The sequence below is a fragment of the Sturnira hondurensis genome, unplaced genomic scaffold (genome assembly GCF_014824575.4).
Source record: "Sturnira hondurensis isolate 20B ecotype Veracruz unplaced genomic scaffold, ASM1482457v3 Scaffold0008380, whole genome shotgun sequence".
Lineage (NCBI taxonomy): Eukaryota > Metazoa > Chordata > Mammalia > Chiroptera > Phyllostomidae > Sturnira > Sturnira hondurensis.
Genome location: NW_028081011.1, coordinates 2158025 through 2218972, shown reverse-complemented (window position 1 = coordinate 2218972; position 60948 = coordinate 2158025). Strand labels below are relative to the sequence as shown.

At 49.9% G+C, this 60948-nt stretch overlaps 2 protein-coding genes and 1 pseudogene across 5 annotated transcripts; 1 reads left to right on the top strand and 2 right to left on the bottom strand.

Moving 5' to 3' along the window:
- Positions 1 to 1290: 1290 nt before the first annotated feature.
- On the bottom strand, positions 1291 to 7366 carry ZP3 (zona pellucida glycoprotein 3). The gene is made up of 8 exons (XM_037054722.1): positions 7082 to 7366; positions 6863 to 6981; positions 5065 to 5168; positions 4816 to 4993; positions 4599 to 4716; positions 1978 to 2069; positions 1725 to 1852; positions 1291 to 1490 (listed from the first exon to the last, which is right to left on the bottom strand). The coding sequence occupies exons 1-8, from the start codon at positions 7364 to 7366 to the stop codon at positions 1291 to 1293; spliced, it is 1224 nt and encodes a 407-aa protein (XP_036910617.1).
- Positions 7367 to 29052: 21686 nt separating this feature from the next.
- On the top strand, positions 29053 to 40907 carry SSC4D (scavenger receptor cysteine rich family member with 4 domains). Of its 4 annotated transcripts, XM_037054808.1 has the most exons (11): positions 29053 to 29333; positions 31321 to 31517; positions 33214 to 33249; positions 33496 to 33801; positions 34501 to 34578; positions 35382 to 35696; positions 36541 to 36618; positions 37199 to 37273; positions 37389 to 37700; positions 39159 to 39236; positions 39879 to 40907. In XM_037054808.1, exons 2-11 carry the CDS (start codon positions 31352 to 31354, stop codon positions 40193 to 40195), a joined length of 1761 nt encoding a protein of 586 aa, XP_036910703.1. In that variant the 5' UTR covers positions 29053 to 29333; positions 31321 to 31351; the 3' UTR covers positions 40196 to 40907. The 4 variants fall into 4 exon arrangements, with proteins under 4 accessions (XP_036910703.1, XP_036910701.1, XP_036910702.1 ...); XM_037054806.1 differs by having other exon boundaries at positions 37227 to 37700; XM_037054807.1 differs by lacking the exon at positions 33214 to 33249 and having other exon boundaries at positions 37227 to 37700.
- Positions 40908 to 53799: 12892 nt separating this feature from the next.
- Positions 53800 to 53900, bottom strand: LOC118992892 (uncharacterized; annotated as a pseudogene).
- Between the last annotated feature and the right edge of the window lie 7048 nt (positions 53901 to 60948).

Sequence of the window (60948 nt, the reverse complement as noted above, 5' to 3'; positions counted from 1 at the left end):
CCAGCAGTTGCCTTCAAAGGACCGAATGTAATTTTAGGACTATAAATGTAACTACTCCTTAACTAGGGGCAAGGAGCTCAGCACTGCCACGGGGTAGAAACAAGGTGGAGGGCTGCATTTGGCCTGTGGGCCTTGTGTTTGCCACCTGTGCTTTAGTGGCTTTTCACCAGCCCTATACCCTCTCTACTCCCCGTCCTTACTGGACATCAAGGCCCTCCATTCCTCCAGGACCCGGGTTCTCCCCGTTTTCTCCTTCCAAACCCACCTTCCCCATTCCGATAGCTCTTTGAGGATTTGCTCCAGGATCACTGGCCCCAGGAAGCCCACCCCACCCTCACCCCTACTCTCTCACTCCATCACACAGCACACCATAACCTACTTGGGGGATGTGGTTCTTTCCTAATGCAAATCCCCTGACACTGTGCAATTCAACACACACCTGAGTCACCAGGGGATTTTGTTAGAGTGCAGATTCACAGGTCTGGGATGGGACCTAAAGCTTTGCTGTCCCCACAAGTTCCTAGGTGATGCCAACGGTGTTCACAGACCACACTTGGAGGGGCAAGGACCTAGGTCGAGAGCCTTCCTGTACTTCTCAGACCTAGCATCACAAGACCCTGCTCTGGATGTACTTTAGACATCTGCCTCTATGCCCATGTTAACACCTCGGAGCCTCAACCTCAATCAGACCCAAGGCCACAGAAACAGAGCCATAAGATGCAGCATTTACTGGCTCCAATCAGTTTATGCTTAACCACCCTGCCCAGCAGATATCAGCCTGTTTTGCCTCTAAGGACCCTTGGACTCATAGCAGGTAACTAACAAAGCTAGGATTCTGTAGGGAAGGCGACCTTCACCCAGTGAGAAGGAGAATGAGTTGGGTCTGGGGTGAGGTTGGAGCCAGCTGAGGGCCAGTGCACTCTGAGGGCCATCGCAGCCTTCAGCAGGAAAAGCCCGATCCTGATCCCTCACCCTGGAAAGGGGCTGAAAGCTCCCTGAACACCATACCCTTGGCTGGGCACTGCCAGGGACTGAAGGAGGAAGGCAACCTATATGGGGAGAGTGAAATAAAGGTGTGAGGGGCAGAGAAGCCTTCACAAACCAGCCTGGCCTGCCCACTGCGTAGACAGCAGACTCACATAAGAGGCATGACAGTACTTAGATTGTGCAATTTGAACCTGTGGCACTGTTTACAGTCTGTCCCCTCCCCCAGACCACCACTTCCAATCCACCCCCTCTGTAGCCACAGCACTACACACCAGAGGCCACTTTTATTAGTAAGCACACAGGTCACACCACAGGGTGGAAAGCAGCCTGACGCCACCTGACCAGACCCAGGACAACGGTGGCCAGCGTCAGGGATACCAGCACTGCCAGGCCTAACCCCAGCATCAACGAGGTGAGAGAAGAGGACGATTCCTCCAGGCCACGGTCACCAGTCTTTCCCAGGAAGATCAGTGGCCCCACCGTGACGTCTGCCTCTTCTGTCACTGAAAGATAAGATGTCAAAGGTCCATTTAGTTCCTCACCAGGAGTCCAGTTAGGGGGTTCACTCTACCTCAGTGGGCTGAACTAAATTTTCAGTGAGAAAGCTCAAAACTGCATCCCCCCAGGGGTAAGCAGCCTTAAATGGGGGACAAAGGAGAAGAATGTCACCCTGAAGTGACAGCAGGTATCCTAGACCAAGGGGAGGGCCACAGCCCTATAACCAACCTAAGACCTACCGTGCCTGCGACTGCGGGAAGCAGGCCTGTGCCACTGTCCCACTGGTCTCCTGGAAGGGGTTGGGATGCCACAGCTACCCTCCATACAGCACCGGCAGACCTCAGCAGCGCCCTCTACCGGGACCCAGCTGAGGGGGAAAGACGAGAGGGTTAGGGGGCTCTGCTGTCTGCAGGAAGCAGTTTGCTGATTAGGTTCACGTTGGGGAAAGGACGCTTAGGGGTTTGGCTCCAGCCATGTCCAATCTCATCTCACCTGTTGGTGGCCTTGCTGAAGGAACAGGCTTTGTTGAGCTGGTCTGGGTCTTGGTCAGCCGAAATGACCTTCAGATGGCAGGTGATATATACCTGGAAGTAAAAGCAGCTATTACTGGGTGGAGTTCTAAGCGGTGTGAATGACTTCAAGTCAGTTCTTATACAGCCCTTAACACCTGGGCGTGGGGGAAGAGCCTCATGTCAGAGATGGGGCCACAGGAGGTCATATCAACTTACCTAAAATTTCAGCTCAAGTGGCAAATTGGATTCTAAATTGGAACCCATCAAACAAAGTAAATAAATTGGAACCTGTCATGTTTATTGCCCCAGTCTTTCCCAGACTTGTCCAATCACTTAGCAGGCCCAACTCACACCCATTAATTAGGTCAGAATCTCAGGGCCAGAAATCAAGCCCAAAGGGGCAAACGCCCCCAAACCACTTAGGGTGGGTGGGATTTTAACAAAGCCAGGGCCTGTTAGCTCCTGGTCCTCTTGACAGAGGCATCCTCGGCCAGAGGTCCCCTTTGACACCCTAGGCGGCCTATCAACAGTCCCCTGCCAACCCTGCAATGGCAGGGAAATTGTCACCTTCTGACTGAAGCCTTCTGCAGAGCCACAAACCTTGGCCACCACCTAGTGGCCAAGTACACACAGGCAGGCCAACTATTCCAGAAACATGAACAAGCCAGGATGCACTTCTCTCTGCCCCACCAGAGAAGGCTTCCAGGTCCTTGAGAGTCCCTGTTCCAGGAAGGTAACTGCTTTTACCCTCATTGTCCTCAGTACATTTTTCTGATGTGAACTGGGGCCTAAGATCCTAGGGTGGTTCCCCATTAGCTCTTGGATACGGGGCTCCTTCTCCCTTGTGCCATGGCCACAGTCAGCCAGGCCACCGAGCCCACCTTTGAGGGAGAACTTTCCCAGAGCTCAGCTACCTTCCGCTGGTCAGCACTGTCCTGTTCTCTTAGTTCCCTCTCAGCCCCTGGAGATGCAGATACCAGCACAGGTTCTACCCATGCCGATGGCTGCCACCTGCATAAAACCTTCTGCCCATCCTCCCCACTAGACCACCTCTAAAGTCAACATCAACTCCCTATCTCCAAAAGTGTCCATTACCCTATGACCTACAAAGTCACCAATGGGAGGGGACCAGGACCCTTTCTCAGAGTCTGTTCTCCTTTATCCCCGGCTCCCTTCAACCCAGGACCATCACCAGGAACATCAGGACATCTCCCTGGCAGCTCTGATTCCTGCTCCTCCTGCTATGTACCGTCTGTACAAAACACTTCTGTTCTCAGAACAGAACTGCTGGGTGAAATGAGGGAGCATCCATGTACCTGGTCCACAAAGGCACACTCCCAGCCTCTGCACCTCTGCTTCAGGGGTTTGCAAACCTAGCTGCTTATTAGAGTCGCCTGGGAGTTTAAACGGCTTTTGACGCATTTTCAAGTAAAACAAGACTGACTAGTAGGTGGATGATGTAGTAAAATATCAATGGCAGACCCTAGATGGTAAGAACATAGGTGTTTGCTATAAAGTTCTTTCAGCGTAATGTTTGAAGATTTTCATAAGATGTTGGAAAAGGACGCTGCTAGGCCCCACCCTAATTAAGTGAAAAATACATGGGATTATAACACAAGAATGAGTGTGTTGTATGAGCTTTCCAGGTGATTAGTGTACAGCCAGGGTCAAGACCCCTGCTTTAATCACTTCTCCCTCCTGACCAGCTGTTTCAAACTTCACACCCCTGGACCCTGTTCTTGGGCAAGTGGTTTAAAACCTATGTCATTTTTATTTGTAAGATTCTACCAGCTCTTTCTAGCTAGAATCCAGTCCTACCTGGGCTTCCCGCCCCGCCTCCATACCTCAGGCATCGGCAGCCGTCCACATCGTAGCTCCCACCCTGCATCCCCTTGGTTTCATGTGGGCTTTCTAGCGCCCTCGTTCTGAGGGGGTGGCCCCCAGAGCAGCAGTAACAGCCGAGGGAGACTCGTTAGGAACACAGAGTCTGGGCTCTAATCCAGACCTACTGAACCACACTCTGGAGGCAGGCCCGGCAATCTAGTTCAGCAAGCTCTCCAGGTGATGCTGATGCAGTCAGGTTTCAAAAAGCCACTCATCAGGTTCAGGATGCTATCCTGAATGAGACGTTTGTGCCGCTTCCCCTGCCCTTCCAGAAAGCCTCCCGAGAGGCCAACACTTGCTTTGGTCAACTCCTTTACTCAATCCACCGTCATCTGGGTTTTGGCCCTGCTGACCTTGGCAAGAACAAGATCACTGACCCAGTCACCATATGCCATGGTTGTTGGCTCTCATCTTATTAGAACTGTCAGCAAAGTCACCTGGCTTCCTATTCTCCTCGTTTGTTTTATTTCTAGGGCCACTGATTCTGATTCTCTATCCTTCATGGGTTTTCTACCTAACTAAGGGGTCGTGTCACCACACCTTCTCTCGAAAGATCCCTCTGCAGCCCACGGCTTTGTCTACTTGGCAAGTTGTGGAGTTCCTAGGGTCGGGGCCGAGCTGTCAAGTTACCACTTGAGAGCAGGGCTAGTGAGCTAACACGGCAGAGTAAACCTGCTCAGCCCGACCCCTGAGGTTCAGGGTAGTGGAAGGTGTTACCGTGTTTCTGGAGTCGTTAGCAAAGTGGAACATGTCCACCGTGAACTGGAGAGTCTCTGGCCCCGGTCTGGGTGCTTTGAAAGCAGACGAAGCCTCGAAGAGGCCATCCACGAGACAGCTTTGGAGAGAATGAATGAAGAATGAGGTTGAAGGTGGAGGAAGGTGGCACAGGCTATGCTGTTATGAGGGTTTTCCAGAAAGGGAGCCCAGCCCTCACCCGTGGAAGTCCACGATGGTGTGGTAAGGGGAGGCGCTCCAATTCGGCGTCGGTGTCGCCACACAGTGGTCCACGAACAGTTGCAGGGGCACGTGGTTGCCGGTGTGCACTTCGGCCTGGAGGTGGGCTATATCTCCCAGCTGGAATGTGGGGGACCTCTTCTTAGAGATCCAGTTCTCTGAAGGGCACACAGGTAGATGTGAGAGACTCTCCCTGGCAAAGCTCCCTCTGCCAGCCCTCTGTGCTTACCCTCCATCAGGTACAGGGAGAAAATCAGTTTCTCCTCCGCAAACACTGTGGTCCTGAAGGGCACCCAGGTGGGCAGGATGGCTTGGCTGCTCACATTGCCTTGCCTGGGAAGAGAATAGGAGCCACCCACACCTGCTGTGGGACTCACCCCATCAGGCCCCACACTGAAGGGGGAGGTTTCACTCCTACCTCATTGTGAAGCCTCTAGCTGTGACCCAGCCAGGCAGCTAGTCAAAGCGGCTGAACAGACACACAGGAAGTCTGAGCCTATCCCTTAACCTCCCGTACTGGACGCCTGTGAGTGGGCCCTCCAGCCACGAGGGCACCTGAGCTACAGCATGAAGACATATCTCAGGTTGCTTTGCTTTCAAGACCCACATCTGCTGCTTGTTAAGGGTCACCCTGGAGGCTCAGGCTCGGGGTCTGAGGTAGCAGTCCCTCTCTGTACCACTCAGGCTTCTTGGGGCCAGTCCTAGTGAAGAAGTCCTTCAGAGATACATGCAGTCAGGCCTCTGGTTCTTGAGAATCCGGCAAGAGACTCTAGGCCTGTACTCTAGGCCTTCCCCGGAGAGGAAGGTCCCTGGAAGCAGATATTTTCAGACATCTGTCCTGCTGACCCCATGGGGTCTCACAGAAGAGGCTGCTCCAAGAACCAGACCTCAACTGCTGGAGCTAGGATAAAGTATCTCAGGCCACCCACACCATCGGCAGCCACCAGGCCCGGTGAGCCAACACTCTTAGGTCAGTCGTGAGTGGAACAATTTTGATGTGAGAAACAGCTGTGATCCCAGGAAGGCTTCATTCTCTCTGGCCAATAGGGCAATCTCAGTGTCCTGCCCTTGGTGTCCCCATCCCTGTCCCCCCACCCCCGCCCCAAGCATTATCAAGCACCAAGTTCTTCTGCTCTCCTTAGATTCCTCAGGTCAGCTGCCACGGGTCAGGTCTTCTCATTCCAGTCTCCCATCTGTCTCCCCCACCAGCTACCAGAGGACCTTCCGGATTGAAAGTCAGTTCTCACCATTCTGCTTGGTGCTTAGGGAGGGACGCCTGCTACATCATGAGCCTGAACACCTCATTACATCTCTCGGCCTTTACAACCCATCTGTCCTCCTCCCTTTATTGCAGTCCTTACTGGTGACACACTGCCTTCCCCCAGGGTGGCTCTACTAGACCGACTCAGCTCCATCCATCTCAGGGCCCCCATCCAGGGTCCTGTTCTAGGCACCCCTCCCTCTGCTCCTCTCCAGACACACGGCTCATCCCTGTGCCCTCATGGTATCAGCACCATCCTCCTCTACCTTCTCCCAGTGGGGAGGGCAGGGGTTAAGGCCTACGTACTCTGCACTCAGCCCCACATCGTGTTAGAAGCTGCGGTCACGCTCTCCTCACACCTCAATGCCCACGTTCACAGGCAGTGCTTAGCACGCAGGGCTGGAGGGGCTTCCCCCAACCCACACACCTGTATGGGGTTAAACCACATGGAAAAAGCAGGTTATGTTGGTCAGAGCTTGAAACCTCTCCCTACACTACTGAAAAAGTGTTGTGAACTCCAAGGGGGCCTGGGCTAGGCAGCCCTGCCCCTTTCACCAGGAAGCAGCTGTGGCCCAGATGCATTTCAGAGGCTTGATGGACTCAGCGGGCCCTTGACTCCACCCAGGGCTGATGAAAGTGACCACAGCCCCATACACTCCCACCTTCTTGCAGCCACGCTCCCAGGTGTGGCCGGGAGGCTGATGTGACTGCTGAATGGCCTCAGCACCAGGGGCAGAGGGCAAAGACTGGCTCCTCCCACACTGACCTGGGAAAGTGGCACTCAATGGGCACATTCACGGGGTTAGTCCTCAGGATGGACAGGTTCCCAACAGGGCGAGGGTTGTGGAGCAGGAAGGTGCTGTACACCAGGGAATCCTTGGTCACCTGAAGGAAAGAAGAGGGTGCATCCATACTCCCCATCAAGGGCCGCCTCCCTCCTGTCCTCCCACCAAAGCCAGGGCCGCCAAGGGGGCCCAAGCCTCACCTGCAAGCTGTTGCCACACTCATGTAGTTCAACCTCAAACCTGACCACATCATCGGTGTCCGCAGAGTCCAGGGGCTTACAGCCCTCAGGGCCCAGTGTGAGGTCTGCAGGCTTGATGAGCCTCCCAGTGCCGAAAAGGTCTTTGCTGACAGTAACCACAAGCTGGGCCTCCAGACACTTCACCACAATGCGGGAGACCCTATCCTGCCAGAGGAGCTGGGGGTAGCACAGCTCCAGGCCTCCCCAGAGCAGAAAGCAAATGAAGAGCCCACAACTCATCGCCATGATGCCCACAAATACTCCCACCGGTAACTGCTGAGCGGCCACCTCCTGCCGTTTTATACCCTGGATGGTGGCCACTCACACCTGGGCGCCCACCTGCCCCCTTCCCCAGCCAATCCAGTTAGCTAGGCCTTTGCTGCTCAAATTGGCTTCCCCGTGCAGCAGCATGGGTACCACCTGGAGCTCATTAGAAATGCAAGCTCTCAGCCCCACCCCAGCCACCGAGTCAGAACCTGGTTTTTGATATCTCCCCAAGTGATTTGTATTTACGTTGAAGTTGGAGAAGTGTGGGCTGGCAGCCCAGCCAGTCATATTTCTCATCCCTATCTACTCCCACGCCATGTGCCCACCCTTCGCTGGCCCTGCCCTGCTAGCCCATCAAGGGAGCTCAGAGCTGCTCCAGCTCAACAGGGGAGGCCAAAAGAAAGTCTTGATTGAAGGGTGGGGAGAATTTAATCAGAAAAGGCAGGGAACTCATTCTAAACAAGAACAGGAGGAGGCTTCATTAGGAGCCAGGGCATTTTAGGAGCTGCTGCCTGACGCTGTGGAAGGTAGGAGGGAAGGTCAGTTTAGGTAGAGGCAGCTGGGTCAACAGAGGTGCAGAAAGGCCACTGGATGGGCTTGGGGGGAATCAGGAATGCAGAGTTGCTGCAGTCTGTGATGGGGGTGGGTGGGAGGGATGAGTGGCAGTGTAGTGGGCTGGGGAGGAGCGTGAAAGGGCCCACTGAGAGGCTGGATTTTGCTCTGCAATTGAGAAACACCACAGTGTTGGGGGGCTGAAGCAAGTGAGTGGTCTGGCTGTCTCTGCCTGGAAGTCAGAGTCAGGACGGCAGTCGAGGGTCAGGAGGCCACTGCACTGGTCCTGGTGGGAGAGGGCGGGGAAGGACTGGCAGGATCGGCACTTGCTGATGGCCTACTCCACCAGGCCTGCGTGAAACTCCTTCAGGAGGGAAGGGGAAATACGAGAAGTAATGGCATTTAATTCCTAGCGGTAGAAGTGTTCACTCACTTGTAAATGCTTGCTTCTAAAGTAATTGAACCACAAATTTAAGTTGCTAAAATACCCCACTGATGGTTTTGTTGTTGTTGTGTGTGTGTTTTTTTAATACTCTAAAAAGTTTACCAGTGGGAAAATAAATAAATGGAGGGAAGAGATTACCCCATCCCCTCAACTTCTGACCTGGTCAACATGGGGGGTGGAGTGGAGACAGCCAACAGAGTAGCAGATAGGAACTCAGAGCTCAGGCTCCAAGCTCACCTGGGTGGCCTGCCACTGTGCAAACCCTCTTCTCTGGGTTCCCTGACTACCAGGCCCAGAAGGAGGGAGCCATCTGTGGTCTGAGGCCCCTGAGGGATAGCTAGCTGAGAGACTGTGCCTTAGGAGTGGGGACAGTCCTGGGGGAGGGGCCTCTTCATGCTTGTTACCCACAGCTGTGATTCCAGTTGATGCTGTCAGAGTGGGGTGGGCTGGCCATGAGAGATCCGGACCTCCCTGAAGCCTCCTATCCATCCCCTCTTGCCCCCTGCTTCAGAGTTCACCTCCCTTAGAAGACTTCAGAAAAAAAGATATAAAGAAATCAGTGAGGGTGGGGTGAGCAAGTACTGGTCAGGGGGAGTCTGGGTGAGAATAGGAGTGTTACTGGAATGATAGTAAGGTGTGAGGGGGTGGGGCTTGTGTTCCCCCTTTTTGGGAAGAGGAGTAGAGACACTTCTATCAGGAAGCTTGGCTAGCCCAGCCCAACCCAGATTCGGAGCCTGTTGTGTTGTTCTGAGAAGTGCTGCTCTCTGGTGGCCAGAATGCACCGAAGGCACAGCCACCGGCCCAGAGCGTTTTCCCTGAAATTCTTTATTTATTGCCCAGATGTTGGTTTCTAAATCCTATTCCTCTGTAAAAGCAGAACCCAGGCTCCTTGGAGAATTGTCTGATCCTGGGAGAGGGCCAGAAAAATACAAGGAGATTCTGAAACATCTTGTTAAGCTAAAAAAATGCTCACAAAATGAAGAGTGATGTCAAAAGAACACAGGAACCAAATCGAATGGCGTGTGTGTGTGTGTGTGCTGGACAGATCCCACTGGACAAACTGGGGACAACTGTGCATGAAAAAGAGAGGACAATACAACTACACATTGGGTAAAACAAGAATCCATGAGCATCCATGCAGAAGACCAATGTCTACATAAAAACACATAAGCAGGAAAACTTTGTCCCTAAAAAGGAAACTTCCTTATACTAGGATGCCAGCTAATAACCATTTGCAACCATCATAGAAGTAATAGGTTCAGGCAAGAATTATCAGTGCATGTTAAAAATTAATTTTTAACAGTATGATGGAGATGTTAGCTAAATCTATGGTGGTGATCATTTTGCAGTATATAAAAGTATCAAATCAATGAGCTATACATCTTAAACTTAATAATGTTATATGTCCTCATATCTTGATACAGGTGAGGGAAAGTTCTGAGATGGATAATTGTTGGGAACCGCCCTGCCTGGTTTCAGGACCTATAACACCGCCCCCCTCCCCAGGGCTAAGGACCATAAGCCACTAAGGAGACAGAGCTTATCTCCCTGGCAGGGACGCTGCCTCTGCCCCCTTTTATTTCACCCTGCTTGGCCCCAAACGGATGACTGGTTAGCCAATGACGGGTAAGATTCCTCAAGGGAGGGACAACCTAAGATAGGCATGGTAATGAAGGGGCCTTCAGGGAAGGACTTGGGGGGCTATAGAAAAAGGGGGTGATGGACCCTCACCCCTCAGCTTTGACAAAGCCTGAGTCCTCATTCTGTCTGTAAGAAGTCTCCTAATCTCTTGGCTGCCTTACTTCCCCTGCTTGATTTAAGCCTGAAGCAATGCTGGAGGTGGGTTCGGCCCTGTGCTGGAAAGGGTAGGTTCCCTGGGGTGATCAGGCCTAAGAAAGAATGCACAAAATCCCATGAAACCTGCTTTGCTAAGAATGTCCTCAATTTTCTGATAAGGGTCCAAGCATGTAATGAGTTTGTTTCTCAAAGTGTTATTGCCCTTTAGCTAACTAACTTTGACTCAGAATAAGCCCTCATAGTTCTTTGAATGTTATCTATTGTTTGATCATTACTGCCTAACAATGATGGATGAGGACCTTCCTTGAGGTAATGCTCCCAGAAAGCAATAAAAGCCTGTCCAGGCAGGGGTCAGGCGCTCTCTCACTCAGAGAGTGGCCACGCTGTCCCTTTTCTCCACCAGTCTTCTGCAGTCCATGTGAATTTGTTTGTCACATACGCAAGAAGGCATATACCGCTGGCCAGAGTCCACATCAGATAATGGTGATGTGAATGTACTGAATGCCACTGAACTGTACATTTAAAATAGTTAAAATGGTAAATTTTATGGTATGTGTGTTTCACCATAATAAATAAAAACAGTAAAACCAGTTGATGGAAGTTTGAATGTAAATCTCAAAGTTTCTCCCTAAAGATTCTCCATAAATCATAAAGGATGAAGTGGTTACTTTATAGTGGATAAATCTGACAGACAACACTAGCCATGTTGTCAAAGTTAGCTAACCGTTAGTGGAATAAACATTATCCCAATAGTGGGATAAACCGACATCGGGTGCCTGCTCATGTGACGGGATGATGCCCAGTGTTTAGGGAAGAAAGCATGTTTGTATACGCACACAGACATATAGGCACACATACATATGTATGCATGTATATGTGTACATGTACAGACACGCATACAAGGATGCATATAAATATAGACACATGCATATACACATAAGTGTAAAGAGAGAGAGCATATATAGCAAAATGTTCACATTTGCTGAATCTGGGTAGAGGGTAAATGGAATTTCAAAATTAACAATTAAAAATAAACCCTCTTTAAGTCAGATTCAAGTGAAAGAGAAGACAATAAGATCCATTTTCGGAAGAAGGGTATTAACCAGGTTTCAAAAGCAACTACTAAAACAAAATATGAGGTTACTAGGCACAAAACAAAGATCTGTCAGATCTTTAAGGAAAATCTTATGAAACTTTTATTGAAAATCAACAAAGAATACCTAAATGCACAGAGTCCATATTCATGAAAATATCAATTCTCTCAAAATTAATAATTTCTATCAAAATTTCAACAGGGGTGTGTGTGTGTGTGTGTGTGTGTGTGGAACTTGAGAAACTGACTCTAAAAGTTGTATGGAAAGGCTGAGAGCCAAAGAAGATAAGACTTTTGAAGAAATAGAACTGCAAGCATTTGAGGTCTTGCCCCCTGGCATATGTCGTCTGTTTAGATCAAATAAACTCTTATACGAAGTTTCTACAGGGTTGGGCATTTCTTACATTGACATTTACTTGGCATAATTGGCAAAATTCTGAAGAAGCAGGACTGCATTGCAGACCCGGACCCAGTGCAAGGTACTGTTAGGGTGGGCAGAGATAGGAGGAAGCTCCGGCTGGACTTTGTCAAGACGGACATCCTCACAGTAACCTGAGTCTGAGGAAGAGACCACCAATGCTGTACTGCTTCTTTGTTCAGAGGGCACCAATCCCCAGCTCCCACGGGAAGCCAATGAAAATAAAACCCCACCACATTCCCTGCTGGGGCGTGACTTCCATGGCCTCATCCTGCAGACCAGGGAACCTCGCCCCGGTGCACAAACCCCAATAAAGCTCTTTATTGCCTACTTTATGGCCGATTGGCATTTCTTTCGGCGGAGCCTAAGAAAACCTTTCATTTGGTGCTGAAACCCAGGAGTTGTTGTCTGCTGAAGACCGCTCCTCTCCCTACTCCCTGAGAAAGCCTCATGGCCCCCCCAATCAGTCCGGACAAAGAACCAGGGTAAGTGCCACTGCCTTTAAGTTTCTGGTCCCCGAACACTGATTCCGGGCCCCCGTCTGCTGGAGAGACTGCTCTCCACCAAACCGCAGCGCTATGTCAGGGTGACCCTTCCAGGAGAGGCTGCTCTCACTCCGCTGAGAGGCTCTAGGCACCGGAGGAGCCGTCCCTAGGCCTAGATCCTCATTTTTACCTGACCGGATCAGCAGATTGGGTTGAGGGACGCCGATTCCCATCTGCTGCTCCTTGTGGGACTGGGAATGGGGGGGCAGGAGTCCAAGCCAGACCCTAAATCACCTTTGGGGTGCCTTCTGAAAAATTTGAAAGTAATTGATCTTGGCCTCAAGGGAAAACAGCTGGTTTTTCTATCCACTACGGCCTAGCCATTATATCAGCTCAATAATTGTGAAATCTGGCCTCCTAAAGGCACTTTTAATTTTGTTACCCTTACTGACCTAAATAATTTTTGCAGACAGACTGGCAAATGGTCTGAGGTACCCTACATTCAGAGCTTTTGGGCCTTGCACTCCTGCCCAGCTCCCTGGTAAGTTCTCTTTGCCCGAGGGAACCCTGACCCCATCCAGCCTCCTAAACCTGCTGCCCCAGAGCCTTCCTCCCCCTTTTCTGATGCCCCTGAAGACCCTGCTACCCCTCCTCCTCCTCCTCCTTCTCCTTATCAACTCCCACCAACGGCTACTCCAGCCCAGCCCTCTCCTCTCAACCAGATTCTCCCCCTCCTTCTGAAGACCTTTCTTCCCCGGTCAGCTCACAGACTCGCTCTGGCCTGAATCTAGGGCCCCTAGACTCCTGAATTTGCCCCCTCCGGGAAGTGGCAGGAGCAGAAGGTGTAGTTCGGGTCCATGTTCCTTTTTCACTAGCTGACCTCTCTCCAATTGAAAAACGCCTAGGCTCATTCTTCACTAACCCTACCAATTTTATCAGGGAATTCCAGTACCTAGCCCAGGCTTATGACCTCACATGGCATGACCTGCACATCATTTTAACTTCCACTATGACCCCGGACGAGCACAACCGCGTCCGGACTGCAGCTAGGGCTCATGCAGACCAAACCCACACCACCAATCCTCTCATGCCAGTACAGGCTGAAGCTGTGCCAGAGGCAGAACTAGGATGAGGCTACCAGGTAGGACAGGTGGGTTGGAGATGCCGAGACCAAAGGTCGAGTGCCTGATAGCAGGTATGCACCAATATGCCCAGAAGGCAGTCAATTACGATAAGCTCAGAGAAGTCACCCAAGGCACTGGAAAAAATCCAGCACTGTTTCTCAACAGACTAAATGAGGCAATGGTGCTCCATACCTGCCTTGACCAGCTTCTAAAGCTGGGGCCACTGTCCTAGCTACTTACTTTATCTCCCAGTCAACCCCAGATATTAGAAGGAAACTGAGAAAGGCCGAGGATGGCCCCAAACCCCCCATCTGAGATCTGGTAAATAAGGCATTTAAGGTTTTCAATAACCGAGAAGCAGAGGCTGAGGCTGCCCGCCAGGCTTGCCTACAGCAAAAAGTAGCCCTGCAAACCCAGGCCATACTAGCGGCCCTGCAGCCGGCAACAAACACCAGTGTGGGCATGAAGCCTAAGTCCAGGCCAAAGAACACCCCACGGGGCGGGGGGGGGGGGGGGGGGGGGGGGCAANGGGGGGGGGCTGTTTCAAGTGTGGCAAAAAAGAGCACTGGGCCTGCCAGTGTCCTCAACCTTGGCCACCAACGAAGCCTTGCCCCAAGTGCCAACAGCTTGGCAACTAGAGGGATGCCTGTCCCCTTAGAGGCTCGTCTCTGGTGCCTCCATGCTGGGGACCAGCTGATCAAGGTGCAGACTCTTCCCTGGTCGCACCAGCCTAGGTGGTTGAAGTGGCCTGGACTCGAAGACCCCTATCACCCTCACGGAGCCCCGGGTAACGGTGAAGGTAGCGGGTAAGTCCATCTCTTTCCTAGTAGACACGGGGGCTACCTACTCTGTTTTACCATCTTTTTCAGGACCTCTTACACCTTCCCAGATCTCGGTCGTGGGGTGGACGGGACCCGTCTTGCCCGTGGCGAACCCCCCAGCTTAGCTGCAGTCTGGATGGCTTTCCCTTTTCCCATTCATTCCTTGTCATACCCTCCTGCCCTATAAGACAGGATGTTTTCCAGTTACTAGGCTCCACTCTTCAGATTGCGCAAAACCCAACCCCTTCCCCCTCCCTTATCCTCCCACGTTGGAAAACCCAACTCCTCCTCCAGCTCCTCCCATTTCCTCCTCCCCGAGTCTTCCCAATCCTTCCTGTCCTTTTCCATCTGTTTATAGACAAGAAACAGAGAATTGCGGTTAGAGTCTTAGCTCAACCGGTAGGCCCAACATACTGCCCAGTTGCCTACTTATCAAAACAGCTTGACCCTACCCTACATGGATGGCAGTCGTGCCTCCAGGCATTAGGGAGCGCGGCTGAACTCGGGAAGGAAGCCCTCAAACTCAATCTATGCCAACCTGTTACCGTATTTTCCTCTCATTGGCTTACAGACTTGCTATCCCACTGAGCTCTCTCTCTCTCTTTTGAGCCCTTCACATCTACAGGAATTCCACCTCCTGTTCGTCGAGGGGAAGCTGCACATCCCTTATCATCCCCAGTCTTCCAGTAAAGTAGAACGGGCTAACTGTATTCTGAGAACCCACCTAACCATACTTACCAACAGGACTTAGCCCTTTCGAAGTACTGTACAGCTGCCCTTTCCTTATTAACCATACTCTGCCAGTATATACTCCTCCTCTGGCCTCCTATCTGCCCTATCTCTCTCTCCTCTGGCATCTTCTGTGTGAACTCGCAGACAGAGTTCTTCCTCCTGTGGGGGGTGTCCAGAGACAGGCCCAGTCACTCTCCTACAGCCTGGAGACCAGGTATTACTCAAAGAGCTCCGACCTGGACTGCTCCAGCCCAAGTGGATGGGGCCTCATACTGTTATTCTAACCACCCCCACAGCAGCGAAACTGGTAGATCAGCCAGTGTGCGTCCACCTCTCCCACCTTAAGCCAGCCCCTGCCTCAGGAAAGTGGTCAGTGCAGCCCATAGGAGATACCCGAGTCCGCCTTACTAAAACACCAGGTTCTCCCAATGAAGTCTCAACAAATCCTCCTTCTCTTCCTTCTTGCTTACCCATCCCTGCCCAAAACCCCTCCTAACCTACAAACCAAATACATCTAGAGATTCTTCGTACGTGAAATATATTGCAGAAATGGGCAGGTAAATTCTCACTCTGTCACTTTTGCGGACTGCCCTCCCACTGGTTGCTCTACATCCACCCGTCTCTCTGCTCCCAAAAGTAGCTTTAGAGGGCTAGACAGCTGGACTGCCCGGCATGGATTCAACATTCTCTGCTTCCTCTATGAACAGACAAAAAGTAAGTGCAAACTCTGGCCAGACACACATGGAGGCTGCCCCTACTACTATTGCAAATGCCATAAATGGAATACTCTCCAGCTGTGGTGCTTTACCATTTATAATCCATGGGACTCCAGTTGGGAACAAGGAGTGAAGGGAAAACTATACCAAAGCCTCTCATATTCGTATCCCCAGAGTTCCATTGAAATATACCGAACTCTTGTTCCAGAACCATGGAATACAACCCTATTAACTAATACCATATTAACACGTGAACAATCCTTGCAAACACAGATCCAACAAAGAAAACAGAGTGCCCCTTTTTCTTGGCTAAGCCTCATACGCCAAGGAATTCAGCTCTTCAATATCACTGACATAGGAAACGTCACCAACTGTTTCCTATGTGCTTTTCTTGACCGCTCCCCTATTGTGGCAGTTCCCATACCCACTCCCCTCAAGGTCACGCACTCCCCGACACCTTTTTTCCTAAAGGATGTACCTCTCTTTCAAAACATGATGAACAGTCCCAAAGTATGTTACACTACTGCAGGCACTTCCTCATGCGACCAGACCGTGCAGATATCGGGAACCACTACCAGCCCCCCAGGTATGTTTTTCCGGATGCAATGGAATGCTGCTGGGGACCATTAACTCCTCCTCAGCCTTCCCCTGCTTCCCGACTGTGCTGACCCTACAGCTTCCCCTTATCCTATCAAAGAGGTCCGAATGTTAGGGTGGGCGGGGATAAAAGGAAGCTCTGGCCGGACTTTGCCAAGATGGACATCCTCACAGTAACCTGAGTCCGAGGAGGAGACCACCAATGCTGTACTGCTTCTTTGTTCAGAGGGCACCAATCCCCAGCTCCCATGGGGAGCCAACGAAAATAAAACCCCACTACATTCCCTGCTCGGGCATGACTTCCCCAGCCTCACTCTGCAGACCGGGGAACCTCGCCCCGGTGCACAAACCCCAATAAAGCTCTTTATTGCCTACTTTATGGCTGATTGGCATTTCTTTCTCAGAGGAGCCTAAGAAAACCTTTCAGGTAAAAGCAAGGGCCCATGGTGCCGCACCAGGTCCCCATGTCACGTCAGGTGAACGTGGCCAGCCCCGAGGAAACAAAGACTTTAAACATCATCTGACTGCCACCTGGAGATTTTGTTTATTGGAAAAGACATGAAATGAAAGACACTCTCCAACTTCAGCAAAAGGGATCTTACCGGGTACCAAACTGCGATAGATACCTACCCTGTCTGCAGAAATCAAACCTCCTTTAGGATGAAAAACTGCTGCAGCCAGAGGTGGACAGCTAACCCAAGACATTGGCAAGGCCTGTAAACCTGTAGACCGATACTGAATTCAGAATCCATTTTGTCTTACCTGTCTGCTAATTATATTAGACGTAGTGATAGTTACACTTGTTTTTTCCCACTGTTTATGATTACTGAACATGTATAACTGTTAAAAGAAAAGAAAAGAAAAAGGCCCTCGCTGGTGTGGCTTAATGGATTGAGCACCAGCCTATGAATAAAAAAGTTGCTGGTTTGATTTCCAGTCAGGGCACCTGCCTGGCTTGTGGGCCAGGTCCCCAGTAGGGGGCACGCGAGAGGCAACCACACATTGGTGTTTCTCTCCCTCTCTTCTCCTCTCTAAAAATAAATAATAAAACCTTTAAAAAGAAAGAAGGAAAAACAACAATGTGAGAGACACATCCTAGCAGATACTAAGACACGTTATAAACATGATGGTTAAAGCAGAATGCTGCTTGGCTAAAAAAATAAAATAGTGAAAGAGGCAACAGAACCCAAAACAGCCACTTACATATCTGTAAATATGCTACATGACCGAGGGAACAGATGCACAACTCAATAAAGGCTGTAACACTTATTATCCATATGGGAAAAACTGGTTTCTATTTCATACATAAACATGAATTCCAGATAAAGAGCTGACTGTGAATGAGCAAAACCTTAAAACTTTTAGAAGAAAATATAACTTCCTAGAGCAGAGTAATGTGGAGTGTATTTGCTAAATATTTTCACCATTCCCAGCCCCCCCCAAAAAAAACCCCACATAAGTCATAAAAGAAAGGTGACTTTTTAGGGCACTTTTATAATTTATGATAGAAATAGCTATAATAATAATAATAATTACCATTTATCATTCACTCACAATATGCCAGGACTAGGCTGAGTACCTTCGTCCTTATACCCATCCAGGGAAGTGTCCTTGGCCTTGTTTTACACGAGGTGCTTGCGAATAAGCACCCAAGGTCCCAGAGCTAGTGAGGACACAAACCAAGGTTCAGCCCAGGTCCATGGCGCTCCTGCTCCTATCCCTTCGTCTCTACCCCTTACTGTCTCTATGCCACTTTATAGTAGAGTTAAAAACACCCAATGTGCGTGTTAGGGGGAGCTACACCAGATAAACAACTTCAACACAAACAAACATTAGGGTGTATATGCCCATCTCCCCAGCTAGTTTACATTAGATATTTAGTAGAAGCTTTAAACAGAGGGCTTTCCTCCCTGCCTGTCGCCCTGGGAAGACAAAACAGCTGGCATGTGATAGAGAATAAGAATGGCTACAAATTGCGGGGGGGGTGCAGCTGGAATTTGCCTGACTCACCTACGCACACACCACCGATTCTATGCCATTTGTTAGTTGTGTAGCCAGACTTTTGATGGAGGGACCCCATGGACTAAGCTTTGCCGTATATTTTTTTGTTCAGTGGGTGAGGTGGAAAGAAATTTAGGGGTATAAAAGGAAAGGGGCCCTAGAGAATATGGGAAACTTTTCACTATTTCATTGCTAAATGTCAAAGGGTATATAAAATTCACGGAGCACTTGACCAAATACGTGACCTTGACTGTAGCTAAGACAAACCCTTATTTTTCCAAGTTCTGCACAGTGTTTTGGCTTTTTTAAAAAATATGTTTTATTGATTATGCCATTACAATTGTTCCATTTCCCCCCTTCATTCCCCTCTCCCCTGCACACCCACTCCCCCCATTCCCCCCCTTTAGTTCATGTCCATGTGTCACAAGTTCTTTAGCTTCTACATTTCCCATACTATTCTTGCCCTCCCCCTGTCTATTTTCTGCCTACCATCTATGCTACTTAGTCTCTGTACCTTCTCCCCCCTTCTCCTCCTCCCACTCCCCTGTTGCTAACCCTCCATGTGATCTCCATTTCTCTGGCTTTTTATCATAGAGTGTTAAAAATTACCTTAAGAGCCCTGGCCGGTGCTGCTCAGTTGGTTGGGCGTCATTCGCAAAGCAGAAGGTGGCTTGTTGGAGGTCAGGGCACGTGCCTGGGCCTCGGGTTGGGTCTCCGGTTGGGACCCTTAGGAGAGGCAGCCAATGGATGTTTCTCTGTCACACGGATATTTCTCTCCCTCTCTATCTCCCTCCCTTCCCCTATCTCTAAACACAAATACATAAAATGTATATATTTTTAAGTTACCTTAAGAAGTCATTTCCAAAGTAAAATTAAAACCTACCCCAACCATTGTCAACAGTTTGTGATGAATCCTTCCAGACATTTTCTTCTAGGCATATATAATCATTTCAAAATACACTTACTGAGTGCAATGGGGTATCCTGGATTGGATCCTGGAATAGAAAAGAAGACAGTGGGAAAACTGGTAGTATCCAAATGAAGTCTGGAGTTTGGTTCACATTAATGTATTAATGTCAATTTATTGTGGTTATGTAAGATTCTTGTTAACATTAGGGGAACTTAGATGAAGAATACATAGGAACTCTTGTACCATTTTGGCAACTTTTCTGTAAACCTAAAACTATTCCAAAAAAACTTATTTTAAAAACACAATTTAAAAGGGGAATCATATTCTACACTATTATGAAAACTGCTTTTCACATAACAAGATGTGAGGACATCTTTTATGCTAAAAATAACTTCATTTTTTGGTTGTTCTTCCACTTATTTATTATGCATTCATTGGTTGATTTTTGCCCTGACCAGGGATCAAACCCACAAACTTGGTGTATCAGGACTGTGCTCTAACCAACTGAGCTACCTGGCCAGGGCTCCACTTCATGTTGTTTTGTTTTGTTTTTATGGCTGAATAGGGCACTATTATATGGGTGTATCACAATTTATTCAAACAATGCCCTCTTGATGAACATCTCTGCGTTTGCAGTATTTTCACTGCAGCAAACCAGAACTTCCTCATATATCTGTCTCCCCGTGGTTGAACAATATTTCTGCATGATCAATTCTTAGAAGTGAATTCGTGGGTCAGAGGTATGTACATTTAAATTTTTCATGGATCCTACCACTGAACCCATTTTCGTTCCCACCAACCTTATATGGACACGCTCGTCTCCCCCCAAGCCCAGCCTGCACACACCCAGCCTTTACACTCCTTCTCCCTGACGTCCACACTAATCCCGCAAGTGGGGGATGTTCTTCATACTGCATTCCCTGCCCAGCGGGCTCTTGTGTGGAGCACATTCTCCGCCAGCCCTGGGTGTGGCCGTGTTGTACGCACCAAGATCTAGGTGAAAGGCACTGGTGCGCCCTTCTCAGGGGTCGGGCTGCACAGACTATGTTTCTGAACTAAAAGTAAAAGGCCACTTGAACACTTTCCAAGAGGCTGTGTGTGTGCTTGACCGACAGGCGTTTAGACCGCCTGCTCACCTGCTGCAGGCAGGGGGTGGTGCCGGAGTTCAGGAGCATCACACTGTCTGAACAGAATTGTGAGGGTGGAGGAGGATGGGGACTGCTAATCTGGAGAGGGTGGTCGGGAATGGACATATTCTGAGGGAGTGACATTTGAATGAGGTGAGGGAGTGAGTAGTGCAAATATCCGGGGAAAGACAGCTTTAGCCAAGGGAATTGCAAGTGCACAGACCCTGAAGTAGGAGCAGGCTTGTATGTTCAAGGAATGGCCAGGAGGCCAGGGTGACTGAAGCAGAGTGAATGAGAGAGGGAGGGGTGGGAGGTGAGCTCAGGGAGGTGGCCAGGGACCAATTCATGAAGGGCCTTTTGGGCCTCTAGATCTCATTCTAATGAGAAGCCACTCAAGGATGAAAGCAGGAGGGTCACAGGATGTGATCTGCCTTTCTGAAGGACACCTGGTCACAGTGCAGAGCATGTATTTCAAGGGGCAAGCACGGAAGCCAGACCAATTAGGCCACCGTTAGAAGTCCGGGCACAACATGGGAGTGGCCTGTGATACAGTAGGGTTTCCTAACCTTGGGGCTATTGATGTTTTAGGCCAGATAAGTCTTCATTGTGGAAGCCTGTCCTGTGCATTGTAGGATGTTTAGTAGCATTCACTCAGCTGTGAAAACAAATTATCTGCCTTCCCCAGCTATATCAAGTAAAAGCGGTTTTAGAAGTTGCCAAATGGGCCCTAGGGGGCAAAATCACCCAAGGTGAGAAATAGGTTACTATGTTATAATGACATGGAGGAGGTAAAAAGAGCTTGGCTCTGGAGATATTTCTTTTTTTAAGATTTTATTTATTTTTTATTTTTAGAGAGAAGGGAAGGGAGGGAGAGAAACATTGACACGTGGCAAAAACATTGTCTGGTTGGCTCTCACACGCACCCCACCTGCAGACCAGGCCTGCAACCCACACATGGGCCCCAACTGAAAATCAAACCAGTAACCTCTTGTTTTGTGGGACAATGCCCTACATACTGAGCCACACCAGTCAGGGAGGCTCTGGGTGTATTTCGAAGGGCTAAAAAGATTTGCCAATGAATGTAAGAAATAGAAGAATCAACGATGACTTCAATGGATAAATAAATGTGGTATATATGTACAATGGAATATTATTCAGCTTTTAAAAGGAAAGAAATTCTGACACATGCTACAATATGGATAAACCTTGAAGACATTAGGCTAAGTGAGAAAAGCCAGTGACAGCAGACAAGTACTGTGTGATTCCACCATGAGGCACCTGGAGTGGTCAAACTCATAGAGACGGGGCAGACTGGTGATTGCAGGAGGGAAGGGTGTAGAGTTTTTGTTCTCCAAGATAAAAAAGTTCTGAAGATAGATTACACAAGAAGGTGAGTGTTTAACATCACTGAACTATACACTGAAAAATGATTAAGATGGTAAATTTTATGTTATATGTATTTTACAGCAATTAAAAATTAAATTTTAGCCCTGGCTGGTATAGCTCAGTGGATTGAGCGCGGGCCTGTGAACCAGAGGATCGTGGTTCGAGTCCCAGTCAGGGCACGTGCCTGGGTTGCAGGCCAGTTCCCAGAAGGGTATGCATGAGAGGCAACCATACATTGATATTTCTTTCCCTCTCTCCTTCTGTTCCCCTCTAAAGATAAATAAAGTCTTTTAAAAAATTATAAATTTAAAAAATATTGTGTTTAAAAAAATGAATGCGGTTTCTGGTCCATGGGGGTCTGCTTGATTCTCAGAATGCGGCAGCTGCTTCCAGAAGGTTCCTCTGGCCATTGGTTGCCCAATACAAAAGCACTTTCCCTCGGGATGTTTCTGCTCTGGCAGCTCTTAGGCCTTAGGATGCTTTTGGGAGAAGGTGGTGGACAAACATAATGGCCCCCCTGGTTCTAGTCATGCGAAACTTTCCTTCCACACCAGTGCTTCACCAAATATGCTCCCTACAGTTGCCTGTGGAAAGATCAAAGGATGCAGCTTCAATGACAAAGGGGAAATGTTTGGCACATCTCTTCTATCCTCCGGATTTCACTTTTGCAGTTCTGTGGAAACTGCATTTTGCGGTAGCACAAATGCCTTTCACAATGAGACTTTCATTTCACAACCAGGGGCTTCACTGGACTCCACTTTGGCCATCTTGCCTGGTGAGGCATGCCTAGAAAGAATGGTGATTTGGGCACTCTGGTCAGATTTAATGCAACAGATTTCCGGAGAGTAGGGAGAGCTGTTAGAAGGGAATTAGGGCCCCTCCCTGGCTTTGGCACTGTGAGCAGGATCTTCACAGCTGGTAAAGGTCTTCACTGACCAGCTGAGAAACTGCTTTTTCTGCCTGGGAAAATTGCTTTCTCCTGAGGACTGCTGCAGACGAAGGGGTCTGGGGACATCTGACTGAGCTGTCACAAAGAAAGGTGAAAGAGGCAACCCCCATAGACGGACACATCCTGCCATCCCTTTTGACCAGGAGACCAGGTGAACATGAAGGTCTTTAGAAGAAAACACACACTGTCACCTGGATGGGAAGGACTTGATGAAGTGCTGCTGACCACCTCGCTACCATCAGAATAAAAGAAAAATCCACCTAGGCTCATGCAAGCCATGCCAAAATAGACCCAAATCACAGTCACTCTCTAGACAACTGGGAGGCAGTCCCAACAGGTGACCTTAAACTAAAGTTTTCCAGGACAAAATCACAGACCCCAGAAGCAGCCTGCACCACAAATTAGACAGGTTTCTCCTTACAGGCAAGAAGGGGCTGGAAAGAAGTATTCCAAGTCATGAAAGGCAAGGACCTACATCCAAGATTTCTCTATCCAGCAAAGCTTTCATTTAGAATGGAAGGGCAGATAAAGAGCTTCTCAGATAAGGTCAAGTTCAAGGAGTTCATCATCACCAAACTCTTATTATATGAAATGTTAAAGGGACCTATCTAAGAAAAAGAAGATGATCAAAACTATGAATAGTAAAATGACAACAAATTCAAAACTATCAACAACTGAACCTAAAAACAAAACAAAAGCAAAACAAACTAAGCAAACTAAAACAGAAACAGAATCATAAAAATGGAGATCACATGAAGGGTTATCAGCAGGGAGGGGGTGGGGAGGGAATGGGAGGGAAGGTACAGAGAATAAATAGAATAAATGGTAGGTATAGAATAAACAGGGGGAGATTAAGAATAGTATGGGAAATGGAGAAGCCAAAGAACTTATATGTATGACCAATGGACATGAACTAAGGTGAGGAAATGCTGGTAGGAGTGGGGTGCAGGGTGGAGGGAAATAAAAGGGAGGGGAAAATGGGACAACTATAAAAGCATAATCAATAAAATATATTTTAAAAAATTAGACGGGTTTCCCAAGATCACAGATCAAGAAACTTTGCTTCCACTCACCCTCACTCTTGATACCTCCCTTATGTATATTCTCTAAAACTCTGCCTTTTTATCAATACTTTTCTACATGTTACTCAGAAAAAAAAGTGCATTCAGAGGGCTTTTCATAAATGACCTTAACGGAATCATCAAAGCATCTGAGTGCCTCTACCCTCCCAGGAAGCTGAAGGGTGGGAGAGGCACCCCACTCGGGAAAGGCATTCGGGCATGTGGAGGCCCAGGGAGACCCCCTCACACAGTGCACAGCAGATTTCCTTACGCTCCAACCCAGCCAGGTGCTTCTCAGGATCTCTGAGAAGGTGAGTTGATGCACTGACCTCCGGGCACCTGCAGTTTCTCATACCAGGAAAAAACCACTTGTCTGAATCCATTTTTCACACTGCAGATGATTTAGAGAAGGGCAAACATTTTTTGCCTTTCTTTTTAACTATGAATCTGTTTTGTTCTTGTAAATAAGCTCAGCTTTTAAAAAGATAGTTTTATTTTGAAATGATTACAGATTTGCAGGAACTTGCAAAGAAATGTATAGGGAAGTCCCATGCACCCTCCATCTGGAGTCCCCCAGTGGATGGTTACATCTCACGTAATTACAGTACAGTATCAAAACCGGCAGTGGAAGGTACCCACCATGTGTGTGTGTGGTTCTGTAATGTTATCATGCGTGTGGATTCCTGTAACCAGCATGGCAATCAGGATATGGAACCATTCTTTCATCGTGAGGATCTCTCTGGTGATAACCCCTAACAGTTACAGCCTGCCCTCCCCAGTCCCGAAACCCTGGACATGACTGTTTTCCATCTCTGTAATTTTGTCATTTGGAAAATATAATGTAAATAGAATCACACAGTGTGTAATCTTTTAAGCAGCTTGCTTTACACAGCGTAATGGCTTTGAGAGCCATCCAAATTGTTGCCTATACCAATAGTTTGTTCCTTTGTATTGTTGAGAATTATTCCGTGGGCTGGCCGTAACATAGTTTGTAACCATTTATCTGTTTTGGGGTATTTAGGTGGTTTTCAGGTTTTGGGTTTTTTAAAAAGATTTTATTTATTTATTTTAGACAGAGGGGAAGAAAGGAAAAAGAGAGGGAGAGAAACATCAATGTGTGGTTGCCTCTCATGCGCCCCCTACTTGGGCCCTCGCCCACAACCCAGCCATGTGCCCTGACTGGGAATCGAACCAGCAACCCTTTGGTTTGAAGGCCCACATTCAATCCACTGAGTCACACCAGCCAGGGCTGGTTTTCAGGTTTTGACTATTATACATTAAGCTGCTATGACATTCTTATATAGATTTTTGTGTGCATATCAGTTATCCTCTCTCTGAAACAAATGCCTGTTGGGAGCCCCCCTGCCTGGTTTCGGGAGCTGTAACCCCCTGTGGCTAAGGCTGAGTGAGTGACCTTTGGACCATAAGCCACTAAGGAGACAAAGCTTATCTCCCGGGCAGGAGTGCTGCCTCTGCTCCTTTTTTCATAACTGGCCCTCAGTGCTTGATCAGTGTCAATGATGGGTAAGATTCCCCAAGGGAGTAACGACCTAAGACAGGCATGATCACATGAAGGCCCCAGGGAAGGACTTGGGGGGCTATGGAGAAAGGGGGTGATGGACCCTTGCCCCTCGGCTTTGACGAAGTCGGAGTCCTCATTTCTCCTAATTCCTTGACTATATTGCCTCCTCTGCCTGACTTAAGCCTGAAACAATGATGGAGGGTGGTGCAGCCCTGTGCTGGAAAGGGTGGGCTCCCCTGGTGATCAGGCCCGAGAAAGGATATGTAGAATCCTGTGAGGCCTGTTTTTGCTAAGAATGCTCTCCATTAAATGATAAGGGTCTAAGCAGGAAATGAGTTTGTTTCCCAAAGTTTTGTAGCCTTTTAGCTGATAGACCCTGGTTCAGAAGAAGCCCTAATAGTTCTTTGTATGCTATTTACTGTTCAATCCTTACTGTCTGACAATGATTAAGGAGCTGTACAGGTATTCCTGCGCAAATTAAACCCAATAAAACCTGTCTAGGCAGGGTCAGCGCGATCTCCCCTTGAGAGAGTGGCCAGGCCATTCTGAGGTACTCCCTGCTTGAGGGCCGTCCCTTTTCCTCCACAGGACTTGGTAGTCTGTGTGAATTTGTCTCGTGTCTCATCCATAACACCGTGGGCACTGCAGGCCGCTGTCCGCCACATCAAATGCCCAGCAGTACATTTGCTGGGTTGTATAAGTGTATGTTTAGTTTTTCTAAAAACTGCCAAACTGTTTCCCAGAGTGACTGAACTATTTTTACATTCCCTCAAGCAATGTGTCCAGTGTTTTCCACATCCTTGTTAGCATTTGGTACTTCCACTATTTTTATTTTAACCATTCTGATAGCTGTATGGTGATATCTCATTGTGGTCTTAAATTACATCTCCCCAGCGGCGAGAGTGCTGTTGACTATCAGTGTGTTCATTTCCTGTGTTCATTTGCCATCTGTATATGCCTTTGGTGAAATCTCTTCTTATGGCTTGGCCATTGTCTAACAGGAATGTTTGCTTTTTTTAATGTTGGATTTTGAGGGTTCTTTATATATTCTCGATAGGAATATATTATTAACTCATATATGCAGTACACGTGCAGTGGAATGCTACCAAGCTACAAAAAGAAATGAGGTGCTGATGCTGCAACGTGGATGGATCTTGAAAACTGTGCAAAGTGAAACATCGATATTCCTCTCTCTCTCTCTCTCAAATCAATCAATAAAGTTTTTTTAAAAAAGAAGAGACACCAAAGAGTGCCCTCCCCAGCCCCATGTGAGGACACAGTTAGGAGGTGGCCAACGGTGAGCCAGGGAGAGGGTCCTCGCCAGGAACCAAACACTTCCAGAACCTTCATGTTGGATTGTAGAGCTTCCGGAGCTGTGAGAAAATGACTTTCTGTTGTTTAAGCCACACAGTCTATGGTATTGTGATGGGGCAGCCCCATCTGACTGATCCAGAGGCTGAAACAGAACTTGACGGCAGAGCCCTGAGCAGCCCTCTCGGACCGTGAGAAAGAAGCCCTGTGTTACGAATGGCAGAGCAACAGGAAAGAAGGAATTTGGATCCTTCACAATCATGAGGTCTAGATTTCCTACCAGGACTTGTAAGAAAGAGAGAAAATAAATTTGGCTATTGTTTAGACCTGTTATTTTCTGGTAGGTTATACTAGTTTTCAACAAATATTCATTCTCTCTCCTCCTCCCCTTTGTGGAAGAGGTATATTTCCCCTGCTCCACTGACAGAGCACAGACTTGGCCACGTGACTTGCTTCAGCCAATGAAACACAGGCAGATGAGATGCGAATGAAGCCAAAGCAGAAGCTATGGTGTGCTTGCGTGGCCTGGCTTGGTCTCTGGGTTCCTGCCTCCGCTGCAGGAAGAGGATGCCCTAGATGACCGCTGTTTCTTTACCAGGTCCTAGGACGAGGGGCTAATGGAGCAGACCTGAGCCCAACTCACAGCCGGAAACAGAGTCATCGCAGCCAATGTGCAGAACCATGGGAGGAAAGTCGTTGTTGCTTTAAGCCAGTGATTTTCAACCTTTTTCATCTCACGGCACACGTAAACTAGTTACTAAAATTCTGTGGCACACCAAAAAATATATTCTATCTTTTTGCCGATCTGACAAAAAATAGATATAATTCTGATGTATTCACACCGGACAACCATTGTTGTGTTAGCTGTTGTCATTTTTTTATTTGACAATCAGAGGTCCATTCCCTTGAATAAATAGTCAGAAATTTCATGTTTTAAAAATTCTTGTGGCACAGCAGCTGAAAAATCACTGCTTTAACCCATCACAATTTAGGGGTTGTTTGTTTTGCAGGTATCACAGCAAAAAACTGATGACTACAAGTTCTCCCTATTATTGTATCAGAGCTCATATTCCAACTAAAACAAGGAATGAAAATAGTTCCTTGAATCTCATGACGAGAAGGTCACTGGTGACCTTAGGAAGAGTTGCCTCAGTGGAGTGGTGAGGTCAGAAGGCAGACTGGAGCAAGCTGAGCAGTGAGTGGGAGCCAAGGAAACGGAGGTGCAGGTGCAGAGAGCTCTTCAGAGAAGTTTGGCTGTGATGGGGAGGAGAGAGGCGGGCACTCGCAGGAGGAACGGGTGTGGAGGCCAGTGGCAGCCTTGCAGATTCACTGCGCAGACCTGCCCCGGAGGGAGAACTTGCTGATGAACTGTGTGGACTTCAGTCAGCTGACAGCCTCCAGTCTGGCACCCTCTGAGGTACTGCGGCATTTGAGCCAGGGCCGCTCCCTTCTCTGGCATCTCCCAGCCAGGGACAGAGCATGACAGGGATACCAGCACCTGGCCATTTCTGCCCCGAAGACCCAACTGACAGGGGTTGAAAGGGTTTTCTGTTAATTGCTTTTAATGATAGAGTGCAGAACATGCTTAGGAGCTCAAAGCAAAGAATCCAGTTGGGAAAGAGCAGCTGACCAGGGAAGTGAAAAGGCGCCCAGATGGAGAGAGGGAGGTCCCTGAGAAGGCAGAAGGAGATGGGGTCTGGACTGGGGGGAGTGGATCCTCAGGCCAGAGGAGAAAGGAAGAAGCAGGAGGAAAGGAGGGATGGGGGTGGGATGATGGCAGACCTCCCATCAGAGAGTTTTCTTTTTCCGAAAAGCAGGAAGCAAGATGAGGTCTGAAAGACAGGAAACTAAGTCCCATGAGGTGCATGGGCTGTGTCTCCATTGTCCACTCGTGGCCTCAGTCTTCCCACCTGCACCATACACAGCTTCAGCAAGACCCCTGGTCCCCAAACATGTTTGAGCCTCAGAGGCTTTTCAGAAACACACTTTTAGGGGGAACCCATCCCTGAACTGCTGGATCAGAATCTCTGGGGCAGTAGTGGTGGGACGATAATCTATATATTTTTTTAAAGTGTCCCTGGGGGTGATGGGATGCATGGTCAGGTTTGGGAACCGCCTTATGGGGGGGGGGGGGTCTCTAGCTCTGTGGTTCCAGCCAGAAGGTGCAGAATTCTAGCACAGAATTTTACTGAAGCTATAAACTATAGAATACGTCCCATGCCACTTCCTGTCACCTATAACTACCAAAGTCCAAAAGGTACCAGAACTCAAGAGGAACCACAATAAGGCATAATCGTCAGCAGAATCAGAGGCCCTAACTACACGGGAAGCCCACCACTCTGGCTCCTGTGACCACATTTCCAAACCCCTGGGTGGGATGTGGGTCAGGGCATTGTCAAGGGGCTCCCCAGGCAACAGGACTAAGGGGTCGAATCAGGGCCATCACAGGAGATCAGGGATGCTTGGCTGCCCTACAGCCAAGGGGTGGAGACCTATCCAGTCCCTTCTGAAACCTGAGTCCTGGAGTAGGGGGGAGGAAGGGGGGAGGGGCTGCCTGGCCCTGAGAGTCCAAACCGGCCCCCCTACCCTTACAGCTCCTCCTCTGCCTGGGTGCCCGTTCTCTGGGGCTGCTCCAGACTGTGCAGCTGCCTTCGCTCTCTCCTTGCATCCCTCTGCCCCTAAGGTCGGGCAGGGACAGGCTGGGGCCACCAGCCAGCTCCATGGACAGAGATTTTGCTTCTGCTCACCTTCCAGCTTTGGAAAGAAAAGAAGGAAGATCTGTGTTGATTTGCATTTGGGAGATCCTACCCCCTCCTAAACTTCTGGGGGCAGAAAAGGTGATTTGACCTTGGATTGACTGTTGAAGAAGGGACAGAAAGAGCCCAGAACATTCCCCCAGGTATGAATCCTTCACTTTTGCTGGTGTGTGTGTGTCTGTGCGATATGTTTCCCACTGGTCAGATGTGAAGTTGTCTTTGACGATCTCCCAGGCCCCTTCTGGCCGCTTTGTTCCATGATTCGGCAGCACTAAGCTTCATCCAGTCATTCAGTAAACACTTCCTGAGTACCCACCCGGGGCCAGGTGCTGCTACAGAATAATATCTGGTCCCTGCCATCAAGCGTTCACAGTCTAGGCGGGGAGATAGTAATGGTAATAATAGCTACCACACTAATGGTGGGTCAGGCACTAGACTAAACGTTTTATAAACTTTAGCTTGTTTAACCTAGCAACAACTGTTAGAGGTAAGTGTATTACTAACCCTATTTACAGATGAGGACACTGAGGCTTGCTTAGCAAGGTGTGGTTTCACAGCTAGTGAGTGGTGTAGCTGATGCTTCTAACCACTGTGTTCTGCTGCCTCCCCCCACATTTAAAGGGACAGTTCAGGGCAAAAGATGCACTAATGAACGGTGGGGAGGGAGCAGGAGTGCTTTTGGAAGCCAAGTTCAAAGAGGGCAAGGAACAGTTAAGTCTTGCTTTGACCAAGTTTCCCAGGGAGTGAGGCAGGAGCAGGCTTGGGACCAAGTTTGGAGCTGGAGGTAGGCAGGCTCCAAGAGGCCCAGCTTATGGGTCAGCTGGGACTTGAGATCAGTAGGGACCAGGACCAAGGGTCTTGTCCCTCACCCATGGGCTGGGTGACAGCCATACAGTGGAGAGACTTGAAGATTCCCAGCCATGTTCCCAGGAAGCTGTTGTCCCATATTCACATAGTAAGGGCTGACCTGGCCTGTGGGCCAGTGTCCCAGCAGCCTGAGAGTTTGGTGGCCTGAGGCCCAGGAGAAGGGAGGACAGGCCCAGGTCACTAGGGACCCCCTCAGCAAAGATTGGACCACGGCTCCCCCTCCTCACATCTCTCAACTCCCATCTTCCAGCTGTCTCCAGGCCAGGCAAAGGGAAGACAAAAGCTGATTATTCCACTGGGGGCTGTCCTGGGCCCCATGAATGGGGTATTGAAAACCCTATGCCCACATCCAGATAGGTTTTCATCCTCTCCCCAGCCAGACTCTTTGCATGCCAGGGCCAAGGCACAGCCAGGGAGAGACGGGGTGGGGAGCACCTCAAGGGGTGCCATGTCCTCGCAATCCCAATGTACCCCAAAGAGAACCATCCCCTATTGCCAGCAAACCCTCCTCCCCCATTTAGTCTGTGAGGGGAGGGGGCACAGGAGTGCTTCTGGTATTCTGGTAACACAGTGTGAATATTCACTGAGTTCAGCACTTAGGATTTAAGTACTTTTTTATTTGTATATCTCAATCCAAAATTTAACAACAAGATCCTCAAGGGCTTCCCATCCCCAAAAGGCAGAGCATCCCAAATGGCTCTCCCAGCCCTTCACCATCTTTGTGTATTTGTGAGTCACGGGAACTGTGTTTCCTTGATGTTTTTTCTTTAATTGACTCATTTCTTCTGATTTAAATTAACTTTAAAGAGTAACTTTATATTGTTTCTAGTAAATGGAAAACCACAATTCTTTGCCATAAATAAAAGGCATTGAAAAAAAGCAATGGAAATAAAACAATAAATATTCATCTTTCACCCCCTAAATGTATGTGGGTTGCACCAGAGGCACCAACACCACCCTCTGGGATGCGCTGCCCCAGAGGATGAACTCAGCCCTGGGCCCAGCTGTGTGGCCTGGCTGGGTTTGGGCCCAGAGAACCCTCCAACCTCATCTCCCACCATCCGCCATCACATGCTCTCTGCTCCAGCCTCACCTCACTCCTCATTAGCGTCCATCTGTGCTCCCTTCCTTCTCGTCTCCCAGCTGTTGCTCCTGCTGCCTCCACTCAGAATGCCAAACCCAAGTGAAAATGTCACTTTGCCAACTTGAAGCTCTCACTGGGCCCTTCCAGCTGAAAGAAGTGACTTGGGTTTTTCATTCCAGATGTTCCTGCTGTGACTTCTCCCCCAGCTCCATGATGGAACCATCAGAAAGGCCACTGACTGGCTGGACACACCAGGAAGCAGAAATTCGAATTGGTCCCCAAATAGATCAGAGCAGGGGGTGGAGGCCTGGAGACAGGAGTACAGCCCTTGTACCCATCCCCCCAGCCCTATCCTTCCTTCTCCTCTTGCCACTGGGTGAGTGCTGAACTCCTATTCCCCAACCATTTCCCTTTCTGGCTCTACTTTCCCAGCTCTAAAATTATGGGGGGAGATGGTTTATAAGTGAGGTGGTTTTTAACATCCTTTCCAGCTCCTACATACGTCCAGGGTTGATGAGAGCTAAGCATCTGAGCTGAAGAAATGGAGGGCTCAGTGCTAGAGATGAGGGATCAGTGTACACAGAGTGTGGGCAGTTAAGGGACATTGGAAACAGGGAAGGAGGGAAAGGGGGGTGGGCTCACCTATGCCTGTTGGAAAGGCAGCTGATGGAATAGATGGAATCAAATAACCTAGGGACTATCCTAACTTAAAAAAGGAGAAACCAAGTCTCAGTTTCTTCATCTGTAAAATGGGTTCCTTAGTACATGTCTCAGAGAATTGCTGTGAGATTCTCTGAGACAATGTATGTGAAAGTGTCTACACAACACTCTGTGTACAAGTGGGCTATCACAGAGTTTTCACTGCCCATGCTAGGCCAGTGTCCTTATTTCCTCCCCACCTCCCAGGCCATGTATACTCAGAATTGTATGGTGAAGAAGAGTGTGGCTATTTCGGTTGGAATACCAGTTCTACACTTTGCTGTATGACCTTGAGCAAGTTGCCTAACCTCACTAAACCTGAAGTTTCCCCATGTGCAAAATCCTACCTATCTTATAAGTTGTCCTGACGATTAAGTCACAGGTGGCAAATACAAGGCCAAATCCAGCCCTCTACCTTGTTTCTACCCAGTGGCAGCGCTGAGAGCGCTTGCTTAACTGTTAAGGAGTAGTTACATCTATACAGTCCTAAAATTACACTCAGCCCTTTCAAGGCAACCGCGAGGCTGATGTGGCCCCCGATGAACATGAGTTTGACATCCCTGGATTAAATGAACCAGGCCACATAAAGCAGTGAGCACAGTGCCTGGCATGTACATACATGAGAGCTGACGCAGAAGGACTCATCTAGGTAAAGCTTTAGGGATAAATCATAATGAATCCCAAACTAGTTTGCACACTTAAGGCAGAGCTACTAGCATCTGCTGAGTAACAGGCTCTGAGCAGAGGGCTCTGGGAGACACCAAGATGAGGCAGGCATGGCCACATCTCCAGGCAGACGATCCGGAAAGGCATGTATATGGTGCCCAGGGATTCAGAGGGAATAGAGAGCACTTGTAGCTGAGCTCTCCAGGAAGGCTTTATGGAGGAGGGGGCTCCAAGCAGGGTCTTGAAGGCTCTAACAGGTTGTGATGAGCAGGATTGGCCAGAACTGTTCAAGCAGAGGAGACCAGCGTGGTTAAAGTCCTGCAGACAAGATTGATGGCATATTAAGAAGCAAGGGAAGCTGGTCAGGAGACACTACAAGGCTTTGTAGACAAAGCTCAAGGCCTGGGACTCCTATAAGAAACGGGGGGTCTTTGAGAAATCTAGCAGTGGAGTGGGGTAAACAACCCCACTTTAGAGATCTGTCTTAGGCAGATCTCTCTGGGGTGGCAGTGGACCAATAGGAGAGGGGTGAAGCAAGGAGACTGACCAGGACGTCAGGGACCTGAGAAGATGAAACTGGGCAAGCGAGGGTAGTGAAGAGGAGGGGGGTGACGGTAGGGCTGTGGTGGGAGGGGAGGCTGTGTTTCCAGGGCCAGGCAGCAAAGGGAGGGAGAAGAGGGGCCAATGCTCTCCTCACTCTGTTTCAGCCAGTGCCCTACAGCCCACCCCACTGCCCTTTCCAGGTAGGTGCCCCTGCTCCTTCTTCCCCCACCCCTGTCCTGACCCCAGGTACTCAGGTGCTCAGAGAGAAGACCTCCATTATTTTAGATGCCCCCAAAGGGATTGCACCAGTCTCCCCATTTCATAGACAGGGAGAAATAAGATCTAGGAAGGACTGTTCCCAAGCCTCCCATAACTTCACGGAAAGATGGGCATCCTAGAGGTTGGACCCAGGGATGCCCCTGGTGCCAGCTCAACCCTCTCCACAGAACTGAGGCTGGTGGGGGGTCCGAGCCGCTGCCGGGGTCGCCTGGAGGTCCTGCATGGTGGCTCCTGGGGCAGCGTCTGTGACGACGACTGGGACGTGGTAGACGCCAATGTGGTATGTCGTCAGCTGGGCTGCGGCCTGGCACTGCCTGTGCCGCGGCCCCTTGCCTTTGGCCAGGGCCGAGGCCCCATCCTGCTGGACAACGTGGACTGCCGGGGGCAGGAAGCTGCTCTGAGCGAGTGCGGCAGCCGAGGTTGGGGAGTCCACAACTGCTTTCACTACGAGGATGTGGCTGTCCTGTGCGATGGTGAGCAGAGCCCTGTGACCTAGGAGGGCAGACAGACTCTGTCAGACAGCAGGGCTGAAGGCTAGATAAATGAAGGGACTTCCCAGTGGTAACACTGTGCCCTGTGGAAGACCAAGCCAGTGGCTGCATTGCATGGTGCTGGGGAAGAACCCCAGGCTGGCTGTCAGAAGCCCTGGGCCCCAATGGTGCTCCTGGCTTATTGTGTGACCTTGGTCAAAACCCAGCATTACTCCCACCATGTAGGGCTCTGGCTGTTTCCGCAAGGCCCCCTCCTCATTTTTAAAACCAGATGACTGGGGTCAACACTAGCTGTAGGTCCACTTGGCACAGGGTTGCAGCAGAAATCTCTGAGAGGCTTCGATCTTGAGAGCGGTGGTTTTAATTTTCAAGAAAATCCCCCAGACAGCTCCAATGGTGGACCTATCCCAGAGTTTCTGGTCTGCAGATCTAGGGTGGGGCCTGAAAATTTACCTCTCTCGAGTGATATGATGCTGCTGTAAGAACTAATAGAACTCTAGAACTACTGCTTTCTGGACGCAGAGGGCCCTTTCACATCTTGTACCCCTGGCTTTGACCCTTTGTGTGGCCAGAGACCCTGAGTGCAGGTACCTTAGGGGTCCAGGCCCTGTCACTCATATACTTGTGAGTGTGAGGACGAAAAACAGAAAGGTCCATTTGTCCTCCTCTCTTCCTTTCCAGAGTTCTTGCCCACACAGCGCCCAACAAAGAAAGTGTTCACCACCATGGTGCCCCCTACAACTCCCAGGAATGGGAATGGTAAGTCAGGGCAATGTCCGCGCCTACCTGGGTCTCAGGAGAGGGACCCAGAGGATAGTCTCTGATACCTACCTGCCCTAAGACAGAAAGAGAGGGATTAATGATGGTTGAGTTTGGTCATTCCTCCCCCCCACCATGCCCCCTGTACCCCCTCAAGCAGCTCACCTGGATAGGGCTAGAGGATCCATTCCCGTGAAATGATTAAAAACAGTCAGCACCAGGTTGGAGAAAGTGAGAGAGGTGAGCACTGGATCTTAATCTGATGGGAAGGTCAGATATGCACAGCAATGCTGATGATAACGTAGAACAAGAAAGCAAAAAGTAACCCCCAAAAGGAACAGATAAACAGGCCAGGAAGTCCAGAGAGGAAGAGGGTCCAGTCCATCACAGATCAGGCAGGGCTTGCTGAAAGAAGAGCCCTTGGTGCTTCCCCTGGGGAGGTGAGAAGGCTTTTGCTACAGTCTTAAATAAGTAAGCAGGACAACCTAGTCGCTTAGGAGAGTGTGGACAAGGGCAGGGAGGGTTGCTTTCAGGAAGGAAGTGACAGTCAAAGCCAATCTGTCCTCTGATCCCACAAACCACCCGAATCAGGAATGTGAGGAGACAGTGCCTTAGAGGTGAGTTAGTAACTCCTCCAAGGGTTTTAGGTCCTGGGGCACCATGCACTGTGGGTACGTGGGTATGGGGTGGGGGTGGGGGATGGTGCTGGGGAGGGCCTGGGGCAGAAATGCGTTGGATTAGGAGGGATTGGGAAACTCTGTGGGATTTGCTCCTTGCCCCCTCCCCTGTCCCACCCTCACCAGGTGAGGGCAGTGTGCGCCTGGTTGGGGGCGCGGGCCCGTGTCAGGGCCGAGTGGAGATCCTGCATAGCGGCCTGTGGGGCACCGTGTGCGACGATGACTGGGGACTGCCAGATGCTACCGTGGTCTGCCGCCAGTTGGGCTGCGGGGAGGCGCTGGCCGCCACCACTAACGCCTTCTTCGGCTATGGCACGGGACACATCATGCTAGACAACGTGCACTGTGAAGGCAGCGAGCCCCGCCTGGCCGCCTGCCTGAGCCTGGGCTGGGGCGTGCACAACTGTGGCCACCACGAGGATGCTGGAGCGATATGTGCAGGTGCGGACTCTGGAAGTGGGGCGGGGCCGGTGGGAGGGACCCGGCTGTGCCCAGAGGCAGGCAGAGCCTGAATGGGGCTGGGACGGGTAAAGCGTTGGTGGTTGCCTGGGGGTTTCCCGGAGTAATCCAGGAAGGCCCTGAAATTACTTTTAATATCTCAGTACTGCTCTAGAAGTGCCTCAAAAAACCCCAATACTCTTTGTGGTGAGCTCCACAGCTGTATAATACTACAATATTGCTCTACTAATACTCCAGAATTATAGCAGTACCCCAAGAATCCCTGTGGAGTTCTCGAGCATGTTTTAAGTATTCTTCGTGGAATATTTTAGAGTAGTAGAACTCTAAAGTCACCTCAGAAATACTCCATGTGGCCCAAGTATGTCCCTAGAAGTAGCTAGCACAGCCCTCTTTACTCCCGATGCTCTTTATTTCCCTCCACTTTGCCCCTGCCCATTTGGAGAGGTTTTCTGAGCAAATAGGAGTAGTAGAGCATAGTCTTGTTCTGCAAGACTTTCAGGACTGTGGATGGCCCTCCCCTGTAAATAAAACCTCTTATCTCCCCATTTTGGACACAGATGAGATTTCTGAGAACATGGAAAAGAAAGGAAAGCATGTCTTTGAAAGTTCTGTATAAACTGTGATATGGACACCTGTACAATATGTGAATTACAACCACTATCAAAGTGGGGCAGACCTCCTGGACCTCAGCCGGGCTAAGCCCCCAGCTCTACAAGTGAAATCTGTTGTCTTCTTCAGAGAAACCCTTCTGTCCTCCTGACATCCCAAGGCTGACTAGGAACCAGAACCTTGGCCTCTGACCCTGCTCCCTTCCCTTCTGCTCTAGTTCTAGGCCCCCCGACTCTCACAGCACTGCCATCCTCAGCCACAAGAGAGGACTGGGCCTGGCACACAGAACCAGAGGGTAAGGAGCCCAGCCTGAGCCTGCTAGCCTCCAGGCTAGAACAGTAGGGGCAAGGTGGGTAGGACTGGGATGAGAAGGCTGTTCGGATCCATAGGAAGGGGACCCTCACTATGGGTCAGAAGGCCAGAGCTCTTGGCTAGATGGTAGAGATGGGTGAGAGAGCAGAGGAGCAGATAGAGCAAGGATGAAATCCGACCTCTGAAAAGTTCAGTAAGGTGGGGAAAAGTAGCAAGAGGTTTCTTCAAAGCTCTCAAGTAAATGTGGGTTGGTGCTGAGGTTGGGAATGGAGAGGCCTTGTGAGAGGGTTCGGATGAAGGAAGAATGAAGAAGTATATTTGAAAATTAGGGCTGAAACTATCATTAGGATTGAAACTAGGATAATACCTGGAAGGAGGGTTTGGTTCATTCCAATAAAATTTCCTGACTGAGGACCCACCAATCAACATGGTGACTCTAGAGTTGAGGCCAAGCATGGGGTACCTGTGGGGTACAGTTGGGAGATCTCAGTAGGAGACCTGGTGCCTCCTGTAGGCCAGGAGGCCTTTCCTTCAAATACTTTATCTAGACGCCATCTCCGCAGCTACAAGACTTGGTGCTCTCCCTTCCAGAGAGACAGCACTGTTCACCACTGCCTCCTGGGCCGCGGGGAAGAAAAGTAAGTGGCAGAGCAGGGATTCCATGGTGGGTGGGAAAGGACCGGCCTGGGGCACCACCTGGGAGCAGGTGGCTCCAGCCCAGCCCCTCTGGCCGCGGGTCTGTGCGCCCTGCAGGCGGGCGGCTGCGGCTAGTGGGCGGCCCGGGGCCATGCCGCGGCCGCGTGGAGGTTATGTACGCCGGGGGCTGGGGCACCGTGTGCGACGATGACTGGGATTTCGCGGATGCGCGCGTGGCCTGCCGCGAAGCGGGATGTGGGCCTGCGCTGGGCGCCACAGGCCTCGGACACTTCGGCTACGGCCGCGGCCCAGTGCTGCTGGACAACGTGGGCTGCGCGGGCACAGAAGCCCGCCTGAGCGACTGCTTCCACCTGGGTTGGGGTCAGCACAACTGTGGCCACCACGAAGATGCGGGAGCGCTCTGCTCAGGTGAGGTCGCAGCAGGACCGCGCACTGGGGAGAAACAAGCGCGCGGCCCGGAAGCGCAGCATGGGCGGGGCCACGCGCTGGCTAGCACCGGGGTGCGACGGGGATAAAGCGGGATTTGAGAAATGGGCGGGGCCGCGCGTAGGCAACCCCTACAGTGTGGGCGTGCGCGGGTGCTTATGGAGCCCTGGGTGGGGCAGAGCAGGATCTGAGAAATGAGCGAGGCCACACGCAGGCACGCACTGCGGCGTGGGCCGGGTGGGGTACAATCTGTTGAGTAATGGGAGGGCCTGCGCGTGAGGACTCTCTGCGGTTCTGCCACATGGGAGGGGCCAGAACGCATACTCTGCAAAGAGGCGGAGTCGGTCCATCGATGCACTCTGTCGCTGCGCAGCATGGGCGGGGCAGGAAGGGAGCGCCCTCTGCTTTGAGTGGGTGGGACCGGTCCGGAGGTTGCGTGTCCTACAGCAGTGAGGGGCGGGGCATGAGGTGAGAGACGAGTGACCAAGGATAAATTCTGAAAGTCTATAAAGGGCGGGGCCGGGGCGCTATTGCTCTGCTGAGTTAAGGACCTGCAAAGCTCTAATAAATGGACAGTTGATCAGCTTTCCGGAGTTGTGGGAGGAATAAATGGAAAGGAGTGTTTGTAGAGTCTTACATATTTTGAAATGCTTCTAGTCATTGCTTGGTGTAGGAATTGATATCTTCACCCTGGTTTGGTGCCCCCAGGCCCAGTAGCCTTTGCCTCAAAGGGTAGGCTACAAAGGATTCTGCCTTGGGCCTTGGTGAAAGAAACACAATCACCATTTCTTTCTTTCTTTCTTTTTTGTAATATTTTTTTTCCCTGGCTGTTGTAGCTCAGTGGACTGAGCATGGGCGAACCACACGATCGTGGTTCGATTCTCGGTCAGGGCAAATGCCTGGGTTGCAGACCAGTTCCCAGCAGGGGACTCATGAGAGGCAACCATACATTGATATTTCTCTCCTTCTCTCCTTCCCTTCTCCTCTGAAGATAAATAAATAAATAAATAAATAAATAATTTTAAAAATATACCACACATTTATAAATATATATATTTTTTAATTTATTTATTTTTAGAGAGAGGGGACAGGAAGGAGGAAGATAGGGAGAAGAACATCCATGTGTGGTTGCCTCTCATATGTCCCCCACCGGGGACCTGGCCTGCAACCCAGGCATGTGCCCTGACTGGGGATCGAACCAGCAACCCCTTGCCCCACAGGCCCGTGCTCAGTCCACTGAACTACACCAGCCAGGGCACAATCACCATTTCTGAACCAAGGGGCCAGGGGCAGTTATCCTTGAGGGCCCTGTGAAGTCCTTTATCCCTAAATCAGGCTTCCCTTGCAAGGGTAGGTGATGACCTGGCCTCACTGAACATGTTCCTCAGTGTTACAGCCACCTCTTTGTCTTTGTCTTTGTCGTTGTCTTTGCTGATCCAGGCCCAGAGGAACTAGGACTACACGTCCCGCAGGATGGTTCTGAGACCACCCGAGTTCCCACTCCTCGGCCCAGGGACGGTAGGTGCTCCTAACCCCTAAGAGAGAGGTGGAGGCATCAGGATAGTAAGGACCAGAATCAGGGGAGGTCACAGCCTGGGTTTAGGTAGCTCAGCAGATTTGTACCATGTCCTGGAATGTTTGTCTGTTTGTACCAGTCTCGAGTCTCATTAACAGAGAGATGATGTCCAGAAAGAGGGAGGTGGATTTTAAGCTAGAGGAATCTAGAGATTTCTAGAAATGGGATCAAAATGAGGGGATAAGGTCCCTTTCCCAAGGAGAGAAATGAAAGAATTCCCTCCTTAGCTGGGGGAGCCAGCCGGTGAGAGGAGGCAATGATGACTTCAGAAGATGCCATAACAGTCTCCGGAGAGTAGCCCTGGGGCTGAGGTACTGGGGGGACTAAGGAGAGAGCAGACACGGAAACTGACATGCTCAGAGCACCCTGCAAAGGCTTGTACATGTTCTGTCATTTGGAGACTGAGTTTGGACTGATGTGCATCCTATTTAAATCTCATTTGTCTGCCCTGGTCTGATGGCTGTGAGGGCAGTGCTGTGTCTCAGACCAATACTCTTTGCTTCCTTGACCCCTCCTCTGGCCTTGCTTGGGAGTAGCCTGGCATGGGCCAGCACCTTCCAAATCTCAGCCTTGTCCCCTTACAGGGCACCTACGTCTGGCCAATGGAGCTCACCGATGCGAGGGGCGTGTAGAGCTCTTCCTAGGACAGCGGTGGGGCACTGTTTGTGATGATGCTTGGGACCTGCGGGCAGCTGGTGTCCTGTGCCACCAGCTGGGCTGTGGCCAGGCTCTGGCAGCTCCTGGAGAGGCCCACTTTGGCCCAGGCCGAGGCCCTATCCTCCTGGACAATGTCAAGTGCCGTGGAGATGAGAGTGCCCTTCTGCTCTGCTCTCATATCCGCTGGGATGCCCACAACTGTGACCACAGTGAGGATGCCAGTGTCCTGTGCCAACCATTGTGACCCAGTCTGCTCTGCAGACCACTTTTTCTGGAAACCTACTGTGGCCTGCCCCTCTGCCTCCAGGAAGCCTTCCTCTTGTATCAACTGCAGTTCACTCAGCCCTTCCCTCCCCTTGCCTGGGAGAGAGCCTGCCCTGATGGTGTGGTTCTGCACGGGACGCCGGGCTCTATCCCATGAACTTCTTATGTGACCTCACCTGCTATCAACTGTTGTGGGCCCAATTCAGTGAAAGCTCCCACTTTCTGCTCAGCCAAAGCAGAAAATTGGGGGTAGGGAATGACTTCTAACTCTTCTTTGGTGGGGCTCCAGTTACAACACCCCTGATCCTGCCTTCCTGGAACCCAGTCCATGAGGTTCAGGGGGTCTCTAAAATGGGGTACCTCCCTTCTCCTACCCATCTGGGGATCCCTAAGAAGAGGGAAGGCAGGAGAGGCCTGTAGTTTTTACCTTAGCTTGCCTGGGGCTGTAGAGGAACCTGGGTTGTTGCCCTAGCCTGCTCTGTGAGAGCCCGGACTCAGATGGTGCTCAGCTGGACAAGGGGACTGGAGGGGCCAAAGCGGGACAGTGGCCCCTCCCTGCAGCTGGAATCAGCATCTCTGATTTTTGCTGCTCCCATCATAGAGCCTCTACTTGCAAAAGCAAAGAACCGTGGAGGCCTATAGCCACCCTTTCACAGGTGCCAAGTCAATAAAACATTGTCCCCCTGTCTTTTAACTGAGGTCAGTGTTTGGGCACAAGTGCATTGTTTGTGGCAGCAGGAGAGACTCTGGCGAGGACTCTCTGAAAGTTTGAGGTTGGAGGGCAATTCAACAACAACATCAGAGAATTCTCTGAAGGCCCATCACATCCTGGAAATGCTGACTCACAGTGTCAGGCCTGGAAAGGCTCTAGAGGGTCTCCTAGCCCATCCCTGTTTTCCTTTTACATATAGAAAAAACAAAGGGGTCTGCTCAAAGCCACATAGCAAGGTGATGGAGTTGCTAGAACATAAACAATTGAGAGGAGGCAGGCAGGAAGGCAGGTAAGGGAGAGTAAAACAGCATTGGGGCTTCCTCAGAGGCTGCTTTTGGGGCACCTGACTTGCAGTTCCAGGGGCAGAGAGAAGTGGGGGATCCTGCCAGAGCTTCTCTCAGCCCTGAGGTCTTGCTAGTGACTGGTGTCAAGCCTCTGCCCTCCAGGCCCAGCCTGCAGGCTCTGCATTAGTTCTCTTTGGCTGCTGTACCAGAGGACCACAAACTTAGTGGCTAAAAACAACACACATTGATTACTTTACAGTTCTTGAGTTCACTAGTCTGAAATAGGCTAAATTCAAGGTGTCTGCAGAGTAGTGTTCTTTCTGGAGGCTCTAGGGAAGAATCTGTTTCCTTACCTTTTCCACCTCCTAGAGGCAGCCCACATTCCATGCCTGCTCGTGACTTCCTTCCAGCCAGCAATGACATCATTCTGACTGCTGCTTCTACCATCTCGACCTCCCCTCCCGATTCTGCTGCCTCCCTCTTCATCCTCAGTTTCTTGTGATTATGTTAGACCCACCTGGATAATCCAGGATAATCTCTCCATCTCAAGGTCTTTAATTAAATTACACCTGCATAATTCCTTTAGCCATGCAAAGTAACACATTCAGGAGTTCCAGAGATCAGGATGTGGACATCTTTGAAGGGCCATTCTTTTTCCTCCCACAGGCTCTAAACCTGGGTCCTGGCTCCCAGCCAAGAGGGAGGCAGACAGTTTAGCTCCAAATTCCATCTGCTCTTGGCAATAATGGCTTTGACTCCACTTGTTAGGGAGCTCTCTGAGACCCACCACGTCATTGAGGAGATGAGGGCTGAAGGGAAAAAGGAGTGAAAATGCTTAAGAATTCAGGGAGTTGGACAGGGATGCTCTCGCCACTCACAGTACCCAGATCTGGACCCAGCATACGTAGATGCTGCTTAGCTTGCAGTCATAGCCACTCTAGCCAAACCCAAGGTTGAATATGCCTCTCCTTTGTCCGAGATGTCACGGTTTCCCACCCCTTTCCCATCTAAAACAAGTGCTTTCCTCGGTGATCTCTTCTTTGACTCTCGTAGCAGCTCTGTGAGGGAAGTAGTATAGTCCCTTTTTACTGACAGGGAAAACTGAGGCTCAGAGAGGACAAAATGACTTGTCCAGGCTTGTCCAGTGGACCCAGGACTAGAACGTCAGATTCCTGATGCCCACTCAATACACTCATTAGGGAAACCAAAACAGGGAGATAACATTGAGCCATCAGAATGGTGGAATAGTAAGAATTAGCAAGGATGTGGAGAATTGGAGCCCTTGTGCTTTGTAGGTGGGATTGTAAAATGGTGTAACCACTGTGGCAAAGTTTGGCAGTTCCTCAAAACGTTGAACACAGAATTACCATATAGCCCAGCAATTGGTGAGTGATACATTTGTGACTGATGTTGGTCACGAACGTATCAGGTTCTTCCCCTTCCTGGCACATGGTAGCTTTGCATTTCCCTGTCCTCTTGAAGTGAGGTGTTGCCCTATGACATGCCTCGGCCAATGAAATGTGAGTGGAAGTGTCTCCCCAGGCAGAGGCCTTCAAGAACCCAAACACAATTGTCAAGTTTCCTTTCTTCAGGGTGACCAGTGACCTTCCAGGTGATGGAGGCTCCTAAGTGAGTGCCACCTGGAGCAAAGTCTTCATTGACTCAATATGGACACAGAGAGTGAGCGAGAAATAAATCTTTGCTGTTGTAAACTACTGAGAGTGGGGGTCGTTTATCAGAGCAGCCTAACCTAGCCCGTGCTGCCTGAGACCTTCCTCTGGGGTTACCTGAAACCTGCTTTCCAGACAGTCACTAAGGCTGGTTCCGGTCACGGTTTTATTCAGGATTTTGGTGTTCTGTGTGGAAGGGCTAAGTGGGATTGGGCGCACACAGCTAAATAAGACAGGGCTTTTGCCCTTGAGAAACTAATTCAGCGATGAGTTGTGTACCCTGTAGTACCCTGAAACTTAGCCCGTCCCACTCGGAACTTTGTCGCCCACACCTATATCCGGATTTCCCTGTTTAGTGAGTATCACTCCCCACCATTAGCTTAAGCTGGAAACCTGGGTGTTAACCCCAACAATCCACCCCAAAATAATTGACTGTTAAAACCTACTGATTGCATTTCCCAAGTCCTGCTGGAACCTGTGCACATCTCTCCATCCCCACATTTTGGACCCCGAACACGAGCGTGGGTACAGCGACAGAGTGCAGCTGGGAGAACAGGCCATGCTAGCCGGACAGGGACAATGTGGGCTGAACAAATGGCACAGAATGTTTGGACACTGGTCTTTGTACTAGGCTTGGTAAAGACAAGGTTGGACTTTTTTCATGGCAGGACAGACAGCTATGAGACATGGGGAACTTGGGGCAGCCTTGCACTGCAACCACAGTAAATCTTACCACAGCCTCCCCTGTGTGGGTCCCCAGAGTGCTTTTCTTGTGAGTCCATGAAAGGACCCCATTTTCACCGGCAGCACTACCACAGCTTCTTCACTGTCTTCCTGTCTCGTAACCCATTCCCCAGATCACGAGAGTCGTCTCTTGTTTACCAGTTTGATGGTGCCACTCCCCTGCTCAAACCCCTTCTTGTCTTCTTCGCTGTCATGTCTCCCAACCCATTCTTCATACCACAGTGAGCTAATGTTTACAAATCTGATGGTGCCACTCCCCTGCTCAAACCCCTTTTATGGTCACCCAGTCTCTTCCTCAACTCCTTAGCTCAGTTCACAAGGTCCTGCACAGTCTGGCTCTGCCTGTGTTTTCGGCATCATCCCTCCCCACTCCTGCTGCCAGGATCTAGCCAGGTTGAACTACTTTCAATTCCTCTAATGTCTGGGCTGTCTTCCCACCAAGCCTCTGCACATGCTGTTCTCTCTGCCTGGAATAGGCGTCACCCTCTCTCCTCCTTCCCCTCAGTCAACTCTTATTTAGCCTCATGTCTTGGCTTTCCTTTTCTCCAGAGGCCTCCACTAAGACCACTCCCTCCCTATCTGGACTGGGAACCCACACTGCTCCCTGTCCCTCCCCAGGGACACCACTCACCCCTGAGTCTCAGCAGACTGCCAGCTTGGCTGCACGCTCTGCTAACCCAGGGGGCCTCGGAGGGCTGGGGCTGGGGCTGTTGTACCCTCCTTTGTGCACAGGATCTCACACACAGTAGGTGCTCAGATAATATTTGTCAAGTAGGACACAAGCAGACACTTCTTGGAGCGCCTGCGTGGTAGGCCAAGTGCCCTGCTGGGCTCAGGGGCTGTAGAGCAAGAGGAGATGTAGACCACGTTTCGGTTTGCACAGCACTGAGATTACCTTCAAGAGAAGATTGATGGCAAGTCATTAAATAAATCAGTAGCCAAGAGGATTGGGCCTACTGATTAGTCCTACAAAAAACATGAAGCAGGCAGGGTGTTGTGGTAGGAATTGGGTGGTCAGGGAAGGCCCCTGAGTAGGTGAGGTTTGAGCCAGGCCTCAGTGAGTGAGAGGGAGCTGGCCATGAACTTTTGGCCATTCCAGGTCCTTCAGTAGGGGGTTAGCCTGACCTGCCAAAGGACCAGTGAGAAGGGCATTGTGATTAGAGCAAAGAGGGTCATGCTGAAGTGGGTCAGAAAAGCTGGGGAGCACCAGACCACTCAGGGCCTTCTGCACCATGGGAGGAGTTTTACCTAAGGGTGATGAGGATCCATTGGAAAATGAATGATAGAGATTCCCCAGATTTCAGATAATTTGAAGCAAGGGCCCAAAATTTTAAAATTAGATTCCCTGGTGTGTGTGTGTGTGTGTTTTTTTTGGTAAGATTGATTTATTTATTTTGAGAGAAAGAGGAAGGGAGCTAGAAAGAGAAGGAGAGAAACATCAATGTGTGGTTGCCTCTTATGCATCCCCTACTGGGAACCCAACCCACAACCCAGGCATGTGCCCTGACTGGGAATCAAACTGGTGACCCTCTGGTTCACAATCCAGAGGGATTGTGAACCCTCAGTGCTCAATCCACTGAGCCACATCAGCCAGGGCTAGAGACCCTGTTTTTATTTTTGTTTTATAAAATTATCCTCACCTGAGGACATTTTTAATTGTCTTTTTCTTGAGAAACATCATTTTGAGAGAGAAGCATCAATTGGTTACCTCCCCTACGCTCCCCAGACCAGGGATTGAACCCATAATGCAACCATGTGCCTTGCCCAGGAATCGAACCAGTAAGCTTTAGGCTACGGGATGATACTCCAACCAACTGAGCCACACTGACCAGAGCTAGATACCCTATTTCTAAGAAGCCCTTGTGTATTCATGAGCATGCACGCGCGCGCGCGCACACACACACACACACACACACACACACACTACCAGATAATTTTCATGAATTTTTCTCTGCTCTAACCCTAGTGGTCTACCCCAGTGCTGGGACCCTCCCTCCCTCCTACCACCTCCTTCCTCTCGTCCCCTGTTTGCATGCCATCCAACTCCGGCAACTGTGATCATTGCTTTTTTTTATTTTTTAAATAATAGCTTTATTGAATCTAATTCGCATACTATAAAGTTCACTTCTTTTTACAATTCTTTTTAAAATTTTTATTGAGTTTTTCAGGGTGACAATGGTTAATAAAATTATATAGGTTTCAGAGGTATAGTTCCATTGTTAAAGTTCAGTCTTTTTTAAAAAGATTTTATTTATTTATTTTTAGAGAGAGGGGGAGGGAAGGAGAACGAGAGGGAGAGAAATATCAATCAGTGTGTGGCTGCCTCTTGCATGCCCCCTACTGGGGACTTGGCCTGCAACCCAGGCACATGCCCTGACTGGGAATCGTACCTAGGACCCTTTGGTTTGCAGCCCACACTCAATCCACTAAGCTACCCTAGCCAGGGCAAAGTTCACTCTTTTAAAGAATACCATTCAGTACTTTTTTGTAAATTTGCAGTGTTGTGCAACCACCATCATCTTAATTTCAGAACATTTCATCACCCCTACCAGAAACAAACCTCTCACATCCATTAGCAGTCACTCTCCACTCCCACTCCCCCAAGCCCCTGGCAGGGACTAATCTACTTTCTATGGATTTGCCTATTCTAGGCATTTCATAGACACGGAATCATGCAATATGCAGCCTTTTGTGCTTGGCTTTTTTTTTAAAGATTTTATTTATTTATCTTTAAAGTGGAAGGGAAGGAGAGAAGGAGAGAAGGAGAGAAATATCAGTGTATGGTTGCTTCTTGTGAGTCCCCTCCTGCGAACTGGCTTGCAACCTAGGCATGTGCCCTGACTGGGAATCGAACCACAATCATGTGGTTCACAGGCCCGCGCTCAATCCACTGAGCTACACCAGCCAGGGCTGTGCCTGGCTTTTTTTTTTTTTTATTAGCATGCTGTTTTCAAGGTTCATTTGGATTGTGGCAGGTATCAGTACTTCATTACTTTTAATGGTGAAGTAATATTCCTTTGTATGGACTTACCAAATTGTGTTTATCCAGCTATCTGTTGATGGACACGGGCTGTTTCCACCTTTTGGCTACTATGAATAATAGTGCTGTGAATATTCCTGTACCGGTATCTGTTTGAGAACCTGTTTTCAATTCTCCTGGGTATATACCACCTAAGAGTGGAATTGCTGGGCTATATGGTAATTCTGTGTTCAACGTTTTGAGGAACTGCCAAACTTTGCCACAGTGGTTACACTATATTACAATCCCACCTATAAAGCACAAGGGCTCCAATTCTCCACATCCTTGCTAATTCTTACTATTCCACCATTCTGATGGCTCAATGTTATCTCCCTGTTTTGGTTTCCCTAATGAGTGTATTGAGTATCTTTTCATGTGCTTATTGGGCATTTGTATACCTTCTTTGGATAAATGTCTATTCATGTCCCATGCCCATTTTTCAGTTGGGTTCTTGCCCATTTCTTATGTAGAACTGTCCAGATATCTTGTCTATAGTTTAGCCTCCAGGACTAGCCTTCCAAAATTGTCCTTTTTGTTTTGCTAGTCAAAGCTGGCCATTGTAATTAGAATTATGCAGCCAACCTAGAAACTTCAGTCGTTTTGTTTTGTTTTCCCTCCGCAAGTGTGTACTGTTACAATCTAAGGTGTAGCTAAAAAATATCTCTCTCTGATTGTGCACATGAGGATTGAAGGATTGGCCAGGATCCCACAGCTAGCTAACGACAGGGCGGGATTTACACCCTGAACGGACGAACTCCTAACAGCCGACACTTTTTGACCACGTGGGAGGTGTTTGTCATTATCTCCAGGGTACAGAAGGGAAACCAAGGGCAGAGAAGCTTCAGTTTTTCTGGGTCACACAAGGAGCTCAGGTACCAGGTCTAGGACCTCCCACCTCAACCGGAGGGAAGATGCAATGCAGACCGCCCTTCCGGCCCAGTTGAGTCACGCCTTCCTGCTGAGTCACCGCCTTAGTGCTGGGAGAGGAAGGACGGCCCTGGGAGAGGAGAGCAAGTAGGAGTCCAGCTCCGGTGAAAATCGAAGCCCCACCCCTGGCTCCGCGTCAGCCTCTGGGTTGGAGAGCCTGAGACCGAAGGCAAAGGAACCGCCTTCTCCCCTCGAACCAGCCCCTCCCGGGCGTGCCCTGGGGATTTTTTCGGAGAGTCTAGGGCTCCACCACTAGGCGGGAGGCGGGGGAGGCGGGGGGCGGGGGGGGGGGCGGCGCGGGGCTGGCCCGACCCCGGGCGCCAAGGCCTGGTGGGGGCTACACCCGGATGACAGGGGAGGGTTGGGACGGGCCTCCAAGAGCAGAGGATGGAGGGGATCTTTTCTCTGAGCGGCCACTCACAGCTGAAAAAAGAGCGTTTGGCCTCTCTATTCGGGCCTCGCTGGGATCTTTACTCTTGTTTTCAGAGAGGAAGATTAATCTAGAGAGAGGCCTATTAAAACTGCAGTTTTCAATTAAAGTGAAATAAGAAAGGGGAGGTCCGGGACAGTCACTGACATGCACACGAGATTGAGAGTTTAACAACCAGCTGCGTAGAGGTACCCCAGCAAAGGCATGGGGTGCGGGGGCACACTGAGAATGTGGCCCCATGGTCTCTAGAGTTAGCCTCGGGGGACTTTGAGATGTAGTCAAGGGGGGGGATGGTGGTCTCTGGATGTCAGTAGTTTGCTTCTCAAACTCATAGGCAGGGTCTGGTGCACCCACCAGGCTCTGGTGCTGCCCCTTTCTGTGCACACACGCACCCCACCCTCCCACCTCTGCTGCTGATGTGTCTTGGTCGGCTGGAGTTTATTTTACTCTCAAAGACTACTTTCAGTCTTTCTTCCTTTCAGCTTACTCAGCTGCTCAGCAAGTATTTGAGCCCCTTCTTGTGCCAGGCAGGGGTGAAAGGGCCCAGCAGGGCAAACCAGGTCTCTGCTCTTCTAGAATTTAGCATCTAGTAGGAGACAGACCAATGGTTAGGGCAAAATCCGGTGAGGGTTGGGATGGCCAAGAACAGAGTGCCAAGTCAGGGGCAGGTTGCAGGGTGGTCTAACGCAGTCTGGCGGAGGGTTCGTGGAAAGCCTTTGGAAGAAAATAGCTTAAGGAGAGGAAAGAAAACTTGTCCTTATCAGAGGAATGGAATAAGAATCAGTTGTAACAGAGACTGAAGGGAGAAGATAGACTGAAGGGAGAAGATGGATTGGGTGAGAGGGGAGCCTTATAGGCTTATTAAAGATTTCTGACATCATCCTGAGGTACCAGGGAGCTAACTAGAGGGTCCTAAGCCAAGGAGAAGCATAATGATATTTTTATTTTTTAAACACCTTTTTTATTTTTTATAGATTTTATTTATTTATCTTTAGAGGAGAAAGGAAAGAGAAAGAGAGAGAAATATCAACGTATGGTTGCCTCTTGTGCATTCCCTGCTGGAAACTGGCCTGCAACCCAGACATGTGCCCTGCCTGGGAATAAAACCGTGATCCTTTGGTTTGCAGCCCTGAGCTCAATCCACTGAGCTGTACCAGCCAGGGCTGATATTTGCATTTTAAGAGATCACTCCGGGAATCCTGTGCAGAAGGGATAGATACTAGCAGGAGAATCAGATGGGAGCAGGGGAACCAGTTTAGAGACGCCTGCCACAATGCAGGGAGAGGTGATGATGGGTTGGACGCTGGGGGAAGTGGCAGAGTCAGTGAGCAGAAGATGAATTGTTGACCTGTCCAAATATGGCTTGAATGCTTCCAGAGAGTTAGAGTGACACTCCCACCCTGGGATCCCATTTATTTATTTGTTCATTTATTCTCTTATTCAATAAATATTTGAACACCATCCTGGGCCAGAAATTATGCCCAGTCTCCCGGGGAGAGGGGCTTCTTCCTGACCCAGTCAGGGTGTGGAGGGGAAGGGGTAATGTCTGCAGAGAGGCCGGCACAGATCTCACTGTGACCCCACAACTGCATAGCGTTTGGACGTTAAAGGGGCGGGGGTTCCTATGTATTCCAGCTCTTACCAGGGCCTCACCTCATCTCAGAGCCAGCCAGCCAGAGCTTATTATTCCTAGTTGGCAGATAGAGAAACTGATGCTCAGAGAAGGAACTGACCTGCCCAAGGTCACCGTGAGTTAGAGGCAAACTTGGAACCTGGAGATTTGGGCTGTTACTGGCTTCTCTTCTCACTGCAGTCCGGCAGCACGCATTTGGGTTGTTTCAGACTCAGAGAGCCTCTCCACCACTGTCAGGCAGGAGGAGAAGCAGCAGACAGAGGGGCGCCTGCTCTCTGCCTCTCTCTGTCCAGCTCCAACCTCGAGATTGCTATATTATTAGCAACTGCCCACAGTTGCGCAAAACTGTACAGCCTCCAGCTTGCCAGGGAACTTCGCGTGCAACATCTCGTTTGCTCCCTCTGGTGATACTGGGAATTAAAAATTATTATCCCCGCTTTACAACCAAAAAGACCGAGGCTTAAAAACACAACTGTTATGCCTCTGATGAACTCCCTTGAAGTTCAAAGACACACAACTAATATGTGTCCATTGAACTCTGATGCTCTCCTACTGTGCTAGGCTTGATGGGATGCAAAGATGAGTGGGACCTGGGCTCTGCTCCAAAGAGGAGACAATCTATAGGGATATAATGCATGTACGTCTTATATAAGATCCTGAGGTATGAGGCTTAGAGACAGAAGAAGTAGATGTTCCTAGTAGATGTTCTGGGAAGCTTTCTGGAAGGGGAAACATGTAAACTAATCTGGAGTTGAAGGCCACAGATTTGGATAGGCCAGAATAGGGTGACGGGTCCCCTCTATGTCCTTTCCCAGTATCCTGGGCTCACCCTATCATCATGCGTTACTTGTCTCACATACTAGATTTTATGTACCTTTTAGGCACTCCAAATTTAAATGAATGAAAGGCAAATGAGTGGCGGAGAGGCAGGATGAGGCCAGTGTGCGGGTGGCCGTGGTGACCAGGAAGGTCTCTTCCAGTCCACTTTTGGAGGGCTACCATTGGGAGCAGATCCCTTGAGTGGTTAGGACAGAGGAAGGAAATATATCCTTTCTTCCTTGTTGTGACAGGCTTACCACCCAGCACAAGGGCCAGTGCTGGGGTTCAGGTGTGAGGGTCGGTGAGCCGCAGCCCTCAGTTGGTGGGATTATCAGTCGTGCAGCTCCGGGAGCTGGGGTCGGAACCTGCTCTCACGACTCATCACCCTCAGCCCAGTCTGCGTGGCCTGATTTTTAGAACTATCCCCAAAGGGTGCTGGGAACAAACGGTATCTGTTACCTCCATGTTCTTTTTGGACCTAAAAAACATCCTCAATGCCTCAGGCTATCCAGGTTCCTGTCTACATGGAGCAGGTGAAAGTGTCAGGATCACTGAAGGTTGGGTGGTGGTTCTCACCTGACAGGTGGGAATGGAGGTTGCGGGGAGCTCAGTGGCTACCAAACCTCACGGCCAGTGAGAGGCAAGGGTCCACGCCTACAAAGCAGCCCCCTCCTCAGGCCTCCTGCTTCCCTTGAGGAAGTCCTCAGGGGACATTCCTCAGTCTGCTTTGGGCAAACAGGTTTACCTGGCTGAGCTTTCCGCAGCAGACTGTGGAAGTGGAAGAGGTGGTCCAGCAGCCTGGCCCAGCGGCCTCTGCCTCTCCAGAGCGGCCATCCATTGTGTGCCAATTGGGCCCGATAACTTCCGGGGTGAGCTGTGGGCACCCAGCCAGCCCACTCTGTCTCCCTGTCTGTTTCAGGCAGCCTGTCTGTCCCTCTGTCAGACCCTCGTGTGTGTGTGTGTGTGTGTGTGTGTGTCCACTAGGTCTATGTCCCTGCCACTGTGTGTCTGTCTCTCTGTCATTACCCTTTTCTCGTGTCTGGTTTTTTTGTTTTGTTTTGTCTTTTTGTCTGCCTCAGAGCCCCCTTCCTGCCCACGAGTAACCTTCTTCCCCAATTCCAGGAGTAACCCCAGGGCATCCTGCCACTCAGGGATCACGGTTGCCCCCACTCCGCCTACCTCCTCTCCTCAGTCACCTGCATGACCCACTAGAGGAAAAAATTACAAAGCATGGCAATACCGAAGTCATGCTCCAATTTGTTCAAGCCCTTGGCTAACTCTTCCCCCGTTACGAAGCCCTAATTGTCCTCATCTCACAGAGGCGAAAGTGCCGGCCCAGAGGTCAGAGTTAGGGGAGCAAGATGTGAGGGTGGCGAGGCCTCTGCGCCAGGTAGAACTGAAAGGGGTGAAGGTTCAAGCCACGAGCTGCTCTGCTGGCTGGACACCCTAGTTCTTCCACATACCTTGGGCAAACTCCCTTCCTTGGGTCTCAGGCCTTGTGGCTCTATGAGCCATCCCTTTGCTCACGAAGCCTGTGGCATCCCTGGGTGGTATCCCTGAGGCTCTTGGCCCCTGGTTGCAGTTTGCCTCCTTTTCCAGGCCCTGCCTCACTCTGGGGGATGCCAGCACCCATAAGACATAGCATTTCCCACCAGAGCCCCTCAGGAAACCTCCTCGAACCTGGGCCTCAGCCCTAGCTCGTGTCCACTCCCCAGAATTTTCTGTGGGTCTTGGGGGCCTCCCAGAATGGTGACACCTCATTCTCCCAATCCTCTGTCACTTTCACTTCCCTGGTCCCCTCTACTTGTTCTGTCCCTGAGGCCTCCAGCTGCTGACTGGCCCCCCACTCCCTAGTTTTATTTTCCCCACCTCTCCTGTCCTTGGCCTGTCTTGGCACTCACTCCTTTGATAGACTAGGCTGCCTGTGAGGCAGTACAGTAAGAAGCTACAAAAATTCCTTGGTGAATCCAGTGGGGAGACTGAGACAGATAACTGAACAAACTTGCAGGCAGATACAGAAAGTCACCTCCCTAGAGATAACATCTAGGCCCCAATTGTATTTTGGCTCCAGGCCCAGAAAAGCAGCAGCAAAACCAGGTGGGCGATGCTGTGCGAACCAATCGGTGGTGACCACGACCGTAAAAGTACACACCTGGGAGACCGATGACTATTCTGCTGAAGCCCTCCCATGAGACCTCCCTAAGATTCCCAACAGCAAGAGATAAAAGCCTCAAGACAAAGGACCCGGTGCCAGTACCTCTTCCTTCCCTCTCTCCTTCCCCCACAGGCCTTCGTCTCCCGACTCTAAGGGACCCAATGAGCGGGAGCTTGTCCTGGGCTAACATTCCCCACCCCCAACCTGTTTCCAAGACCCCCTTTTCTCTGACTTCCCAGTGAGCTAAGGCAGCTCTGCCCTTGGGGCATCGATGCATTTTTTTCCTATGACATTTTTAGAGAACCAAAGCAGCCCGCTTAGACTCTCCTGTTACTTCTTCAATGCTAAGCCCTTTCTTGTTTCACTATCCCCAGCTTTATTTTATTTTTTAAAATATATTTTTAATTTATTTTTAGAGAGAGGGGAAGGGAAGGAGAAAGAGATGGAGACAACCTCAATGTGTGGTTGCCTCTCACACATCCCCTACTGGGGACCTGACCCACAACCCAGGCGTGTGCCCTGGGAATCCAACAGATGACCGTTTGGTTCACAGACTGGTACTCAATCCACTGAGCCACACCAGCCAGGGCTCACTATCCCCAGCTTCAGTAAACATACTTTCATAACCACTTAGACTCACATTGTGAAATCTTTTCTGCACGAAATCAAGAACCCATATACTACCGGCTGGCCCTAGGCAGACCTGCTCAGGGCCAGGTTCCCTGTCCTGTAACACCTGTACCCCCGTCTCTTGGCCACAGCTGACCACTGCCTGCTCTAGGTGGTCTGACCTTGACTTGCTCAGCTCCTGGCCCACACTGTGGAGAAAACCACTGAGCCGGGCAGATGCAGGCCCTGTGGCCATGGTCTCCAGGCCCAGCTGAGCTTCAAATGGCTAGCCTTTCAGAAGCTCACTCCCCTACCCTCCCCAGAGGCTCCCTCAAACCTTCCATCTGCTCACAGCCTCCTCCTCTCCTCCTCCCATGACTCAGCAGATGACTTCATCTTCTCCTTCTCAGAGAAGGAGGTTCCCAGGAACCTTCCTTCTTTCCACTCAGAAGCCCATCCCACCCCCTTCCATCCCGGCAGACTCCTCCTCCAGGACTCCTGACTCCCCACCCCACCTCAGTTCATCCACCTGTCCCTCTACCTACCCCATCCTGACACCTCTCTTTCTCAACTCTTTCCCCTGAGGATTTAAACAACCTCCAGCCTCTTTCATCCTTGCGCAGGGGCCATGCTAATCTTCTCTGTATCGTTCCAATTTTAGTAAGTGAGCACTCTCCAGCCTCTTTCAGACAAATGAAACCCTCCCTCTGCCCTGAGCTACCAGGAACGTCAGCTCTTCCCTCCTTATCTGACCATTAAATTACTAATAAAAATAGTCATCTCCAAATCCTAATTCGTTGCCTCTGTACCTTCTGCCATTCTGAACCACCATAGTGGGGCTCCCCACAGACTGCACTTACCAAGGTCAAGAGACACCCTAATCATGAAGTGGCCTGCTTTTCTGTCCTTATATGAGTTTCTGGAGGCATCAGGCACCACAGAGCACCGTGAGGACTGGATGGCCATGTTCTCCTGTGATCCCCTAGTCACGTGGACTCCTGGTTTTCTTAGTGCTTCCTCTAGGTCTCCTCCTAAGCCCTTCTTCAGTGGTTGCTCCCACGCTTCGCCCTCTGCTCATTTATTCTCTCTTCAGGCTTATGGGTCTACTCCCACTGAGAACTTACATTTCTTTCTTTAAAAAAACAACCACTTTATTTATTTATTTTTAGACAGAGGGGAAAGAGAGGGAGAGAAACAGCAATGTGTGATTGCCTCTCGGGTGCCCCCTACTAGGGACCTGGCTCACAACCCAGGCAAGTGCCCTAACTGGGGGGTCGAACCCTTTGGCACCAGCTGGCACTCAACTCACTGAGCCACACCAGCCAGGGCAGAACTTACACTTCTATGTCCAGACCCAACCTGGGCATCTCACTTGGGTGTCATCTTTCCCTTAGAACTGCTGTGACTAGGGGAATGGGACAGTCCCTGCTCACCCGTTTGCCCGGAGCCGTGCTAATCATCTCCCTTTCCCACAGCCACCACTGCTGCCCTAACCCAGCCCTCTCCGCTCGCAGGGGCTATTACAGGAACTCCCCCAGATCTCCCTCCTCCTCTGGCCTCCCATCCAGTCTGCCAGCTGTCCCAGCTGCCATAGCAACTGTTCCAAAACGCAGAGCTGACCCCATCTCTCCCCTGTTTAAAAATCACTTCTGGTTAAAAAAATCGTAAGGGCAGCATCTGGTCCATTCCGAGATTCCCAACCTTGGTGCCTCTCAGGACTCGTTTGTTTGAGCCTTGCCCTACCCCTAGAAGCCAGGAAATGCCCCTGATGTCATAGATGTCCAGGAAAACTCTGTGACATCATTGTGAGACATCCTGATCTGCACATGATACCTGGAGTTCAGATCATTTTAACGAAGACAGGAACATTTAAAGGTCTGAGTATTTACCCAAGTGGCTGATGGATCACTGGTTCCTCATTTTGCAAAAGAGGGACGGACATCCAGTGAAGAGAAGTAATTTCAGGTTTTCCAGCCAATCATTGCATTCTATCTGCCATACCAGGCAGGCCCTTGAACCCAGCACCGACAGCCACAGCCTTGGCCAGTCCACCCAGAAGCTTCTGTCTCTCCAACTCCTGGAGGGCCTTGGCTTTGACTCATCCTCCTGCAAACCACACTCTTTCCACTTCAATGAATGAGCAGGTCATTTGGCTCCTCTCTCTCCCCAGCATTATCTGCACCCTCCCATAGGAGAGGTTAGAAATAAACCCAGCTGTGGATGGAGAGTCAGGCCTGCCTTTACTGGCTCTGAAAAGGGGCCAGTGGAAGGAAGGAAGGAAGGAAGGAGAAGTTCTTTCCACTTAGGTGGTACTTCTGGGTGGTGAGATGAGGAACAGGAGACATGAGCCCCCTTTATGACCCAGCCCCTCTGCTTCCCAGCTGTGTGACCTGGACAGGTCACTTAACCTCTCTGTGCCTTGAATTCCTCATCTGAAGCGTGGCTTCCCTACTGCCTTATGCGGGCATGGGTCGAACACATTTGCTCTCCTGTTTTTTCTCATTTATTGGCCTTTTCTTACTACGTGAGTGTTAGAGCCGAAGTGCAGACTTAGGGAGAGGAGGACCTAGCATTGATTATAGGTCCTGAGGCAGCCTTGAGGTCGGCACCCGGCCCAGCCTAGGTTGGAGATGGCTGTCCTCAGGTTGGAGGTCAAACCTCCTCTTGTTGTGCTCTTAGGCCTTGCGTAACTCTCTGGGCGCACATCTCTCAAGTGTGTATGTGTTGGCACGGAGGTGCCAAGAGCTCAGTAATGCTGTCTTGGCCATCCATCTCTTTGGCCGTCTCTCCATTCCCACCAGGCATTTTGGACGGAGAAAACACATGCTCAATTTGACTTTCTGCTCCTGGGGAAACTGCCTGACATGGAGACAAAAGGCTTCATCTATTCTGGCTTCACATGTAAAAGACTTGGGGAGAAGTGTCTTCCCTTTTCTTATGCGGGCATGGGTCTTCCCTTTTCTTATAACACCAGAAGGCAAAATGAGGAGCAACGGGCAGATGGGTCTGGGAATGTGAAAGCTGTCCCGCAGCGGGCGGGAGGCCTGAGGAAATGGTTAATTGCCTGTGGCTGGAGGTGTGCTAGCGAGAGCTGCCACCTAGGAGATGGGGAGATGGGGTGCTGCACAGGGGTTGCCCTAGTGGAGGAACAAGAGTCCTTCTGCCACCCCTTCTGACTACCAACCCGAAACTCCAGGGAGACAGGGAGGAAATTTGGCTGGCTCTGAAACCTAGGAGGCAGTTCAGGTCCCATGCTCCTGACTTGTCTGGATTCGCTCAAAGCTTGGCACGGAAGGGGTGCCTTTTGCCCTTTCCTGTCCCCGGGCTCAGAACAAAGAGTTGATGCTGAATGTCTGTGCCTACCTCCCATCCACTGATACAGCCTGGGCTCCTCTCTGCCTGCTGTGTCAGCACCAGCATTCCTAATATATGAGCAAGTGGGATTTGAACTCTGAAAGCATTAGCGCTGAGCTGACTTGGCAGAGTGGCCAACACGAGAAAATGCTTGTTCCCTCATTTCTTCCAGCCGGCTCTCGAAAGTCCTCATGGACACTCCACTTCCTCTTCAGGCAACCCAGCCCGGACCCCTTCAGAGTTGCCAGGGCCTTTCGAGGTTACCCTGGTGGTGGAAGAATCCCCCAGAGAGCTTTGAAAACATACTGTTCCCAGATTCCATTGCTGGAGATTTTGACCCTGTATGTTGGACCTAGGACTCTGAATTCTAGACAAGCTTCCCCCAGGCGTTGGGGACTGTGATGCACACCAGGTTGAGAACTACTGCTCAGAATCATGTCTGATTGGCTGGTGTTCTGGCCCTGCTTATCTGCTGGTCCCTGACCCCTGATTCCCCCTATCCCACCCCCTCCAAACTCAGCTTATGTCATCACTGGACAGTTCCAAATGATGGAGAAACTGCTTCCTTGAAATGAGCTGAAACTGGTGGCTGGCTCTCTGCAGCCTGAATTCTTCTAAAAACAAAAAGCACTTGCTTCATTCGTGTGATCGCAGGCTGCCACCATCCCCATCCTTTGTGGGACTCCCACGAGTCATTTGGAATTGACTCTGTTGGAGTTCCAAGCATCAAAACACTTGCTTCAGACCCCTCTACCAAGTCAAGGAATGCATTCCTGTCACAGTCTGATTCAGAGGGCAGGGCGGAGATCTGTCTTTAAGATTCAGTAGGGAACCTGAGATCCAGATTGGAGAAACACTTGGCCTGAGGTCGCACAACTGAGTTTGGGGATCCCCGTCTAGGCTCCTCTCCCCGGAAGGCTGTTCTCTTGAGAATGTGGGCATTTTATCTCTTTGAGACAGTATCCATTTTTTTAATGGTGACAGATATCCCTTTGGTGAGCTACATTTTGAAGTTGGCTCTTTATAAGGAAATGTAAAACCCTATGTCAACATTTGTTAAAAGATTTTATTTATTTATTTAGAGACCGGGGAAGGGAGGGGGAAGGAGAAAGAGAGGGAGAGAAACATGGATGTGTGAGAGATATGCCGATTCACTGTCAACCGGAAATCCAGGAATTCAATGGGGGACCTTTTGGTTCGCAGGGTGGCACTGAATCCACTGAGTCACACCAGCCAAGACACAGCAGGCACTTTTCAAAGTCCACTGTCTGGATCCTCTCCAAGATCATCCTTTCTGGCTGTGGCCCTTTTTTGCTCCTGGGATCGCCTACAGTTCTGCTTTCCTGAATTTTTCCATAACTTGGCCACAGCCCCCCTGTTTGGGGCAAAATCTTTCAAGTCTTACTCAAAAGGTAATGCCGTCTGGAAGCAGAGCGTCTCTTCCATTGAACAAAACTTCCCCGCGCACCCGTTTCATGCCAGGCCCTGATCTCAGAGGCGACTCCAGTGGATCTTTGTCTCGAGGAATTGTTTGTAAGACCCCAGGGGAAGACGGACTTATACATATGCAAGTGTCATAGTGTCTGAGTCTGAAAGATAAGAAGGTAGGAGTTGAATGCAGGTGGGAATAGATGGAGCTCTCAGCAGAAGCAACTGCTTTTGAAAAGGCCCAGAGTTGGAAGATGGCTCTGCCTGCTTGGGAAATGTCAGTCAAGTGCCCTGTGTGAGATGCAGCTGGGGAGGTAGGCAGGGGTCCTCAGGAAAGGCCTGAATTTCAGGCTAAGGAGCAGGTACTCTGGCCCCTATGCGATGGGAGAGGCGTGCAGGGCGGAGCCAAAGCAAGGGAAGACGATTGGATGTACATTTGGAAAGATCTTTCAGATCTTTTCCTGGGGAGGCTGGAAAGACATTGAGGCAGGGTAGTTAAAAGGCTGTTGTTATAGGCTAGAAGAACTTAAGAAGCATCCATCCAATTCTTTTATCTTGTTGATGCACAATCTGAGGCCCAAAAAATTAAAGTGACTTGCTCAAGGTCACCCAGCAAGTTAATAGCAAAGTCAGGGCTTCAGCCTGTGATTTCTGGCTCCCAGGGCAGGGGTTCTCCACTGCCCCAGTGTCCTCAGGAAGAGAGGTAGCCGACTGAGTTTTCCCTGCTGTCCTTTGCCTCTGAATCTGTCGTGCGCACTGCCCTACTGTAACCAGCCTGCTGGGCAGTGAGAGAGAAGTGTTCCCAGAGGACAAGGCAGGGAGCATTGTCCATCTGCTTTGAAGCTGGGGCTACTGCTGCTGCCTCTTCACCAATCAGGGAGCTTTCCTGCAGCAGGAGGAAGCCAGGAGCCAGGGGATGGGGCTGTGGTGATTTATGACTATACAGAAACAGCAGGACACTAATGTCTCTGGCTGGCCTGGTTGTCTGCCAACTTAGCCAGAGAGGATGCTTCTAAAGGTCATGTCCTCCAGCCCTGGAGATGAGGTGGCTTGTTAACCATATAGGGTGCCTGCCCGGTGCCCTTGTGTCACATCACCAGAGGGCAGGGCTCCTCATTTCCTAAGAACCTGCCAAGGGGTAGATCTTCATAGCCAGGGCAGGAAAGGGTATCCTTGCTTTTGGGTGTCCAGAAGATCCCCCTGGGTTTGAATTCAGGCTCTCCGTGTCTCAGCTTTCTTGTCTAAAACACAAGGTCGTTTCTGAGACTCTCAATCCTTGGGATCCAACCATATTACAAGTCACTAGGTAAAGATCCTCTGTTTCCACAGCTAAAGAATGCCAATAGTTTTCCATTTCAGAAGAGGAACATGTTGAATCTAGAATTATGATTCATCACAGCTGGGTGGAGCACTTAGTTCCTGTAGTTTCATTTGTCACTACAAGGGAGGGGAAATTGAGACCCAGAGAGGGGACAGGACTTGTACATTGAGTTGGGGACCAGGCAAAAGCCAGAATGTTAGTTCTTCAAATCCTTGCTTCGGGTTTCTTTCAGCAGTAACAGGCAGTGGCAGAGGAAGTCAGAATATTAAACCATTTGCTTGGTATAATGTTACTATGTCTTTGAAGCAGTCTTCTGAAGAGCCAGAGACTGCTGGGCTGCTGCAACTTTAAGCCTAGAGTCTTAAAAAAAATTAAAAGGGAAAGGAGGGCAGGGCCAGCTCTCCCCTGCACCACTGGAAGGGAGCCTCAAAGTGGAGACCACAGATGTATTACTGTATGACTTTGAAATATCCTTTCTTTGCATCAGCTTAACTTTTCCCAAACAGATTTGACCTGGATTTTTTTTAACATACATCGGACTGGTAGGGGAAGCAACTGAGGTGGAGCCATCAGGACAGCACCATGAAATGTGCCAGGAAGTTCCCAAGATTTAGCATTGGCACCTTTAATCCACCTATAGGCAACCAGCATTGGCTGGTAGGGCTCATTCCCACGGACTTGTGATGCCCAAGTTAGAATAGTTCAGGTCTGGCCTGCAGGCAGGCCCCCCCAAAAAAGGAAGAGGAAGGACTTGGTGAATAGTCTTGTAAGAGACAGAAGGAAATGGGAGGGTTTGTTCACCAGCAGGACCTCACTCTGCTGAGTGGAAAACCATTCTACGTTTTCTTCTCACTCAGTATGTCTCCTCTACTCCTGCCAGAGCAGTCTATTTAGAGTGCGTTCATTCATTCATTTCTTTAATATGTTTTACATATTTACTGTGTGCCGGGCCCTATGCTGAGCACTGAGGAGGCAATGATGAAGAAGACAAAACACAGATCTCATTTTCTTTTTTTTAAAAATATTTATTTATTTATTTTTAGAGGGGAAGGGAAGGAGAGAGGGAGAGAAATATCAATGTATGGTTGCTTCTTGTGGGTTCCCTGGTGGGAACCGGCCCACAACCCAGGCATGTGCCCTGATTGGGAATCGAACCGCGATCGTGTGGTTCACAGGCCCACGCTCAATCCACTGAGCTACACCAGCCAGGGTCACCCAAGAATAATTTTTTAAAAATTCATAGCACTTAACACATTCTAAATTCCTTGAGGGCACTTAACACATTCTAAATTCTATGCTCTTTTCCCCAAGCATCTAGCATAGAGTCTGGAATATTCCCTCAGCAACCTTTATTCTAGGTTCTCATATACAATACCTAATATCCCCTACTTTATGTTTTTACTCCTTATCACTTCCTAACATATTCTACATTCAGGGGTAGGCAAAAGTATGTTCACAGTTGCGAGTATGTGAAAGAGTTTACTCTTGTATTATTATTATTGTATTATTTATTTGTGTAACTGTAAACCTACTTTTGTCCTTGTTTCTTGCCTATTTTCTTATGTAGGGTTTTTTGTTTTGGGGGGGGTCTTGGTCGTTTTTGTTGTTCACTGCTGTACCCCATTGCT

Excerpts from the sequence above, each read along its gene's own strand:
- ZP3 (XM_037054722.1), bottom strand. The coding sequence starts at position 7,366 with ATGGCGATGAGTTGTGGGCTCTTCATTTGCTTTCTGCTCTGGGGAGGC. Across the intron at positions 4,994-5,064 it reads CTCCCTGTACCTGATGGAGG|AGAACTGGATCTCTAAGAAG; the intron begins GTAAGCACAGAG and ends TGTGCCCTTCAG. Across the intron at positions 1,491-1,724 it reads TTCCCGCAGTCGCAGGCACG|TGACAGAAGAGGCAGACGTC; the intron begins GTAGGTCTTAGG and ends CTTATCTTTCAG.
- SSC4D (XM_037054806.1), top strand. The coding sequence starts at position 31,352 with ATGATGGAACCATCAGAAAGGCCACTGACTGGCTGGACACACCAGGAA. Across the intron at positions 34,579-35,381 it reads AACTCCCAGGAATGGGAATG|GTGAGGGCAGTGTGCGCCTG; the intron begins GTAAGTCAGGGC and ends CACCCTCACCAG. Across the intron at positions 39,237-39,878 it reads CACTCCTCGGCCCAGGGACG|GGCACCTACGTCTGGCCAAT; the intron begins GTAGGTGCTCCT and ends GTCCCCTTACAG.